Below are 52615 nucleotides of genomic sequence, written 5' to 3' on the forward strand. Positions count from 1 at the left end.
TTATCCTTCACCCCCAAAGTGGGAGACCCCATATTCCCACCATCCCCCACCCCATTCTCACCGTGACCCGGATGCACATAGAGCGAGTGGGCCTCCCGCAGGACCCGCTCTGTCACGGACTCCGCCCCACCCGCTACAGCTGGGTTCGCGGCCACGCGGGGCTTCCCAGCCCTGCCCCCGGGCATGGCTGCCGGCGAGAGACCAGGCGACGGAAACGGCGAAGAAGCCCGGTTAGAGGAGCAGAAGGGAAGGGACTACAACTCCCAGGAAGCATTTCGCGGCTTCCCCATAAAGCAACGCGGCCACCGGGCAGTCAGCGGCAAAGATTTTTCCTTTGCCTCTCTATTGGGTAGTCCAGCGTAGACCATCGTACTACAACTCCCATGGGGCAAAGTGGTCGCAGGCGCAGAGCCTCCTAGATACAGACCGATGAAGATAACGCGCGTGATGGTTCTCTGGGGAAACGTCTGGTTTCCGATTGCGGGTGGAAGGAGCCTCCATGGGAGGCGCCGGAGCGGTGGGAATAGAGAGGCAGAAATGGGCAAACTCGGACGAAGCGGGCAAGGCCAGAAGTTCCCCTTCGTTGCAGTGCTTTTAGGGCGCAAGCCTGTGCAAGTTTAGACAGAGGAAAAGGCCTACAACTCCCAGCATTCCCCAGCCAGCCTTGCTGGCTGGGGAATGCTGGGAGTTGTAGGCCTTTTCCTCTGTCTAAACTTGCACAGGCTTGCGCCCTTAAAGTCATGCCGCCTACGAGCTGCCCGGATTTGGAAAATATTTGGGGATGTCGAGGCTGCTGTACCTTTTAAAGGCTGTGTGGTAAGGCAAGAAATTCATCAGGTGCAGCTCTCCCCATCATAGGAGTACAACTGTGGGAAGTACCGCACCCGTTGAATTTGTGTCTCTTACCATGGACTTTTATTTTACTTCGAAATAAAGTTGACAAAATAAACAACACGGAGAAGAACGCACATAATAATAAATCAAGATCACTAAAGAAACAAAGGAAGTAACTAATGATAATTCTTTATTCTATAACTGATATGCTTACGGAACATCAGCAGTAAAACGACCTAAGGAGGGGCTCGCCTTTCACAGCCTGATCCGGGTGCCGGAGGCGGGGTGGGGGGCACCTGATGGCCAAGAACCTAACTCTGCGTAGGATCAGGTAGTTAATGGCCCATGAAATCCAACAAGGTATCCTTCATGTTGATGGAATCTGCTTGTGATCCAGGGTGCTTCCATTCCAGGTGAAGTTTTTATCCTGCAGATGCCATACATAAGAAGATAAGAAGAGTCATGCTGGATCAGACCAAGGGCCTATCTAGTCCAGTATTCTATTCACACAGTGGCCAACCCGCTGTCGACAGGAAACCCACACGCAGGACATGAGTGCAACAGTACCCTTCTGCCAATGTTCACTAACAACTAGTGTACAGAGGCTTACTGCCTCTGATACTGGAGGTAGCGTAGAGCCATCAGGACTAGTAGCATAGCCATTGATAGCTTTCTCCTCCAGGAATTTGTTTAACCCCCTTTTAAAGCCATCCAAATTAGTGGCCATCACTACATCTTATGGTAGCAAGTTCCAGAGCTTGCCTATGTTCTGTTTGAAGAAGTACTTCCTTTTATCTGTCCTAAATCTCCCACCAATCAGCTTCATGGGATGACCCCAGATTTTAGTATAATTAAAGAGGGAGAAAAATGTCTCCCTATCCTCATTCTTCACACTGTGCATAATTTTGTACACCTTTATCATGTCTCCCCTTACCCTCCTTTTTTCCAAGCTAAACAATCCCAGCTATTGTAACCTTCCCTCATTGCCCTTTTCTACACTTTTTCCAGCTCTATAATATAGAATCATAGATCATAGAATTATAGAATAGTAGGGTTGGAAGGGGCCTACAAGACCATCGAGTCCAACCCCCTGCTTAATACAGGAATTCAAGTCAGAATCCAAGTATCATTTTTAAGTGTGATGGGGCAAGAATCCCTTAGAAGAAATGGAGTAGCATTCATAGTCAATAAAAGGGTGGGAAAAGCAGTACTGGGGTACAATCTCAAAAACGATAGAATGATCTCAGTACGAATCCAAGGCAAACCATTCAACATCACAGTAATTCAAGTCCATGCCCCAACCACTGAGGCTGAAGAAGCTGAGGTTGATCGGTTCTATGAAGACCTACAACACCTTGTAGAACTAACACCAAAAAAAGATGTCCTTTTCATCATAGGGGATTGGAATGCTAAAGTAGGAAGTCAAGAAATAACCGGGATAACAGGCAAGCGTGGCCTTGGTGTATAAAATGAAGCAGGACAAAGGCTAATAGAGTTTTGCCAAGAGAACACGCTGATCATAGCAAACACTCTTTTCCAACAGCACAAGAGGTGACTCTACACATGGACATCACCAGATGGTCAATATCAAAATCAGATTGATTATGTCCTTTGCAGCCAAAGATGGAGAAACTCTATACAGTCAGAAAAAACAAGACCTGGAGCTGACTGTGGCTCAGATCATGAGCTTCATGTTGCAAAATTTCGGCTTAAATTGAAGAACATAGGGAAAACCACTAAACCATTCAGGTATGACCTAAATCATATCCCTTATGAATATACAGTAGAGGTGAGGAATAGATTTAAGGGATTAGACCTGATAGACAGAGTGCCTGAGGAACTATGGACGGAGGTCCGTTACATTGTTCAGGAGGCTGCAACGAAATCCATCCCAAAGAAAAAGAAATGCAAGAAAGCCAAGTGGCTGTCTGATGAGGCTTTACAAGTATCTGAGGAAAAAAGGGAAGCAAAAAGCAAGGGAGAAAAGGGAAGATACATATATCCAACTGAATGCAGAGTTCCAGAGAATAGCAAGGAGAGACAAGAAGGCCTTCTTAAATGAACAATGCAAAGAAATGGAGGAAAACAACAGAATGGGAAAGACTAGAGATCTTTTCAAGAAAATCGGAGATCTCAAGGGAACGTTTTGTGCAAAGACGGGCATGATAAAGGACAAAGAAGGCAGGGACCTAACAGAAGCAGATGAGATTAAGAAGAGGTGGAAAGAATACACAGAAGAACTATACAGGAAAGATCTGAATGTCCCTGATAGCCATGATAGTGTGGTCACTGAACTTGAGCCGGACATCCTCGAGAGTGAAGTCAAGTGGGCCTTAGGAAGCATTACTAACCACAAAGCTAGCGGAGATGACAGTATTCCAGCTGAGCTATTTAAAATCCTAGAAGATGATGCTGTTAAAAGTGCTGCACTCAATATGCCAACAAATTTGGAACACTCAACAGTGACTGGAAAAGGTCAGTTTACATTCCAATTCCAAATAATTTGGCAATGCCAAAGAGTGTTCAAACTACCGTGCAATTGCGCTCATTTCACATGCCAGCAAGGTGATGCTCAAAATCCTACAAGCTAGGCTTCAGTAGTATGTGAACCGAGAACTACCGGAAGTACAAGCTGCATTTCGAAGAGGCAGAGGAACTAGAGATCAAATCACCAACATTCGCTGGATCATGGAGAAAGCAAGAGAATTCCAGAAAAACATCAATTTCTGCTTCACTGACTATGCTAAAGCCTTTGACTGTGTGGATCACAACAAACTGTGGCAAATTCTTAAAGAGATGGGAGAACCGACCAACTTACCTGTCTCCTGAGAAACCTGTACGAGGGTCAAGAAGCAACATGGCTGCATATTGTCGCCCTGCTTATTTAACTTACATGCAGAGTACATCATGAGAAATGCTGGGTTGGATGAATCACAGGTCGGAATTAAGATTGCCGGGAGAATTATCAACAACTTCAGATATGCAGACGATACCACCCTAATGGCAGAAAGCAAAGAGGATCTAAAGAGCCTCTTGTTGAGGGTGAAAGTGGAGAGTGCAAAAGCTGGTTTGAAACTCAACATTAAAAAAACGAAGATCATGGCATCTGGCCCCATCACTTCCTGGCATATAGAAGGGGAAGAAATGGAAGCAGTGACAGATTTTATTTTCTTGGGCTCCAAGATCACCGCAGATGGTGACTGTAGCCATGAAATTAAAAGACGCTTGCTCCTTGGGAGGAAAGCTATGGCAAACCTTGACAGCATAGTAAGAAGCAGAGACATCACCTTGCCAACAAAGGTCCGTCTAATCAAAGCTATGGTTTTCCCAGTAGTAATGTATGGCTGTGAGAGCTGGACTATAAGGAAGGCTGAGTGCCGAAGAATTGATGCTTTCGAACTGTGGTGCTGGAGAAGACTCTTACGAGTGCCCTGGACTGCAAGGAGGTCAAATCAGTCCATCCTAAAGGAAATCAACCCTGACTGCTCATTGGAAGGACAGATACTGAAGCTGAAGCTGAAATATTTTGGCCACCTAATGCGAAGAGAAAACTCTCTGGAAAAGACCCTGATGCTGGGAAAGACTGAAGGCAAAAGGAGAAGGGGACAGCAGAGGATGAGATGGCTAGATAGCATCACCGATGCAATGAATATGAACTTGAGCACACTCCGGGAGAGAGTGGAGGACAGGAAGGCCTGATGTGCTATGGTCCATGGGGTCACAGAGAGTCGGACACGACTTAACGACTGAACAACAATCCACAGTATTCTAAGTATTTTCCCACTGAGGCTTCCATCTTTTTTTCTTACCAGAAAAAAAAATCCCATAAGGAGGAAAACACAGACTTAGTGCTGATTTGTAGTGCTAGGACCCCCTCCAACCGGAAGCACCCCAAGACACTATTGACCCCAATGTCAGGAAAAGAGGTAGGTGGTTCCCTCACCTCAACAGTCTTCCAAATTGGCAACCCCTCAAAACACAAAACTATTATATTGTGCCTTCATTATTTGATTCTATTGCTTTGGAACTATTTATTTATATTATTAATTACATTTATATCCCGCCTTTTTTCCTCCTAGTGGATGCTTTGCTATATTTTGAAATCTGGCCCTGGTAAAACACAGTTCTTGTTTTTGTCATTTGGAGAGATCCGAGGGATACTTTAAAATGTTTTAGGGCTTTTCTACATGAGGCATTTATTGTGTGCTTGTCAACTCACAGTTGTTTACAGGTTCTTTAGACGATGTCATGACCCTTCAGTTTCACCTCTGTGCCTAAAGAGCACTTTCCATGAGTTTTTTTAGAGCAAGGAAAGTGCAGTATTTAATTGTAAAAGCAAAAGAAAAATTCTTCTTTTTTTTTTTTTACTTATTTGCTGTATTCTGCTAAATCACAGTGCTACCTAGAGGTCATGTAGTGGAAAAACAGGAAAGGAAATGCTCTTCATGTAGCACATTCTCTAGGTCTCCTCCTTGCTGGATTGTGTCACAGTTACCTGGGTCCAGGTGGTTCCTGCAAGAGGAGAGAAGGAAGAGCTGTGGAGCATGCAGCCAGAAGCTCTCAATCTCCCAAGCTCCATAGCCTCCCATCCCTGTCTCCCCAAGCAATGCCACCCCACCCCCCCATTACTCTTCTATCCCCATTTACCTGCTGTGTGGTCAGTGCAGCTGAGAATGTCATCAGGGTGGGCTTTCAAGCCCCATAGATGATCCCATTTTTCTGCAGTGCTACTCAACCTCCACCAGCACTGGGCGCATGAAGCCCTCAAAATCCAAACCATCCAGCCCATATTTGAGATAGGCTATCTGGACAGGAGAATGAAAGGGATAACATGAGTTCATTGTGCCCCTTTCTCATGAGTAGCCATGTTGTGCCCTGCTGGCCCTGGAAGAAAAAGGCATGGCCGCCTGCCAGCTTCACTCTCCTTTAGGACTGTCAGAAGTCTGTCGTGTCTCCCTCTTGCTTCCTGCGATGTGTGCTTGACTCAAATGGATAAAGGCTGTCTGTTCCTGAGACAAAAGAGGCCCAAACAGTCCTGCTTGAGGTTTGTCACATTCTGTCTGCATTCTCATAGGGTGGCCTACTTCGCAGAGGACAGTCCTCTATTTGAAGAGGTGTCCAGTCCCAGTCTGGTTTAAAATTGAAGAACCTACAAGGAGGGAGAGCAGCAGGGGCCTTGAAGTTGCCCATCAACACTTGGACAGCAGACTGAGCAGGCACACAGGTCATCTAATCAGTCTTCTCCACTATGGTGGGATGTATTGTATTTCTATTTAAATTATAGTTGTTTCTAAATTTGCACACATGCAAATATTATGCAAATTGGTGCCCTTTTTTGCCCTCCCCTTTTGATGATGCATTTCCTTTTTGGGGAGGGGGAGATGCCACCTTTACTCTCAGGTCGCTGGATAGATCTTCTAGGCAGGTGTGGGCAAGCATCAGTGTTATGGGATCAACTTTGTTTCTTTCATAGAACCCCAAGATCCACCAATTGGAGCTAGATGCAAAAATAGAATTTAAAAAACTCTGGGCCCAGGAATTTGTTCTGAGTACCAGAAGTGAATGGAGCTCATACAGTCCTTCCACACAAAAATCCTCACCTGGGTACCCCAAGCTTTTCCCATGTTAGCAGTATAACTCGGGGGGGCGGGTAAGTCACGTTCTTGCTACTGTTAAATAATCCTTACAAATGTATCACAAATCACTCGGAGATCTACCAATACATCCAGTGGAGGCTGGTGGCTCCAATGTCATTGGGGCGGTGAATCTGCTCTGGGTTTCAGTCAGAACTCTAAAGGAGCTATCCAAGGTTTGGAAGCAGAAACACCTTGGGTAGCTCCTTTAGAGTTCTGACTGGTTCTGACTGAAACCTGGAGCGGATGCACTGCCCCACTGACTTTGGACCCACCAGCCTCCACTGAATGCATCCAGATCTACCTTCTGACCATCCCTGGTTTAAAGCACCAAAGGATCATGTGGATAGACACCGCGTAACCCCCATGTCTAACTGCCACCTTTCCCACTGCAGCCCCTCTCCCCCTAAGTGCTCTTCCCCCTGTTGGGTTATTTTCTGGTGTCCCAGCCCCACTGTGTGCGGAGAAAGGACTTGTTGGGATGGGGTGCTAGGGTGAATTTGTGTACAGGGATCATTTTTTTAAAAGTACTCACTTCTGACTGCAAGCCAGTGGACATACTGTTTTTATTGCTGGAAAGGAAGAACAAGTCGAGAACCAAGTAGGCAAAAGCAAAGTCCATGGGGCGGGAGGGCATCTGGCACCAACCCCCCAGAGGTGCTTCTAAACTGATGTAAGAGTCTGGCTGCACTTTACATTCACCCCCTCAGAAGAAGCCTCTGCTTGTTGGGAATTGTGAACCTTGCCCCTGAAGATGAGAACGCTGGAGGATAAAGTAGTAAAAAACTTGCACAATCTATGACAGGGAAGCAAGAATCCCTCACCCCTAATTCCATCATGAACTTTTTTTGTCCTTTATCACAGCAGTGGGGAACTTCAGGCATGGGGGCAAATCTGACCTTCCTGGCTTTTCCAGATGCCACGCCCCTTCCCCTGCCCCCCCTTCCCACCCCGCACAATCATTTAGTGGTTTCCTGACTTTTGTGCAGCTTTCCCCGGATTCTAAAAGGTTGAAGTGCCTCTCCTAAGGCTCAGTGACATGCAGGAAGAGCTTCAAGCTAAAACATGCTGGTATTTTTGGAATTTTGGCCATGCCCTTTTTGCCTTTGGCCCCGCCCATGACCGGAATGCAGCCCCCAAGGGCTTCTTCAAAATGGAATGCAGCCCTCAGGCTGAAAGAGGTCCCACACCATGGCTTTATCACCTAATTTTCCCTAGAGGTTGAAGTGAGGAAGAACTGCTAACTACTATAGGAAAGCTAGGATAAACAGCAATAAGCCACAGCCTGAAAAAGGTGGCCAGAGGCTCCTAGTTCCTTATGTGTTTGCCTAGGATCCCATCTAGCCATCTCCAAGGGAACCCTCAGGACTCAGTGTGGTGAATGTACGGCAGCTTTTGACAAGATAAAAATGTAACAGGTGGCAGGCAGTGCGAGGAGCAGCCTTCCCATTTGCACCTGGTGGCAACCTGCCCAGCAAACAATCACACCCAAGCAAGCCAGGGGAAGGAAATCGGGTGGCATTTTAAAAGCTTGAACCACCTAACTTGACCGACTCTGTATTCTCAAGGCCTGGAAAAAACAGTCTTTTTCTTACAGCTACCTGTTTGGGTAGGTGCCCGTGCTCATGTCACGCTCTAGTGGAGTTGGTCTGCATCCCAGAAGCCACGTCCCCCCTCCCCAATCCTCTCCTGTTGGATAGGTGATATTAATAAGTGTGAGTGACATAGGGATGGTTAACGAAACATCCATCATGTTGGCAGACTATGCTGTGGGGGTGCGGGAAGCAGTCCAAACTGACCAGCACTTGAACTGCTTAAGGTCGCAATCCTATGCGTGTTTAGACAGAAAGAAGTCCTACAACTCCATGGCTGGCTGGGGCATGCTGGGAGTTGTAGGACTTCTTTCTGCCTAAACATGCACAGGGTTGCGCCATCACTCATCTTCCATTGGAATTGTCTTTTTTCATTGGCTGCTGCAAGCCTGGTCCCCGCAATCCACATGTGCATTTGTCCCTCCTTCTCAATATCAGCGGGCCATATGCCCTGCTTAACGGAGGATGGTTCTCTATCTGAATGGCTGTCAAAGGACAGCCCTCTGTTTGAAGTCCAAGTCTGGGTTAAGGATAACCATCATAAGGGAGAGGCAGGGGTTTTGGGGTTGCCCTTCCAAAGTTAGCACCTGGCAGCAGAATGAGCAGATGCACAATGGTCCAGAGTACAGGGCAGCAACAGGGGCATGATGGAAGCATGAAAGGGGAGGAGTGGACTTATGCTAAATCCTGCACTCCCTCACACTCCTCTCCTGGAACCTATGCTGGCACAACTTGCTGGCTACAGAGGTGGTGTACATCCTTACAGAGGTGGTGTGCATCCAGGAGGTGTACAGTACACAGGTGGTGTACATCCAGGTGGTGCATGTCCAGACTTTACATCAAACTCAAGGAAGAGCAAAAACCAGTACCCCCTACATCCTCCCACTCTGCCATGATGCAGCATAGGATCCATACTGATTCTGCATCCAACGACAGCACACCAGCAGTCTATAAACTAGGGATGGAAGAACCAGGGATGCGCAAACTCACAGAGATTCTGTGAACTCCTCCTCAAAGTTCAGTTTGCCTTGCTCACATTTTCATTTGTGACCTTTTTTTGTTTTTGCTTGAATGGGGGAAAGTGTGCATTTTAAAGCATGTGTGTGTGTGTGTGTGTGTGTGTAATAATCATTTTTAAATGTGATCAAAAGCTTGGGAATGTGCAAGTTTTTTTCTGAAAAATGCGTTCCCTTTCGCCTTTGGCTTTGCAAACAGAGCATGTTCTGATGATTTGCGAACTGAAATGGAAGGGGGTGGGGCCATCTGGGGAACCCCAGGGGGCTGGATTGGGAACCCCAGAAGGATGGATTTGGCCCCCAGGCCTGATGTTCTGCATCCCTGCTCTGAGTATAATGGCTGAAAATGTCTCCACCCTTTCTTGCAATATATAAAAAAAGTGTCTGGGCTAAACTGTACTGGTGAAACCCTTCCACCCTTAACAGCTAGTAGCAGCATCTCCCACACAGGAGACCCAAGAGTAAGCATGCACCCTTACACGCAGGTAAGCTCTGCCAGGCACACCACTCCAACCATTGCTGCTACTACTGGCCCAACACTACTGACAACTTTTGCCTTGCAGGATCACAGCCTGGCCACATGGAGCAAAACAAACAGCCATTGCACACCTACCATCCTGCTGCTGTCTAGTTCTATGGCAGGTTCCATCATGCCTACGAGGTGACAGCTCAAGCGAGGGAACATGAGGTCGGGTGGCTGTTGAACTAGTTCAGGAGTAGAGCCGTTTCAGAAGCACAGACAGAGCTTTAGGTGCTGTCTCCGGCACTGTGAGCTGAATTCAGCACCATGGAGAGCATTCCTGCAGCTAGGCAAGACAAGTTGCCCCAGCTCTGGCTTACAGCAAGGATGCAGAACATCAAGCTCTTTGGCCCTGCCTGCCACCGGAATGCAGCCCCTGAGAGCTCCTTTGAAACTGAATTTGGCTCTCGGGCTGAAAGGGGTTCTGCACCCTTGACTTAGAGGAACCAACAGAGTTTTGTATCCAGACCATGAGAGTCCTTCTGGGAGCTCCTCCTCCTGAGTGCTGCATTTAGTTTTCTAAAGGGCCAGTGCCCCATCCCGTAGTCCCTGTCTTCATTGGGGTGGTGAGGGTCTGGGGAGTGAGGAGCTGGTTGTGGAATGCTTCTCCCTGCTCATTGGAGGAGTCCAACACCCACTCCTCAGTCAAGAGGGCTGCAGTGCCTCCTGGGGGTCATGTGGGCGTGGTTCTGGATCCAAGGTGGAGAGCACCTGTTGTGAAGGTGCAGGGAGTAGTTCCAATTCCTCCACAGAGTCACTGCCCCTGGAAACCTCAGTCTCAGAGGGCTCTCAGTCCTCGGCCATGACAACTGCAACTCCCTGCAGGGGAAAGGCTATGTATGGTCTCAGAGTGCCAGAGTTTCTCCCCTGACAGGGGGAGGGTGGTTGAGGCAAGGACACTGGAGGAGCACACAGATGAGGCATCACACACTCTCTCTCCCAAACCACTTCCTCACAAATACCTAGGGTGCCTCCAGGTTTACAGGCCACATGTTCTGGTGCTAACCATTGGTCATTACTCTTTGCGTGTCTCCCTTTGCTTTCCACAGGCAGCTCTGCAACACATACAGAGGATGGGACTCTTCTGTGCAGAGCACCCAGGAGGTCTATGGCATGAACACCAGCAGGGACAAAAGCACTTCCAACTGTTCCTGTGTGTAGTGGCCAACCAATTGTCTCATAAAACCTCCTGCACCAATTGTCTCATAAAACCTCCTGCACCTTTACAAGCACCATGACCAGCCGCAGACATTCCAGCAGGCTGAGCTGAGAGAGATGAGATGGACAGCAGGGCCATTCCACCAGCCTGGCTGAAAGAATTTATTATCTCCCTCTTCGCCCCCCCCCATTCCTTTTTCCTTGCGTGTCGTGTTGTTTTAGATCATAAGCCTGCAGGCAGGAGCTGTGTTGTTTAATTGATTACATGTAAACTGCTCTGGGGCCCTTTTTGACTGAGCAGTGGCATAAGAATACTTCAAATATATACTACATAAAGAATTTATTATCTCCCTCTTCCCTCCCCATTCCTTTTTCCTTGCATGTCGGGTCCTTTTAGATCATAAGCCTGTGGGCAGGGACTGTCTTGTTTAATTGATTACATGTAAACTGCTCTGGGAGCCCTTTTGATTGAGCAGCAGCATAAAAATACTTCAAATACATAAATCAATATAGATGCAGCCCTGGAGAGGGAACATAGAGGCTCTTCAGGCTCCCAATGAAACAGAGACAGAACAACACATGCTAATTGAAGGATTTGCAAATGCATTTGATTTACTCAAGCACATAGCATGAAACATTTAGTACAGAAAAATAAGCTCAGGTTCCCAGCCATTAGACCGTAACATGTGTCTGGGGGTGCTTCCAGATGAGGATTTTAATGTTCAATCCTTCTGCCTCATTCAAGAAATGTTATGCGGGGGTGGGGGGATGACCAGAAATCATTACCATCTTCAACTTGCAACCCTCCCCTGCTTTCCTACTGCTTCTTCCATCTTTTTCTCTTTTAACAGAAAATCTGTAAAGGCGGGAAAGATGGAATAGCTGAACCATGTCTTTTAACTAGTAGCATTAGGAGTTGTCTACCTGAAGACATGTTGGGTTTACAGGAATGGTGTTTTTTGTTCTACTCAGTGATGCAGAGAGCAAAGCAAGGAAGTGCGTGCGTGCGTGCGAGTGTGTGAAAACCGCTGTAGTGGGACTGTAGCACTAAGGCAATCTTCTCCAATCTGGTGCCCTCCAAATGTGTTGGGGTACAACTCCCATAATCCCCCAGCCAGCTATGGGAGTTGTAGTCTGCAGGGCATCAGGTTGGAGAAGGCTGTGCTAAGCTGATCTACAATTGCCCAGGTTGGGCTGCTCTTTCAATTTTTTAAAAGAATTGATGAGCTCGTAAAAGACACAGAAAAAGAATGGGAGGCAGGAGAGCAACAGTGCAATGATGATGAAGATAATGGGCATTTCCAGACAAGATTTTTTTTAATGGTGCAATCACCCTGCCTCATTCACAGAATTTTACAGGAGGTCCCAAGTATGATGTCTTCGGCTTGTAACCCTCCTATGTTTTCCCTCCATTTCTTCCATCTTTTGTCACGGTATCTTTTGATTCTCAGCGCTAGGAGTTGTCCACCTGAAAGCACCCAACATCTATCTTATTTTCTTTACTGCAGGTGAAATCAACAATGTCAGATGTGTATTTAGAAGATCTGAGGGATACAGAAGTGTGCTTACAGCTGTGTGCGGAAAGTCAGGGCATTGCCTCCCAGTTCCTGGGCACAGATGTCATCTAGCCGTTCACTTTGTGCCACCGTGAAGTGCTTCTTCCAGTCTCCCACAGTGCCTGCAGGTGGGGAAAACAATCCAGAAAAGAACCTGAATAATCCTGTGGCCTATACGCTTTTCTCGCTGCTGATAATCTAACCCAGCATGATCTCAAATGTTCTGTCCTTAGAGAAGAGCTTCCCACATCACTGTATCTCTTCTGCAGCCTTCCCCAACATTGTGCGCTCCAGATGTTTTGGACTACTATATCCATCAGCCCCAGCCAGAATAGGTAATGGTCAGGGATTATGGGAGTTGGAGTCCAAAACATCTGAGGTGTATGAGGTCGGGAAAGGAGGCTCTTGAGGAATTCTAGCGCATTTGCCACAGAATCCCAGATGCTTTGCAGGAGATCCTGGGAGGTGTTCTAGAGCAAGGATGTACCTTACATGACCCCCTTGCCCCCTGGGACAGCCCCTGCCATGCTGCTGAATTTGGCAGTGGCCAAAAAAAGTTTGTTTTTTTTTAAGAAAAAGGCAGCTGTAGCACTACAAAGCTCAAATTTAGCTAATTTGCAAGCAAGCTAAATTTAATCCTTGTAGCGCTATGGAGCATTTTGCCGCTAAATTTTGGCAGCATACTGGTTTGTTTGTTTTTTGAATTGGGGGCACCCTGTGGACTATAAGGTGCCCTGCAGAGTGTGGCTCATGGGGGAAGGGTCCAGGGAGCAAAACAGGCTCCCAGACCTCCCACACTTGCCCACTCTTGTTCTAGAGCAAGTACTCAATGCATGTGAGGCCCTGGTCTTATTACTGCCTAAATGGAACTGAGAATGTGATTTAGAACCCACGCTCAGTGCTCCTGCAACTGCAGACTTGGGAGTTATGGAAAACTGTCTTCTGAAAGCCTTGGTAAGCCTACAAGCAACCCCAAGTTTCCCTGGAATTCACTCTGAGACCCACTGCTCTAACCCAACATGGAGCCCATTCAACCCAGAGTCCAAATCCCGCCTCTGCTAAGGATTCATTGCCTGAAAGTTCTTTTTCCTGTCATGGCCATAACAATAAATGATGGCATATTGTTATGAGTATGACCTTGGGTTTATGCACTCCTCCACCCCTCCAACATGGCTGTAGAGATTGGAAGCAATCACTTCTGGTTTCAATTAACCACAGTTTAACGTTATGTCCATTCCTTAAACACTGGTTAATCTTAACTATGGTTAAGCCATGGTTTGGCGTTAGATTGTTCCAACTAACCATGGTTATCAGACTAACCATAGTTTGTCCATATTCAGACAATGCAACAAGCTGTGGATAGTCTAGAACAGAAACCAAGGCTTCCAATCTCCACTCTTGGCCATGGAGGAGGAGGAGAAGGGAGTGTGCGAACCTGGAGAGGAGGCTAGGTTCATTCCCGTAATGACAACTATGGTTTATCATTATGTCTGAACGAGGCCACTATTTCTCTTATTTTTCTTAAATGCACAATGGGATCACTAGTGCTCTGCCTCATAGGATGGATGATGAACATTAATGGAAATGGGATGCAGACCACAGTTCTCAACAATTAATGGAGGTCAGGCTCTCTGACCTCTCTTTTTTAGCCCAATCTTGAGGCACTGTCCTCTTCCAAGCCTTTCTTCTGATTTCTCATCCAGGGGAAGACATTTTCCCCATATACTTGCTGCCTATGGTGACCCAGACTGTCCCACAAGGCCTGTCCCATCTCTAATTCGAGGCTAGAATCCGGCCTCTGATTCCCACCTTTTCTCAGGAAAGGGGACACAGCATGGTCCATAATGCTGGGAGACATGGTGGTGTAATTAGCCATTGGGTTTGCTTTCATGCTCTTGAAGCCCGTGTGCTGCGCAATCCGGTTTAAAACCAACTCCGGGAGCTCTACGCCCAGGAACTGGGCTATTTTCTGGATTTCCCGGGCAGGGTCCTAGGGAGAGAGACAAGACTGTTGCCCAGAATTGCGCTTGTTCATGCCTGAGAGATTGAATGACCGAGGAGGAGATCTTGGGGTTATGGCGGACAGCTCAATGAATATGTCAACCCACTGTGCAGCTGCCATGAAAAAGGCAAATTCCATAATAGGCATAACTAGGAAACTGCCAAGATCATATTCCCCTTATACAAATCTGTGGTGGGACCACACTTGGAATACTGTGGGCTTCTTCACATGGAGCTTTTATCCTGCTATTGAGCTTGGTTACTCATGGAAGTTTGCAGGTCCTTTAGATGATGTTGTCAACCTCCAAGGTGTTTCCTCCACCATATTACCTTTATTCCATTTTTTAAAAGATCAGAGATAATGAGCTATCAAATTACAGCACTTGAGTTCCACTTGAGTTCCCTTGAGAGGGAAACCCTCAATAGGAGGAGCTACACCATAGTGCCATCTAGCGGCTGTATAATGAAACAGACTCAGATAAGGGGGGAAAAGAGGGGGGAAGGAAGCGCATGTAAAGGGAGTTCTGTTGTGATCCTGCATTTAAAATGGAAGCAGAAAGCCCTGTTTTAAATGCGGGATTTTAGGCTGGTGTAGAGATGCTCTGTGTGCAGTTTTGGCCACTGCACCTAAAAAAGGATATTGTCCAGTTGGAAAAAGTGCAGAAAAAGGCAACTAAGGGCACAGTCCTATGCACGTTTAGACAGAGAAAAAGCCTACAACATAGGATTGTGCCCTAAAATGATGATGGGGCTGGAGCAACTCCCCTATGAGGAAAGGTTATGACATCTGGGACTGTTTAGTTTAGAAAAAAGGCGAGTAAGGGGAGGCATGATAGAGGTGTACAAAATTATGCATGGTGTGGAGAAAGTGGAGAGGGAAAATTTCAGGAGGACCTGAGAACATCCAATGAAGCTGAATGCTGGGAGATTCAGGACACACCAGAGGAAGGACTTCTTCACACAGCGCAGAGTTAAACTATGGAATTTGCTGCCACAAGATGTAGTGATGGCCACCAATTTGGATGGCTCTAAAAGGGGATTGGACAAATTCCTGGGGAAGAAGGCTATCCATGGCTACTAGTCCTGATGGCTATATGCTACCGCCAGTATCAGAGGTCGCATGCCTCTGTGTACCACTTGCTGCGGAACACAAGCAGGAGGGTGCTGTTGCGCTCATGTCCTACTAGTGGATTTCTCACAGGCAGCTGGTTGGCCACCGTGTGAACAGAACACTGGACTAGATGGACCTTGGCCTGAGCCAGCATGGCTCTGCTTAAATTCTTATGAGAGATTGCCCTAAGCAAGCTCACTGTTTTTTTCTTGCTTGAATGGAACACTGCTCTGAGAAGCTCACAGCTTGGCACAGCTATAGGAGGAGGGTGCGTGTGTGTGTGGGTGTGAGTGAGCTGCTCACCTCTTTCATTTCTTCATAAAAGAGGTACAGGATTGGCTGGCGATGCTTAGCCCCCCACCAACCACGAATGTGGTCGAACCAAGAGCCCCAAGCAACTGCAAAGAGACACAAGTGATAGCCTGTAACTTTTCAGGGTTGTAAGGTAAATAGCAAAAAGGGCTGCAGATTCATAGGATTTTGCTAGCCCCCGCCCCATGAGTAACCAGTAGGGTCCATTGCCTTCCCATATGTAGCGATTGAGCTCATGGATCCGGGCCCTCTATCCTGGCCTAAAATGGTGCCTTGAAGCCCTGTCTCTTTTCTTCTGTAGCTTCCACACACCCTTCCCAGCAATGAAATTCTCCAGAAACTGGTCCCAGTTTCCAGGTTCTGGAAGCCAACAGTCCATGCGATGGAAGTGGAAATAGGAGACCGCGGTGTCCTTGACGTTCCTGGCCACATAAATGATCTGGGGAAATAGAGCAAAAACAAGGGAGAACACAGGAATCCCAGTTCTAGCCTTTCATCTGGCAAGAGGCTCCCCTCCTCCCTTTTCTTAGCTGCCCTTAAGTCCTTTAAGAAAAATGATGCCAAAGCTCAGATAAAAATGGAATGGAATTCTGATCAGCTGAGCCCCACTTCTCTGATGAAGTGAGGGCCGAGAGTTTTGAACACATCCACTGCCTCATCTACAGCCTCATCTACAGCTTGGAGGTCTGCTTCTCACAGCAAATGGGAAGCCTACGTGAGGAAATACCCTGAGTAAGCCAGACTAGGGAGAAAAGGGCCTGATAAGACAGCGGCTGAGGACGGTAAGGCAGCTTTGCCCATGTGCAGAACTTCTTTCAGCCTGAAGGCTGAGCTCCATTCAGGGAACCTCCTCAGGGGCTGCATTTCAGTGGTAGGCAGAGCATAAGGGGTGGGGCCAAAAAACCAGCCTATTTTAGCTTAAAGCTCTTACTGGCCCCAGGAAGGGCATTTTAACCTTGTAGAATGTGGGGGAAACGGCACAAAAGCTGGGAAACCACAAAATAATGGAGTGGGTGGGGAAAGTGGGTGGGGACAGGGGAAAGTGGGTGGGGCCTTCTGTGGAAACTCAAAGCGCTGGAGTCACTCTGACTTCTACCTCTATTCTTCACATGCCTAGAGGAATTTAGTAATGCTTTAGCGTAGCTTTTATATATTCAAGGAAGGTGCAGGAAGAAGGTAACAGTTATGTTTTAGTTAAGTTTAGTTTCGTTTCGTTTTAGTTTAGCTTTAAACCACAAGTGGTAAACAGGAGAAAGTTGGAAGGAGGAGTCATAACAATGTTAGAAGCTCAAGCCTTTATCCTATTAGCCAAATTCATAATACCAGCTTTGGCAATTGAAGTTCTTTTAATTAACCTTCTATTTTTGTTGCATTCTCTTTCCCTGTCATTAAAGAGAAAGCTTCTAATGCTCATATAACCACCATGCCACTTTCTTTATATATTTTTTCTGAAATAAAGCCTTAAATAGATTTCAGTTTACAGTTTTGTCTGTAGTGATGTTTGTCTGTTGGGATCAGCTTGGTTACCCACCGGGGTGCTTTGGACCCATTTGGTGCAGGTTCTGAGGTTAAACAGGACCGAATTTAAATTCTGCACCCTTGTTTTAACCCTTTGTGTATAGGTCTGTTCCGTTCAAACATGGCTGCCCCATCACTTACAGTTTGGCCTTCAAATTAAGCCCCCATTTTCTCAGCAGCCTCTCCCCGCCTGTTCCCCTGTACTGACCTTGCACTTCTGTTCCCAGAAGGAAGGCGGCAGGAGCTGGACCGGGAGGTGAGTTTTGAGCGTGCGTGGAGAAGGCATCCCTTCCGCCATTTCAAAGCCTGAAACACCAGAGGGGGTGGGGACACTCAGCCCCCTACTGAGAAAGCCTTCATCTCACCCACCAGCTCACTTAGGGGTACCTCCTATTCACCTGAGGGGGTGGGTTTGGGACGGCAGTGCTCTAGGAAGGGAATCCGTTGGTAGATGGGGGCCCGAGCACATATCTGTGGGTCTCCTCCATGCTGGATCATGTCCACGATTTCTTGCATCCAGGTAGTCCCTGGTGGAAAGGATGGGGAGTGGAAAGAGACATAGTGATCCCATAATTCAGCTAGGGGCCCTCAGTCCCTCAATTTCCATAGCCACCCCTCCTCATGAGTATCTCCCCACAGCAATGCCAGTGCCCCTTATTTCTCCTCTACCCCCATTTACCTGCTTTGGGGTAAGTGCAAATGAGAAGGTCATCAGGCCGGGCTTGAAAGCCCCGCAGAGAATCCCAGTTCTCTGCATCTTTGCTGAGCAAAGGGATTCCCTCCACCTCCAACAGCTTCATGCGCTTGACATTTGGGGGGACGAAAACATCCACCCCAGATTGGAGACCCCTCACCTAGCAGGGCAGGAAAAAGGACGGTATTAGTGGATTGTGAGCCGTTCATCTCCTAAGCAACCATTTCCACTGACTACTCCCACTGGTGGCCCTACCTGTCAGTCAAGGACAAGGACAAGCCCACCTGCCAGATATACTCCCCTTTCAGACCGTCGGCGTTCTTTTGTCACGTCCCTGATTCTCATGTAATGACAGTACAGGGTGAATATGTGTTGAGTATGAACTGTTGTTGAGTTGTGGGTTGTGTTGAATTGTGGGTTGTCGTTATGTGTGAACCCTGCACTAGGGTTTAACTATGAGTTGTTAACCACAAACAAGCCGGATTCTACAACCCAACTACAAACCATGAGTTCTTTTCCTGGGTTGTTAGTGATCATGGTGAGCCAAGACTTCAACATGGATTTACCCCGGCCCAATCAGGGATAAAACTGTGTGTGTGTGTGTGTGTGTGTGTGTGTGTGTATAAAAGGGCTGAAACTGAAAGCGCCAAAGGGACACACAGATGGGGGCAATGAACATCCCACCCACCACCCTTCCCTTCACAGCCCCCGCTTGGTAGCTTTCTCCCTGCTGGGCTCCCTTCTAGTGCTGGAGCCTGGCTAAAGGGGGGAAGGGGGGGCTGGGGAAACTGGGTACATTTTGATTTTTTAAAAGAATTACTCACTTTTGATTGCAGACCTGCAGACATATTCCTTTATTCCTGAAGAGAAATAGCAAGTAGAAAACTGAAGGAGAGCAAAGTCTGTGGGCGGAAAATCTACCTCCAGCCTGTGATAGGTGCTTGTAAGAGCCTGGCTACACATTACAGTAATGGCTTTGAAAGGAGCCAAGTGGGCTTGGCCCGCCGAGATGTCTGAAGACGGGCAGGGAAACTGGCAGGAGGCCACTGGTGAAAGGGGCCAGCCTGCTTGGCCCAGAATAGAAACACGTCTGAGTAACAGCCAGATTCTATATTCCCGAAATGGGGGCTCCAACACGTTCCCCTGTCTGGTTCCGAGCAACCCTAGGAGCACCTGCAGGTCCAGCCATCACATGACCTGCAGAGCACTTCTCGGCCCCCTTCATCTTGGGACTCTGACCACTGGCCACCAAGTTAGATTCTCCTCCTCCCCTATCCCACCACCCCCAGCTCCGAAAAAGTGACCCTTGCTTTTTGGGGGCAACATTTTCTTATTTTTTCAGCTCTCTGCCTGATTAACATCTCACCTGATTAAGAAATCTGGAGATCTTGAAAGTTTTGACAATATTTGTGATCTTTTCGTTCACCTAAGACAGTTATTGCACACACACACACACACACACACACACACACGTTCTTTTAATCGGCATGGCTACCTTTGTTTTTATTTCTTGGTGACCTGGATGCAGTGGAGGCTGGTGGCTCCGATGTCAGTGAGGTGGTGAATCCACCCCAGGTTTCAGTCAGAACCAGTCAGAACTCTAAAGGAGCTATCCAAGGTGCTTCCACACCTGGGGTGGATTCGCCACCTTGCTGACATCGGAGCCACCGGCCTCCACTGCCCGGAGGGGACTTTAGGCAAACACAGGGAAGCAGGGATCCCTGCTGGCCTTTGTCTCCTGTGGGCTTACCTCTGCTTTCCTGATCTTATCTTGTACCAGCTCATGGTCTCCAGAGAAGGGGTGCAGAACCTGTTTCAACCAGAGGGCCAGATACCATTTTGGAGATGCTCTTGGGGGCCACATTTCAGTGGAGGGTGGGACCCAAGGCAAAAAAGATGGGGCCAAAAATAAAAAGTGCCGGCATATTTTAGCTGAAAGCTCTTCCTGCCAGGAACCAAGCCTTAGGAGAGGCATTTTGACCTCTTAGAATGGGGGGAAAGACTGCACAAAAGCCCGGAAAACCCAAACGAACGGTGGCCAAGAGAAAGGGCGTGAGGCCAGGGGAAGGGGATAGGGCCATTGGGGGACCCCAGGAGAGCTGGATTGGGACCCCAGGAAGTTCAGCACCCTGCCCTATGGGGTGTAGAGAGAAACAGGGCCATTAGCCACCGTAGAGAGATAAGGCAAGTGGAGATAAACAGCAGCAAGAGAACCTTGGCCTGTGATTCCTGCTTTGGCAGCAATGGGGGATTTTTTTATTTATATATTTATTTATCATATTTATATCCAGCTTTTCCTCCAAGGAGCTCATGGTGGTGTATATGGTTCTTCCTGCTCCCCCTGTTGTTTTCACAACACCCTGTGAGGTAGGCTAGGCTAAGAGAAGGTGCCTGTCCCAAGGACACCCAGTGAGTTTCATGGCTGAGTGGGGATTTGAACCCAGGTCCCCCAGGTTCCAGTCTGAAATTCTAACCACTACACCATGCTGCCTCTCCCATTGCAGACAGCATCTTCAGGGGAGGGATTTCTCTCGAGGAAAGAATTGCGCACCCCTCCATGCCTGCCATGACCCCGACAATTATCCGTCTTTCCAGCTGGCGTTATCCTGAACCTTAACCTGAACAGCCTTGGTGCACTCCTGTCTTTTGTGCAAAGCTCAAAATGACCACTCCTCACCCCTTGGAACGGATGGTGCGTCTCTTCCAGAGCTGCACCTTGCGAAAGAAGAACAGGAGGGTGGGCAAACACTGTCGGACAAAGATTGTCGTTACTGGCGGACGTCTCACTGAAGGACCACTGAAAGCCTTTACGGGAGCCATGGAGTTCCATGGAACACAGTTTGCGAGATCTACTCTAACCCAAATTGGGATTGGAGGAGGTGGGGGAGGCAGTTTCCTGGCACCGCTGAGTCTTACTACCTCTTAAAACACATTTTGACCCCTATCTTCACCACCCCCATCACAGACCCTGAGTGGGACAGCCCTCATTGCCCATACAGGCAGAGATGCGTCCACCCCAAGAAGAGGATCCCGTCCCCATCAACAGCCAGAATGTAGCTGATGTTGCTGGAAGGAAGTGAGCCGTGAACCTTTGAAGAAGTTTCCACCACCACCACCACCACCGTTGTGCAAGGGAAACCTCATCTGTGTATTATATAGCAAAGGTAGCCTTGACCAGCGCTAAAATGATCCAGTAGGGCACACAGAACAGCAGATCCATTTCAATCCCAGCAGCTATTGCAAATCAGCAATGAACTCCGAGAGCCTTTGAAATTTCTCATTTTATTAAACATGGGTGAGATTAACAATCCGGGCACGTTCTTGTGAAAGTGTCCATGGGGGGCACAGAGGGGCGCTTATAGCTGGGTGCGGAAGCTCAGGCCGCTGCCCTCCAACAACCAGGCACTGATGTCATCTAGCCTCTCACTTTGAGCCACTGTGAAGTGCTCTTTCCAGTCTCCGACAGTGCCTGCAGTGAGGGAAATGATCCAAACAAAAACTCAACAGTCCAGTTGGTTTGCCATACGTGCTTCTTTCCTGCTGTTTTCACTGAGTCCATTTCAGACTTTCTATCCTCAGCAGACCCTTTCCCACAACAACTGGTTTGTTTAAGTCCCCCGAACTTCTGGCACAGAATGCACTGCAGAGAATTCTATGAAACGTTCTGAGCCAAACAGTGAGCTTTTCTACACTAGGTATTTATCATGCACTCGTCATTCCCTATTCACGGTAGTTTACCAGTCCTTTAAGTAACATCACGACCCTCCAGTTTCACATCGGCACTTTTGACATTTTTTTTTAGAGTGGGGAAAATGCGGTATTTAATTGTGAAAGCGAAAGAAAGTGTGATTTCTCTTGGATATTTGCACTATTCCCTATACCACAGTGCCACCTGGAGGCTATGTAGTGGAAAAACAGGAATGGAAATGCTCTTTGTGTAGTGCTCAGATCTTAATTCTGCGATGAAACCAAAAGTAGATGCTGCAAATTCACTGCCGATTAGCAGCCTGGGGTAGAATAGCTCCAAGTCACTGTCACACCTCCTTAGTTCCCTAGCTGGAAAATGGGAGTGATAGTGACCCACCTTACAAGGTTAGTGTTGAGGGAAACAAAGTCAGCCTAACCCACCTCACAGGGTTGCTGTGAGGGTAAAATGGAGAGGAGGAAGACCATGTAAGCTGCCTTGGGTTCCTTGTAAGGGGTGGGGGGAAAGGTGGGATATAAATGTAATAATAAATCAATAAGCCCTTCCACTGATCTGTAATCCATTTCTTCTCTAAAAAATACAAAGTAATATATGAGGAAGAGAGGGACCTCTGAGCATGTACAGAGTGCCTCTCCCTTGAGAAGCTGCAGCCTGTCCACATACACTTAAGCTGTCTTGCAGGGGAGATGAAAGGGCAACTCTATGACGCTTCCACAGAGCTCATCTAAGAGCTATGCTGGCTGGGGAATGCTGGGAGTTGTAGGACTTTCTTCTGTCAAAACATGCATAAGATTGCGCCCTGAGGGCTGCTGCCCCACCCATGACCTCTTTTTCAGCCCAAATTTATTTTCTCAAATTCCTAAACCTCATAGCTTCCAACGGTCATTCCATGGTGCTATTGAGCTTTGAGCCAGTCCTCTGAAGGTGAATATACCTTGCTTGATTTCTGCACTGCTTGTATAAGCCTCACAAAGCCCTCTTGTATCAGAGATGGCTAGTAACCTCGCCTCTGATGCCCACCTTTTTCTTTCGCTAATTTTCCAAAGACAAAGAAAGAAACATTGAATTTAAATCTAATTATCGATGGAGGGTAGTAAATTTCCCCCCTTAGCTTTACAGACATAAATATAGGTTGTACTTATCGGCTGCTTGGAGGTTTTCTTTCTGGGTATTCAAATTATATTTAGGAAGAAATCCTATGGCCCCTAGACATCGTCTGGGAGGCCACAGGATATTTCGGATTCCTGGATCTGAGGTCGGAGACAGCACTCTGACCTCGGAGCCAGGATCCGTGCTCCCGCCCCCTCCCCCTCCCCCCCCCCACAGCCAGCATGGAGAGAACCGCACTGGCTCCCTCTTTGAGCTCAAAGAAGCGACCTGGGAGAGGAGGGAAAGGAGGGAGGGGACTGGACTGGCCAGCTTACAATGCATCCTTAAGCCTCCCCAACCTCCTTCTACCCTGCACCACAGACCCCCAGCTAGGCGGGCGAAAAAGCCCGTCTAGCCAAAATGCAGAGCCGGAGGAGCAGGAAGGCGAAGATCACCTCTGCCAACTCCTCCCACTCTGCATTGGATGGCCGTACGCCCCCGAATTCAGAGGCGTATGGCAATCTCAATTGGATTGGGCCCTTAGCCTCTTTTCCATAATCTGAGGAAAGGCTTTGACAAACATTTCTGCATATGTCCCTGGTTTGTATATAAAATGAAATCATGCAACATTTTATGGAAATCCAATATTTTGCCTTTGCCTTTAGCTAATTTCAATTGGTACATCAATTTTTCTGCCCTGGCTATTTACCACAGCTCCATGTACCGAGATTTCAGTGTCAGAAGTTCTGACAGTTTTCCAACCATTTAGCTATTACCCTGTGGGCTGCCCTCACCATGAACACAATGAATTCCTGAGATGTCACTTTTGCATTTTATCCCTCCCACACTGTTAATAGAGCCAATGCTGATTTAACATATATAGATCGGTGTGAGATTTTTGCCATTTCTGAGAATATCAGGTTCCCAAAACGTAACACAACAGGACATGACCCACCACATACACATACATAAACCTTGATGATTACAATTTCTCCGACGTTTTGCATTAGTCATGCCTACCTTTTCTCATGAAAGGTGACACGGCATGGTCGAAAAAGCACGACGGCCTGGTGGTGTAATTAGCCATTGGGTTTGCTTTCATGCTCTCAAACATTGTGTGCTGCACAATCTGGTGCAAAACTGTTTCTGGGAGCCCAACACCAAGGAACTGAGCTATCTTCTGGATTTCCCGGCCTGGGTCCTAGGGAGAGAACAGTGAGACAGTCAATGGAGGGAGAGGGGGAGAGAAAATTCTGGTTGTGACTGAGAGACTGCCATAAGGAAACGTGCTGTGTTTGTTTATTTCATGCTTGCTGTCAGAAGCTCATAAAACCAGAGTGGTTGCTTGGAAACCTTCCAGCAGCAAAGCTCTTTTGTACATTAAAGTACGGGTGTGTGTGTGTGTGTGTGTGTGTGTGAGAGAGAGAGAGAGAGAGAGAGAGAGGCTTTCTTCACACAGGGATTTTATCCTGTGATTGAGATTGCTCCTTCATGGAAGTTTGCGGGCTCTTTACATGATGCCATGATCATTCAAGGTGTCTCCTGCACTAAATGCCCTCTGTTCCATTTTTAAATAGATCGCAGATAATGAGCTATCAAATTACCCCGTTGTGTTCCTCTTCAGTTTCCTCCATGAAAAGAGTAAAAGCGGCAAGAAGAAGAGCGAGATCAATTAAAGATAATGGAAGACTCAAATACGGGGAGAAGGAGGGGGAAAGGGGAGGGGGGAAAGGAAGCAGGTGAAAGGGACTGTTGTTGTGACCCTGCCTTTAAAACAGAAGCAGAAAGCCCCATTTTAAATGCAGGATTTTAGGCTGGTATAGAGATGCCCAGAGGGAGGGACAGATGCTTACCGTTTTTAGATCTTCATAAAAGAGGTAGAGAATCGGGTGGCAGCTCTTGGCTTCCCACCATCCACGAACGTGATCAAACCAAGAGCCCCAGGCGACTGCAAAGAGCAGACGAATGAACCATGACATCCTGATCCACCTACCTTCTTCCTTCTCCACCTCCCGCTCCCAAATATAGCTTGGAACTTTTCAGGGTTGCCAGGAAAATAGTGAAGTGTTTTGGAGGATCACACAGTCGTCCCTCTCAAGATTCAGCTCTCCTCCACCTCTTGCTGGGCTAACCCAGAAGGCCCTATTTCTCTCCCATATCTAGAGACTGAGCTCGTGGGTCACGGTTGTCTCTCCTTGACTCTTTCCTCCTGTTTTCCTTTTCTCTCTCCAGCCTCCTCCACTTACTCTTCCCTGCAAGAAAATTCTCCAGAAACTGGTCCCAGCTTCCCGGCTCTGGCAACCCCTTGTTCATCTGGTGGAAGTAGAAGTAGGACACGGCAATGTCCTTGGCGTTCCTGGCAACATAAATGATCTGCAGGAATAGAGCAAAACCAAGGGAGACCCAGAGCCCTCGCTCCAAGCCCCGCAGCCTCCGAAATGCTTTTGTTCAAGATTCTTCTTTGTCCTCTTCTCAGCGGTGCCTAATTAAAGAGACAGCAGAAAATGCACCATCTCGGCCCAAATCTATCCCAAAGCCACCGATCTTGAGCAGACCAGCCCCCTTTTGAGGCAACTATCATGCTGAAGCTGCAATTAGTAGTGAAGGAAAGGCACTCTGCTAATGCTCAGAGGCACTCTCTCATTTGCTATTTCACATGTTCCAGAGCACATCCTTTAGCACTGCAGACAGGTTCCAAAGCCAAGCCAGGGTCAAACGAAATACCCAGTCCGCGCCAGTGGCGTAGTGAAGCCAGGGCTTGCAGGGACACAGCCCTGGCACATTTTTTATTAGCAGGAATTCCCCCCTCTGTCTTAAACCTAGGGCCTGACCCAGCCAGGATCCACACTAAACAGATTCGAAGGTACGTCAGGGGTGAACTCACACAGAGTCATATGCAGTGTCAAGTAGCATATGTATACTTATTTGGTAGAGCAGTTGGCAATTATTACGAAGTTAGAGTTAGTTTTATGGCTAAACAGTGAAGGTCAGTATTTTTTTCTACTAACCAAGTTAGATAATGCACAGTACCTGTCTTGTACGGTTTGTGCCTTCTTTCTGATAAGAATGCGCCTTTCTTTGCTGTGAGAAACTTTCTTTCCTGCCAAGGAAGAAAGGCTCCTCTCTCTCCTCCTTGGTGAAGGGAGGAAGGTGTGTGTGTGTGTGTCTTGTGACGGTCTTTAACTCAGCGAGACAAGCCCTATAAAATCCTGGGCAGATTGGATTGCTACCTGTTCTCACCTGCCAGGGCAAGGCCGCCACCTGCTCAGGAAAGCGGCCCCTGGGACGACGCCTGTTGCATCCAGGGAACCAATGCAACACCAGTTGTGGGGATTGCGATCTACCAACTGAGGGGCATGTGTAAGCTTTGCTTTCATTATCTGCATCCATTTTCTATCAATAAACTATATTATTCTTTGACACAAGTAGACTTGAATTGGTATCTTTGAATCTGTTTAGTGTGGGTCCTAGCTGAATCAGGCCCCAGGTTTAAGATGCCCTCAGAATTCCCTGTCCCCTCTGAACTTAGCACACTCCTCACAGTAGCTGGGCAGGGGCAGGGGGAACAAATTTTCCAAACAACAAAGTATTGCTCCCTGTTGTAATACAAAGTATTTGGGGGTGATTTGCTCTGGAATGGGCAGTTAAGACCTATGAGCTTTACAGAAGACCTGCTCCTGCTGGAGGTGAAAACCGCCAGAAGTGGTTTGTTGATATGGATCAACACAGCATCCTGTAGTTTTGGACTCTCCCAGGAGTCGTGGCTGTAGGGACTGTCGTGATGAGTGCCTGCACTTCAGAATTTGCCACTGCACTACTGGTTTGCACAGGCTCAGAAGCCCTCTTTCCATTAATTCTGTGTCTTCGCTGTGTCTCCTTTACTTCTGCGTCTTCAAATTCCGTGTCTAAATATGGGTCTGTACATTCATGGCTAAATCAAAGCACATGTGTGTGTTCAAGGAGAGAGATTTCAAGTGCTGAGGGAAGACAGAGCCAGGGGCACATGAGATGTCCCTGCACCAGCCCCCCTACCCTCTCCTCCACAACCCCCCTTCCCCGCCTGCTGCTTTCCTTGTTTTCTAGTGTCGGAGCCCAACTAAGAGAAAAAGGGCTCCGCTTAAGTCAGGAAACTGAAAGAGGCCCCAGGACTGCACCTTGGCTCTGAGGAAGCCCCATCCCCCCATCAACCTCACTCCCAGTTGCCCTCACCTTGCAGTTCTGTTCCCAGAAGGAAGGCGGCAGGAGCTGGACGGGGAGGTGAGATTTGAGCGTGCGTGGAGAGGGCATCGCCTCCGCCACTTCCACGCCTGAGACACCAGAGGGGGATGACATTCAGCATTATTACTACTACTACTATTATTATTATTATTATTATTATTAACGTTTCTATACCGCCCCATAGCCGAAGCTGTCTGGGTGGTTTACAAAAGCTAAAACATTAAAATACAATATACAAAGTTTAAAAGCCATTTACATAAAAGCATATGGACAATATATACAAACAACATATAACTAAAAACAACTTTGAACTAAAAACAATTTGACCAAAAGAATATATCCAACAATAAAACAACACAGCTTAAAACAACACAGCTTAAAAACAGTATGCAAGAGTCAGCAAAGGGAAGAAGAGTTCTCAAAAGGGAAGGCCTGCCAGAATAACAGAGTCTTTAATTCCTGCTTACAGGCCTTCAAAGAGGTCAGCAGGCGCCCGGCAGGTCATTCCACAACTGAGGGGCGGCAAAGAAAAAGGTCCTCTTGCGTGTGGCTGCCAAACTCTCATTAGACAGCCGCAGCAGAGAGCCCTCAGAGGCCCTTAGGTGACAGACGGGGACGTAGGGGAGAAGGTGCTCCTTGAGGTACCTTGGACCTAGACCATGTAAGGCTTTGAAGGTAAGAACCAGCACTTTATATTTTGCTCGGAAACAAACTGGTAGCTGTGTAAAGATTTTAAAACCGATGTAATAGGGTCTCCACAGGATGTGCTGAGAAACCCGTTCCCTCTCCCACCATCTCCCTGAAGCAGTACCCATCACTCACCCCCGGCCATGGGTTTCAAAGGAAACAGGTCTATGAAGGGAATCCGTTGGTAGATGGGGCCCCGAGCACATTTCTGTGTGTCTCCTCCGTGCTGGATCATGTCCACAATTTCCTGCATCCAAGTAGTCCCTGGTGGGGCAGAATTGGAGGAGAGATCTGGAGATCCTGTAATTCAGCCAGTGGCCTTCAGTCACCCAACATCCGTATCTCCTCCCCCATTGCTGTTTCCCCTCTGCAATGCCAGCCTCCCCTAATTTCTCCTCTTCATAGAATCATAGAATAGTAGGGTCGGAAGGGGCATATAAGACCATTGAGTCCAACCCCCTGCTCAAGGCAGGAATCTTCCTTCCCTGTTTACCTGCTTTGGGATAAGTGCAAATGAGGAGGTCATCAGGCCGGGCTTTAAAGCCCCACAGAGTATCCCAGCGCTCCACAGTACTGTTCAGGAACGGGATTCCTTCAACCTCCACCAGCTTCTCACGCTTGATGGCCTTGGGATCCAAACCTCCCAACTCAGATTCGAGACTCATCCCCTAGCAGGGCAGGAAAAATCTCATGTGAGTGTATTTGCCCTCCACCTCCAGGCAACCAACAACGCCAACCGTCCATGTCTTCTGGCACCTCCAGCCCTGTAATCAGCCTTCCTTGTTAGGTGGGGCAGCCACAGGGGAGGCTGGTGGCTGCAATGTCAGTGAGGCAGCAAATCCCTTCCGGGTTTCAGTCAGAACCATTCAAAATTCTAACTGCTTTGCACCTTGGATAGCTCCTTTAGGTTCTGACTGGTTCTGACTGAAACATGGGGTGGATTCAGCCACCAGCCTCCACTGGGCAGCCACATTTCTATGTGGGGCATGGGAGCAGGGAGACACATAGTGCCAGCAAATCTCCCCCCCACACACACACACACTGGTGGAGAGGGTGTGAGGCCAGACCAGGGGAAGAGAAAGGCAGTGATCTTTCCCCCCACTCCTCCTCCATGCAGAGGGCGTGTTAACTTACATAATGGGCTATGTAAAGGTCAAGTTAACAGAAAATGTAGTACAAACGCCAGGAATTGAATGACTGGCATTTTTTTTGTTTCATAAGAAAAAAGGATGTTAAGGATCCAGTGAACAGGGGGATACCAAAAGGTATAAAACAAACAAAATAGTTTATGCTATAACTAAGAAGTTAAAAACTAGTGTGGCGCTTTTTATCTCAAAAATTCGGTTTTAATCTTGTATCAGGACAACACCAATACAAAAAAAACCCATCCACCCAGCCCCCACCAGGTTTAGAAACAAAGTAAGGGCACATTACTTTGCAACCATTGTCAACATTTAGGGAGAGTGGTATTGAGAATAATATGCATAACTTTCTTGCTGAAGTCAAAGCGATTGAGTCCTTAACTTTATAAAATATTTGCTGCATAATAGACTTCCTTTCATAAATTTATTAAAATGCTTGATAAACATGTAAGAAAGCTTTCTGAATGGTAGGTTCACAATACACCTTTTCAGAGAGAAAAAGGTGCATAGCACCTAAAAATCATACTTTATAACAGTTGCAGCTTTTGGTTTTTCCTAGAATTAAAGTAATGTAAACATTTATCAAAATTAAGGTTAGTTGTCCTTCCTTTTTCAAATGCAAGAAAAACCAAATTTGCTAAATGTTTGTGTATCAATGAAAGTCTCTGTAGGTGATTGTTCCGAATTAGAACTGAAAATGTTGACTCACATTTGACTGTCCTGGAGGCAAAGGTCTTTGCAACAGCCAGAAGCTGATATGTATCTGCAAAGGCAACTCTGCTAAGGATGTTGGAGGAATCCAGCCGGGCGGTGAAGTTCACCGGGTTTTCAGCAGCTCAGCCCCCCAGACTCCAGCTTGTTTACCCGCAATCTGTATCAAGTCGGGCCAGGTCATGGATTTTCAGGTTTGTTTGTTTTTTCTTAAATTGCCATTTATGCTAATTTCAGCAGCAATGTGCATAATTTATGCAAATTGTGGCCTAATTTGCTTAATTTGTGCACATTATGGCCGCAATTTGCTTAATTTGTGCAAATTATGGCAGTAATATGCTTAATTTGTGCAAATTGTGCCTGCAATTTGCACAAAATTAAGCACATAACAGCTGCCATTTGTGCAGATTATGGATGAAATTTGCATAAATTTTGTAAATTGTGGCTGCAATTTGTGTAAATGGTGATTTATGGGGGGGGGGGAACAGTGAGGAAGTTCCCAGATTTTGGGGGAAAGCCTGCAACTTGGCTTGCAAAAGCAAACTGAGATAGGAGCTCTGAGGAAATCTGGCAAGCCCCAAAAGGGCTGGATTTCCACCCAATGGCGATCCCTACTCTTTCCCGGTAAACTTCTTGAAACACATCTTGATTGCTCTGTTTTTTTAAGAAATATTTGGCAGCAGAAAACTCTTCTTTTGTCAGGACTGTGATTCCTAGGTAGCTAAGTAGATTTACTTCCTCAAAATTTAAGTCATCAGCAGCTGCCACTGCAGAGATTATTTCATCATTTTCAGAAAATCTCCTGTTCATGCCAATAGGATTTTCCTTCCTGTTGGACAATATAGCGCAAACCTCTAAACTGGTTGCTATATAAAGGACTAAGTGGCTGGAAACTAATTGTAGAAAGCAATTGGATTTTTTTTTACTGGTTGCTCGGTTGATTTTTAATGCCCAGAAACCCTGAAAAGGCCTCATGCTGAGTGGCATTCATTGGGGAAATCCGAATTTAGGACTGAGTGACAGCCCAGTTGGCCAGCGAGGCAGCTAACTGTAGTGTGCACAACAGTGTTTCTACCCCTTTAGGGCTGTTTTCATCCTTTGCCATCAAGTGGTCAAGAAAAAGAAGAAGAAATGGTGAATGCTTTAAAAGAAAAAAGGGTAACAGGCTAGGTATTTTTTCATATCATTTAAAGTTATCTCTTTATTCCACCCTTTAGCTAGAAGCGCCCAATCCTCCTCTTGTCATCATAATAACTGCAAAATAGACTGGCACCTCTTACTGCAGGCAAACAAATATGCTACTTTATTGCTGCCTGGGTAGAGAAGTCAACTGAAACTGAAATTGAAACTGAAACTGAAAAGCAGAGCAAAGGGAAGTCCAATGGGTGGAGTCTAATTAGGGGGCGATGGCAGTCATGAAAAATCCACGCTCAGTCAGGGAAAGTCTTGCATGAGCATGCTTTGGGGGGGCTCTTCCAGACAAGGCTTCTGTGGTACACTCGCCCTGCCTTATTCCCTGAACTTTTCAGAGGCTCATATTCTTAAATTGCTCCTGTTCTTAAAGCAAGGTGTCATTCTTTAAATGGAGGCTACTGTTCTATGAGCCTATGATTCTATGGGGCTGTCATTGTCTGTCATGTCACAAATTAAAATATAATTGTCCAAAACAATCCGAGGGGGAGCGAAGCACAGCTCAGGGCGGGGGGGGGCAGTGCACCCATTTGGCCCACCCTGGCTACAGAGGTGGGCGGCTCCTGCTGGCGGTCAAGGACAAGGACAGATCCGCCTGCCAGCCTCACTTCCTTTTTGGAGTGTCACAATCCCTTCTGTCTCTCTTTTGCTTCCTGAAATTTGTGCTCAACTCCCAAAATGGATAAGGCCTAGATATGGTTGGGCCTTAAGCTAATGATGATGCTGAATTTCATAATAAGCTGGATGTCTGGTCGCAGGGCTGGCCCGTTCATAATGGAAAGTGAGGCTTCCGCCTCAGGCGGCGGGCCCTGCAAGGAGCGGCGGATTGGGACCTCCGCCAGCCTTCTGTCTTTCAGAAGACATTCTGCGAATGCTGCCTTTCGCTGGGTAACAGCACTTGGGGCTGTGGCGCTGCTAACTGCTCCTCCTCACTCCACCCGCTGCTGCTCGTGGCCAGGCCTCCCCCCCTCCACTTGCCCGCCCTCCTGCTCACATGCCCACTTGGCATCTGCCTGCTGCAGTGTGCCTCCACCACCACACCACCCACACACTGTTATATGGCTCGCCCGCCCACCCGCCTCCCTCGCCCAAGAAGCCGCTGCATGGCTCCCCCTCGCTAGATTGCCTGCCAGTTCCCGTTCAGGCTCCAGCATGTTGCTGCAGAGCAAGGCCGAGCCTGGAGCAAACTTCAGTCTCTTCTCTTTCGCAGCTCACCACCTGAGCTTGGATGGGGCTCCTGGCTGGAGAATGAGGGCAGCAGCTCCCTGGTGAGTGGGCAGGAGCCTGCCCTGTGCCTCCCACTCCCTCCCTCCTTCCGAACTCAAATTAATGCCACGGCACCTTTTCTGAGAAGTTGCTTGCCTGGCCAATTCATGTGGCGATAGCTGTGCTTGCACCCCGGAGAGATTCGGTAGCGAGGAACTTGGGAAGGCAGGCACAGTACACGTGCGTGGATGGGGCTGTCGAGCTATCACCAGGACAGCAAGCATGCAGGTGCGCAGAGCATAAGAAAAAAAACATAGAAAATGAATACCTGGCTACTTCAACCAGTCTCTATCCTTCACAAAGCAAATAGCTAAAATAATCACTGTTTGAAATTTAATCTGTGATGAATACATGTCTGCTACAACTCTCTCTGTCCTTTCTGCCTTTTTGTCCTTCTAATTCTCTGTAAATTTAGTCTGGATAATTTAATTAAATACTTAATTACTTAGGTTTACATACCGCCCTCCCCTTCATGGATCACTGCCTTGTTGTGGCGAAGGGGCTTGCGTAACTCAGTGAAGCCATAAGCTATGCCGTGCAGGGCCACCCAAGACGGACAGGTCATGGCAGAGAGTTCTGACAAAATGTGGTCCACTGGAGAAGGAAATGGCAACCCACTCCAGTATTCTTGCCAAGAAAACCCCATGGAACGTATCACAAGGCTAAAAGAGATGACGCCGGAAGATGAGCCCCTCAGGTCGGAAGGTGTCCAATATGCTACTGGGGAAGAGCAGAGGGTATTTCCAAGTAGCGCCAGAAAGAGTGAAGCGGCTGGGCCAAAGCCGAAAGGACACTCAGCTGTGGATGTGTCTGGTGGTGAAAAGAAAATCCGATGCTGTAAAGAACAATATTGTTTAGGAACCTGGAATGTCAGATCAATGAATCAAGGTAAGCTGGAGGTGGTCAAACAGGAGATGGCAAGATTGAACATCGACATCTTGGGAATCAGCGAACTAAAATGGACAGGCATGGGCGAATTTAATTCAGGTGACCATCGTATCTACTATTGTGGGCAAGAATCCCTTAGAAGAAATGGAGTAGCGCTCATAGTCAACAAAAGGGTGGGAAAAGCAGTACTGGGGTACAATCTTAAAAATGATAGAATGATCTCAGTACGAATCCAAGGCAAACCATTCAACATCACAGTAATTCAAGTCTATGCCCCAACCACTGAGGCCGAAGAAGCTGAGGTTGATCGGTTCTATGAAGACCTACAACACCTTCTAGAACTAACACCAAAAAAAGATGTCCTCTTCATCATAGGGGATTGGAATGCTAAAGTAGGAAGTCAAGAAATCACCGGGATAACAGGCAGGCATGGCCTTGGTGTACAAAATGAAGCAGGACAAAAGCTAATAGAGTTTTGCCAAGAGAACATGCTGATCATAGCAAACACTCTTTTCCAACAGCACAAGAGGCGACTCTACACATGGACGTCACCAGATGGTCAATATCGAAATCAGATTGATTATGTCCTTTGCAGCCAAAGATGGAGAAGCTCCATACAGTCAGTCAAAACAAGACCTGGAGCTGACTGTGGCTCAGATCATGAGCTGCTTCTTGCAAAATTTCGGCTTAAATTGAAGAACGTGGGGAAAACCACTAAACCATTCAGGTATGACCTAAATCATATCCCTGATGAATATACAGTGGAGGTGAGGAATAGATTTCAGGGATTAGACCTGATAGACAGAGTGCCTGAGGAACTATGGACGGAGGTCCGTAACATTGTTCAGGAGGCAGCAACGAAATCCGTCCCAAAGAAAAAGAAATGCAAGAAAGCCAAGTGGCTGTCTGATGAGGCTTTACAAGTAGCTGAGGAAAGAAGGGAAGCGAAAAGCAAGGGAGAAAGGGGAAGATATACCCAACTGAATGCAGAGTTCCAGAGAATAGCAAGGAGAGACAAGAAGGCCTTCTTAAATGAACAATGCAAAGAAATCGAGGAAAACAACAGAATGGGAAAGACTAGAGATCTCTTCAAGAAAATTGGAGATCTCAAGGGAACGTTTTGTGCAAAGACGGGCATGATAAAGGACAAAGAAGGCAGGGACCTAACAGAAGCAGATGAGATTAAGAAGAGGTGGCAAGAATACACAGAAGAACTATACAGGAAAGATCTGAATGTCCCTGATAGCCATGATAGTGCGGTCACTGAACTTGAGCCGGACATCCTCGAGAGTGAAGTCAAGTGGGCCTTAGGAAGCATTAGTAACAACAAAGCTAGCGGAGATGACAGTATTCCAGCTGAGCTATTTAAAATCCTAAAAGATGATGCTGTTAAAGTGCTGCATTCAATATGCCAACAAATCTGGAACACTCAACAGTGGCCAGAAGACTGGAAAAGGTCAGTTTACATTCCAATTCCAAAGAAGGGCAACGCCAAAGAGTGTTCAAACTACCGCACAATTGCGCTCATTTCACATGCCAGCAAGGTGATGCTCAAAATCCTACAAGCTAGGCTTCAGCAGTATGCGAACCGAGAACTACCGGAAGTACAAGCTGGGTTTCGAAGAGGCAGAGGAACTAGAGATCAAATCGCCAACATTCGCTGCATCATGGAGAAAGCAAGAGAATTCCAGAAAAATGTCTATTTCTGCTTCATTGACTACGCTAAAGCCTTTGATTGTGTGGATCACAACAAACTGTGGCAAATTCTGAAAGTGATGGGAGTACCAGACCACCTTACCTGTCTCCTGAGAAACCTGTACGAGGGTCAAGAAGCAACAGTAAGAACCAGACATGGAACAACCGATTGGTTCAAAATTGGGAAAGGAGTACGACAAGGCTGCATATTGTCACCCTGCTTATTTAACTTATATGCAGAGTACATCATGAGAAATGCCGGGTTGGATGAATCAGAGGTCGGAATTAAGATTGCTGGGAGAATTATCAACAACCTCCGATATGCAGACGATACCACCCTAATGGCAGAAAGCGAAGAGGATCTCAAGAGCCTCTTGTTGAGGGTGAAAGAGGAGAGTGCAAAAGCTGGTTTGAAACTCAACATTAAAAAAACGAAGATCATGGCATCTGGCCCTATCACTTCCTGGCATATAGAAGGGGAAGAAATGGAAGCAGTGACAGATTTTACTTTCTTGGGCTCCAAGATCACCGCAGACGGTGACTGTAGCCATGAAATTAAAAGACGCTTGCTCCTTGGGAGGAAAGCTATGGCAAACCTAGACAGCATAGTAAGAAGCAGAGACATCACCTTGCCAACAAAGGTCCGTCTAATCAAAGCTATGGTTTTCCCAGTAGTAATGTATGGCTGTGAGAGCTGGACTATAAGGAAGGCTGAGCGCCGAAGAATTGATGCTTTCGAACTGTGGTGCTGGAGAAGACTCTTACGAGTCCCCTGGACTGCAAGGAGGTCAAATCAGTCCATCCTAAAGGAAATCAACCCTGAGTGCTCATTGGAAGGACAGATAATGAAGCTGAAGCTCCAATATTTTGGCCACCTAATGCGAAGAGAAAACTCCCTGGAAAAGACCCTGATGCTGGGAAAGACTGAAGGCAAAAGGAGAAGGGGACGGCAGAGGATGAGATGGCTAGATAGCATCACGGATGCAATGAATATGAACTTGAGCACGCTCCGGGAGAGAGCGCAGGACAGGAAGGCCTGGCGTGCTATGGTCCATGGGGTCACGAGGAGTCGGACACGACTGAACGACTGAACAACAACAACATACCGCCCATCTGACAAATGCCATGTGGGCTGTTAACATTCGTCTGATGCATCTGATCTTTGTTCATGTATGTCCATGTGTGCACATTATAAGAAACCAAGCAATGCACAGATGGCCATTTTGAATGCTAGGGTGGCTTGTTTTGAACTTTTTATAGCATATTGTAAGAATCGTGGTTTTTTAACTATATCTACCCTTAATTTTATTTGATGACATTTATATTCCATCTTTTCTCCAGAAGCTAAAGGTGGTGTACAAGATCCTCACAAGAATCTTGTGAGGTATGTTAGGCTGAGAGGCTGTGACTGAGCCAAAGCGATCCCATGCGCTTCATGGGGGATCTGGAACCTGGACCTGAGATCTGAGGAGCGTATGATGGGGTGTGCATGGGGAGGCGGGGGCGCACAGAGCACAAGCGGCGGGGACAGTTTCACTTCAGGCAGCAAAAGGTCTTGGGGCCGGTCCTGATCGGTCGAAACTTGTGCGTTTGTAATGATCACCTTTGCAACGAACTTGGATTGCTGTCTTAAGAATTTGCTATTAACTCATTATTAATTTTGGAATACACTGCGAGCTTTGGAGCATGCACAGTCTGCATCTAAATCCTGCATCTAAATCCTGAGCATGCACTGAGTTTGTTGGATGAACACCCTTAAGGGGGTAACACCCTTGACACCAGCCTGGGCCCTCCAGCGAAGCATCCACCTCGAATCTTCTGACTTCACCACTGTAGTTCTGGTTCCACTGGGAGGACTTGGTGGTGCCATTCATCTCTCTTCCATACTGAACTGATTGGCAACGGCAAGTAAATGTTATGTAGGAAGGTCACGTGAAAACAAGGGATCAGGAAGGGGTACATAGCGTGGTGATGCATGATGTCATGATGCATTACAGGATTCCAAACTACAGCACGCAAGATGCAGTTGAATATTGTGCATGCGCAAAAACTCGTATACACAGAATGAAATCTTGAATTAAAGGAGAACTCTCGTCTGAGATTACACGAATGAATTTGTTATTTTCTGAGGAAATAATGAACTCATTGGGGGTAAGTTCACCCATCACTACCTTATACCCCTTTTGAAAAACTGTTGAGTCTGAACACACAGAATGGATATAAAACATTAATGGATACACATGGTAATGGAACTGAGGCAGTTAAACAAAGGTGGGAGAGAGAATTTGACATAGCGGAGGAGCAGTGGAATCATGCGTGTTCACAAATTTGGAGGAATAGATAGATATAGATATAGGTATATATGGTATTTCACACTGGTCAGTCAGGATGTCTAGGATGTTTCCAGCAGTAATAGAGCTCTGATGGAGATTAAATGGCAGGGGAACATTTGTCCATATATATGGTGGCACTGTAGTTTAGTGAAGGAATATTGTAGGAATATAATCAATGGTATTAGAGAAATCACAAGCGGTAAGTTACAATTAACCTTAACTTTTGGGTGATATTAAAAATCAGATCCCTAGAGACCTAGTGGTGATTGTGAGCTATATAATAATAGCTGCAAGGATTCTCCCAGCAAAAGCCTGATGAACATCACATTTACCATCCCTTGTACAATGGAAGAAGATCTGGACTATGATGATGGTGAAAACAACAACACGTTTTAAGTTGTTATGGGAGGGAAGGATGAACTCCACTCAGACTTTTCAAAGGAGGGAAGGAAGGATGGGAAGGGAAGGATGGGAAGGAAGGATGAACTCCACTCAGTTATGGGAGGGAGGGATGAATTCCTTATGGGAGGGAAGGATGAACTCAAGACTTTTCAAAGGAGCTGGAAGGCATTTATTAATTACTGAAACGGGCACAGGCCAGGAGATCTAGCAGTCTTCTACAGATGTGTTAAGCTGAAGCACTGTAATTGGTTTGAAGGGATGTAAAAATGAAAAAAAGAAAGGCTGGTGTGTGTGTGTGTGTGTGTGTGTGTGTGCGCGCACGCGCGCACTCGTATTTCTGATACAATAGAACACCAAGCACTCCTTGTTGAGGTTTGCCACATCTTGCTGCGCCCTTCAAAGGTTACTGTGTGGATCTCCTAAGGCAAAGGTTCAGAACCTCTTTCACTCCGAAGGCCAAATTCCATTTTAGAGAAGTTCTCAGGGATCACATTGCAGGGGAGGCAAAATTTGCTTGAAGGCAAAAAGGGAGGGGCCCACATCCCACCAAATCCCAGCCTATTTTAGCTTGAAGCTCTTCTTGCCAGTAAATAAGCCTTAGGAGAAGCATTTCAACCTTTTAGAATGGGGAAAAACTGCACAAAAGTTGGGAAGCCGCCCAACAATCAGGGGCTAGGGGGAAAGAGGGTGGAGTCAGAGGAAAGGGTGTGGCCTCTGGGGAACCCAGTGGGCTGGATTGGGACCCCTGGAAGGCTGGATCTGGCCCCTGCACCTGAGGCTCTCCACCCTTGTCCTAATGGGTTAGATCTGTGTGGGATGTATGTGTGTGTAAGGAGATCGTATGACAACCATTGCCAGAACCCCCCAGTTTCTGCCCCACTTTCTGAAACGCATATCCCTGATGAGAATCCAGCTGTCCTGGATGATATAGTCTGATCTTGGCCCTCTGCTTACATCAGGGGTAGGCACAATGCACACAGCCCTTTTCTTAAAAACCAGCGGGTTAGACCACTGGCAAGAACAATTTGTTCCTCCCCTGGTAGCTTGGTGGGTGGAGAAGAGGAAGAGAGTAAAACAGAAAGTGAGGGGGGGACGGATGTAAGAAAGAGAGAAAAAGAGAGAAGGGGGTATCAGAGAGAGAGAGAGAAGGGGTGTCATAGAATCATAGAATAGTAGTAGTAGGGTTGGAAGGGGCCTACAAGGCCATCGAGTCCAACCCCCTGCTCAATGCAGGAATCCAAGCCAGAGCATCCCTGACTTGAATGCCTCCAGTGTGGGAGAGCCCACCATCTCCCTAGGGAATTGGTTCCATTGTTGTATTTCTCCAACAGTCAAGAAGTTTTTCCTAATGTTCAGAAGGAATCTGGTTTCCTATAACTTGTCAGAGAGAGAGAGAAAGAGAGAGTGGGTGTCAGAAAGAGAGAGAGAGAGAGGAAGGGTGGCCACATGCATTGCTAAAAAATGCACCTACCACCTCCCTGCAGTCCCCAACAAACTACCCCCTGAGAGAATGCAACCCTTAATAGAAAAAAATGTCCCACATAGATGTTTATCATGGCTAGTGAAGCTTCTCTCAGGCCCCAGCTACATGCAATGTTGGCAAAGCTGTGACTTAAAAAACGGGTTTGCCCATTCACCGCTAAATCAGTGTGTGTGTTTGTGTAAAAGGAGTGAGACTTTTAAGTTTCAAAGGAAGACAGAGCCGAAGAGAGGTAACAAACTTCCTCCCACCAGCGACCCTCCCCTCCACAACCCCTGCCCCTGCCTGGTGCGTTTTGAGAGGTCTTGGGCTCCATTCGTGTTGAAGCCCAGCTGAGAGGGAAAAATACATCGGCATATGGAGGAGTCACATCTAATACCTTCCTCCAATTTTTTTTTAGGTACCCCCTGTCTTATATATATAGAACCCTTACTCACTTTTGATGGCGGATCAGTGGACATATGGCTTTTATTCCTGGAATGAAATAACAAGTACAAAATGAAGCTAGGAAAGCAAAGTCCACAGGTGGAGAGTCTGGTTCCAGCCCCTTGGAGCTGCTTCTTAATTTATGTACACATTACTCATTACATGCATCGCTTTGAAAGGAGCCAAGTGGGCTCTGCCTGCTGAGTCTCCTGAAGTCTCCCGCAGAGAAACTGGTGGGGGACTACTGGTGAAAGGGGCGAGTCTGCTTGGCCCAGAACGGAAACATGTTTGAGAAACAGCTGGATTTTATTTTTTCAAAAGGAGGACCCAGTGTTTCCCTTTCTGGTTCATAGCAACCCTAGAAGCAGCTGCAGGTGCAGCCATCACATAACCTGAAAAGCCTGTCTCGCTCCACTTCACCTTTGGACTCCAAACATGCTAGAAAAGTTGGAGGAATCCATCTGAGGGGTGTAGCTCGCTGAGGTTTCATCAGCTCAGCCCCCTGGATTCTGGCTCACTTTCTCATGAGCTGGCTCAACTCAATCTGCATTGAGTCAGGCAGCTCATGGATTTTGAGGCTTTTAAAAATTTGCATTAAAAGCAATTTGTGCAATTTGTGGCCATTATTTGCAAAATTTGTGCAAATTGTGGCTGAAATTTGTGCAAATTGCTTTTTAAGTGAATAAAACAAACCCTTGGAAAAGTTCCTGGATTTTGGGAAGAAACCCACAACTCGGTTCACAAATGCAAGCCAAGTCAGGGGCACCGGGGAAATTTGGTGAGCCCAAAAGGGACTGGATCTCCCGGCGATAGACATCTTTAAATGCCGGAGCAATCTGGGGAGTTTGGCACATATTTGTTGGCTCAGATCCTTGGACTTTGATTCATTTTCCATGGACTGGCCCAACTTGGTCTGCAGTGAATCAGGCCAGTTAGTGGATTTTCCATGTTTTTTTATTTGCAGAAATTACAGTTGCAATATGTGCAAATTTATATAGTTTGTGCAAATTGTGCAAAGACCAGCCACAATTTGTGCAAATTACACAAATGTCAGCCACAATTTACACACAACTCTATTTGCACAAATTGCAGCTGACAAAAAAAAAAGACCAACACAAAAATTCCTCAGAATTTGGGAAAAACCCGCAGCTTGGCTCACGAAGGCAATCCAAGTCGGGCAGGCAGCAGAAGTCTGTCAAGCCACCAAAGGGCTGGATTTCCAAGCAATGGCCATCCCTACCTAAATTATGCAGAGACTCTGACTGCCCCACAAGTTAGATTTCCACCCTCCCCTATCCTGCCCCCCTACCTGCTTTTTGTAACAGCTCTGTGTGTACAGGTGTATGCTTTCCACTCGATGCACTATCAGGTCCAATTCATCCTCACTGCTGGCTTGATTTGTTTGGTTCTTTTTCTTATCATCAAAGTGGGAATGATGGAGAGTAAACAAGAAGGGGCAAATCCATTTGTTTTGTCGAAACACATTTGCAAGTGCAAAGACCTGTAATAATAATTTAAAAAGCCCACACATACAGTTTGGTTTGGCTGGCCCTTGCTTGTGGGGGCCGGCCTCATTTTATTACATGCAGTTAAAACCAACACTCCACAAGTACATTCTCCGGAAGATGAGAGGCCTAGAGGGGCGCTTAGAGCTGTGTGCGGAAGGTCAGGCCACTGCCTGCCAATGACCGGGCACAGACGTCATCGAGCCGTTTCCTTTGAGCCTCCGTGAAGTGCTCCTTCCAGTCCCCGACAGTGCCTGTAGGCAGGGAAACCAATCCAGGGGAAAAACCTTCAACAATCTAAGGCTGCGATATTTAGGCAATTCATCAGTTAGATTCATTGAATTAAAAAACCTTTTTAAGCAACAAAAAAGTGTGTGTGTGTGTGTGTGTGTGTGTGACCCAAATTGAAGTTGTAAATCATGGGTGTTGAACCTCTTTCACTCCAAGGGCTGAATCCCATTTCAGAGAAGCTCTCAGGGGCTGCATTCCATTGGTGGGCAGGGGCAAAGGCAAAAGGGTGGGGCCAAAATTCCAAACATGCCAGCATATTGTAGTTTAAAGCTCTTACTGCCAGAAACGAAGCCTTAGGAGAGGCATTTCAACCTTTTTGAATGGGGGAAAAATAGCACAAAAGCCCTGAAACCACCAAACAACCATGGCTGGGGGGAAAGAGGGTGGTGCCAGGGGAAGGGGGTGTGGCCCTCTGGGGAACTCTGGAGTTCTGGATTGGGACCCAAGGCAGGCTGGATTTGGCCCTTGGGCCTCACATTCTGCACCCTTGTTTTAAAAACTGCTGTAGGCAAGCACCACCTTGAAAGAGAGATTCCCCATTTCCTTTCGGATCAGAAAGGATGCATCTCCTAACGATGCCCAGGAGCTTCTCTGGCAGCATGTGAGGAAAGTTTAACATCTTTTCTTCCTGCATGCTGCAGTGCCAGTCCTGATCAGGTCTCCAGCAGTTACCACAGAGACAGACCATGTCCCAAGGGGCTGGTAGTTATATATTTGGGCCCTCAATAAATAAATAACGACCTGCCTCTTGGCATGTGGTCTGTCCCTTCGGTGATTGTCTTGGTGGATGCTTTCCAGTGTCTTGTGTTTGCTGTTTATTTTTTAAAAGAGACATGCGCTGCCAAGCCACATGCTTAATGTCATGTGTAGTCTGGCTCTCAGCGTATGGCTCTCTTCCCCGTAATGTACAGCTGTAGGAATGTTCCCTATGGACAAGCAGGGTTCAGTAAGGCACCGTATTGATTTTCAGAGGGGACCCCCTCAACACAGCTTGAAAACCAATAGGCTGTCTTATCTGGGGACGGGGCGGTTTTAATCTTCCTCTGCCACGGAGTGACAGCTTGCAGCGCCGGTGCAAGCCATCCTGCCAGGTGAGGCAGGAGAGCACACATGCACCAGGGCCCCCCAATTGCCGCCACCCCATCATCGCCATGCCACCCCCTGATCTCCGTTCCCATCCTCAGCCCTCACTGTTGCCACTTTTGCTCTCTGCCCTCTGCCTTGCTCTGAGGATCTTCTCAGAGAGAGCCAGAGGGAGGGCTCTCTAAAGAGCCAAATCGGTCACTGTGGCCGGCACAGCTGTTCGGAGATCCAGCCACGGCCAGGCCCAAATGCCTGGCTCTGAGCCAGGCATTGTGGGAAGGGTTTCCCAGGAGATCGCCTGTACCACAGGCGTTCTCCTGGGACACCCCTCCCACAATGCCTGGCTCTGAGGAAGGACCCCCTCAGAGCCAGGCATTTAGGCCTGGCTGGCTCTCTGAAAGCTGTTCAAACTTCACAAAAGTCCTCTTTGGAATCCTCCACTCAACTCATTTGTGAATCCTCCACCCACCTCACTTGTTGGGCAGCCCAGCCCACCCTCTGAGTTGCCATCCAGAGTGTCATCAGTAATCCCATATACTTGTTGCTTGGGGTGGTTCCTGGAGCATCAGGGAAGTGCAGTATCTGGGATAGTGGCAGAGACCACATCATACAAGAGGGAATTATATGGGAGCCATTACATGGGTGGGGGAAGCAGATGGGTCAGGGATATAGAGAGGGCTGGCTGGACATTTGGCAGATCAGATGTTGCTACACTTGTGTTGCCAAATGACGGGAACAAAAACAGAATGGTCTGCCCCTGTGCATTTAACAGCAGCTCAAATTTTATTTACTTTTATTTATTATTACATTTATTTCCTGCCTTTTGTCCCTCTTGCAAGGAACCCAAGGCAGCTTACATGGTCCCCCTCCTCTCCATTTTATCCTCACAACAACCCTGCAAGGTAGGTTAGGCTGTGTGTCAGTGACTGACCCAAAGTCACCCAGTGAGCTTCATGGTCACATGGAGACTAGAACCTGGATCTCCCAAGTCCCAGTCCAGCACTCTAACCACTACACCAGGCAACACCACACTGGCTCTCAGAAATAAGCAGGTTATGTTTTTCACGGGATGGCGATGAACCTTATCAGCTGCTAATATCTACAGATCAAGCTTCTGTTAAAGGCACCAGAGTGGCAACCAATATGAAGCTGGCAATCTTAGACATCAACCAGCTACTGATACCCAGGTACGAGGTCCTAGAGGCCCTCTCAAAGCTGGAAGCAACTGTCCTGACTTTCTGCTCCCTCTTAGCCCTACCTTTTCTCATGAAAGGAGAAAAGTCTTGGTCTATGAAGCAAGGAGGCACGGTGGTGTAATTAACCATTGGGTTTGCTTTCATGCTCTCAAACTGCGTGTGCTGCACAATCCGGTTCAGAACTGGTTCTGGGAGCTCTATGCCCAAGAATTGGGCCACCTTCCGGATTTCCCGGGCTGGGTCCTAGGGAGTGGGGGGGGGAGTGAGAGAAAGCGAGAGAGCTTTTCAACACAAGGCTTTTATTGTGCGCCCATCATTCCCTGCTCACTGTTGTTTATAGTTTTTGTAGACAACAATGTGACCCTCCAGTTTTGCATCTGTTTGTAAACAGCACTGTCACCAAGTTTTTTTTAGAGCAGGGGCAATGGGGTTGTGAAGGTTTGAAGCCTACAGAGGCAAGGAAAAGGAAAAGATCAGGCCTAGAGACCTGGGTTTTTGCTGGGAGGGGGTATCCCTGAAAGGAGTATTTTTATTTTCCCAGTTAAGTTTCACTTTCATTTCCCCAGTTAAGTTTCATTTCTTCAGGTTTGAAGCAGTACTTTAGATTTTGCAGGAGGAGGGTATAAAAACAGAGTCAGAAAGACAAGAGCAGTAAGAGCAGAGTTGGGGAGACCAGATCCTGAAGAGGGAGCAGGAAGAAGCAGCCTGGAGAAATCTAAGTACATCTAGAGTAAAGGAACTTGTGTTTAACAACTTTTATTTTCTCTTAATGCTTTTTGTATCACTCAGCTCTATTGTGTAAATACCTTTGGTTGTGATTTGCTCACTTTAATTTACCAGTAAACTGTTGTGGTTAAACCCTGTGTCTAGAGTGTCCATCACCCCCTGCCTACAGCCTGAACCCCACTTTATTGGAAAGGGGAAGGTAAAAGAAGGTAGGTGGGACTCTTAAGGAGGCAAGAGATCCTTAAGGAGTTGCTCAGGGGGTTCAGGCGGGAAGGGGAACCCTGATGGTGAAAGAAAACACTGTTTCCACTTGTGTATTTGTGCTATTCTGCTATACCACAGTGCCACCTAGAGGTTAGGTAGCAGAAAAGCAGGAAAGAAAACACTGTTGTAGTGCTGGAAGCTCAGTTCTACAATAAAACCAGACGTAGATGCAGTGGATTAACAGCCTCGTGTAGAAAAGCCCAGAGAGATAAGGCTGTAGATCAGGAGGATTCTGGTCATTTGTGACTTGGAGACCACCCTAAAGAAGTTCACTGCATTTGTTTCTTGCCCTTTTAGGTCACTGCAGTCAGAAGCTCCCAGCACTGAAGCCATTACTTGGCGCAGTTCTAGCAGAAGTGTTCCTTCATAGGGTGCTTCTAGACAGTGGAGCAGCTAGGGCCAAAGTCCAAAGGGTCCCCAAGTGACCTCCTAGAGAGTGGCAGGTGATGGAGGCAGGGGTAAATGGATCCAGCTTCAGCCCCTGGGCTGTCATGGCCATGGAAGCCCACTAGGGCTGATGCTGGCCACCCCAGCACCCTTTAAATTTTGCGCAATATTTTATCGTCAGGGGGCAGCCGCCTCAGCACGGTTACAAATGCTCGTTTTTAAACGTTATCCTTCTCCATGACAAAATGGCACTTGTTCCCAAATAAATGTGTTTCGCATCAGGGCAGCAGAAACACACTCCAATTTCTTTCTGTAGTCATGGTGATGATAAGATGTAAGTGCGTTTAAAAAGCAGAACTCCACATGCTCAGAGGATGTCATTTGAGAGACAGAGAAAAAAAAGGGATTGATTTGTAGGGTGGCCTCTTAAGCTTTGCCAATAAAGAGGAAATGGAGCACTCAAAAAGAGGGCAGAAGGGGATGCAGATCAACACAAGATTTGCATATGCTAATGTCTATGTGTACATGCAAATTTAGAGATAATTACTAGAATTCAAATAGAAATAGAATACATCTCATCCTAGTGGGGAAGACTGTGACCAGGGCTGGTGTCAAGGGTAGGCATGGTTGGGCACCTGCCAAGGGCCCACACCCCAGCAGGGGCCCACTTCTGAGAGCTCTCTGGACTCGCTCCTCCTCTTCACCATTGCAACCTGCATGCTCACCTGCCTCTCACTTTCCCCCAGACAGTGGTGGTGGTGAGAAGGAGGAGCAGCAGATGCCACGGCCTACTTGCTCAGTGGCTTTATGCCTGTCAAGCAAGCAAGTGGTAGCAGTGATGAGAAAGAGGAGGAGCAGCGGGTAACAACAGCAGTGAAAAGGTAGACTCACTGAGGGAGGGGGCCCATTGAGGGTGTCTTGTCCAAGGGCCGTCAAAAACGTGGAGCTGGCACTGACTGTGTCCAAGTGTTCAGTCTACAGCCCAAATGCTAGCTGTTCAAGTCCCCTTCTCCCCCTTCTTATGGTTCTTTATCTTTAAACAGGACTTGGACTGGACCACCCTTCAAATAGAGGGCACCATGAAAGAAAGGGATGTCAGAAGACAGCACTTCAAATAGATGACTGTGCTATGTAAAGTAGGACACAGGGTCACCCTCTCAGATTTGTGCTTCTGTATGCAACAAGATTTCTCAAGAGCTACAAGCCCCAGAGTTCCTTGTGTATAGGACGGTGGGAGGGACAACTGGTACGAAGGAAGAAGCACCATAATAATTAGGAACACTGATCCCAGGGACAATGGAAGCCAGTGCCTCTGGTAGCATTCACAGACCCAAAATATACGTGAGTAAATGTCTAGCACAGACACAAACACCAACACATTACTGTGATGTCAGGGCTATAAAGACAAATCATGAGACTGCATGTATGAGATAGGGTTGTGGTATGTGTGTGGGAGGAGGCCCATGCTGCAAGTTTGCACTGCCCCCCCAGCGGAGGCTGTTGGCTCCAATGTCAGTGGGGCTGTGAATCCACTCTGGGTTTCGGTCAGAACCAGTCAGAACTCTAAAGGAGCTCTCCAAGGCATGGAACCTATTTTGGGCATTCGGTTCAGCATCTTGGATAGCTCCTTTAGAGTTCTGAGTGGTTCCAACTGAAACCCAGAGTGGATTCACAACCCCACTAACATTGGAACCACCTGTCTCCGCTGCTCCCCCCCCCCCACATGATGCTTGAGCCCTGTGTGTGTGAGAGCAAGAGCTACTTGCCTCTTTCATGTCTTCATAAAAGAGGTACAGAATCGGGTGGCGGTCCTTGGCCTCCCACCAATACTGAACATGGTCAAACCAGGAGCCCCAGGCAACTGCAAAGAGAGACACAAGAAGTGGAAAGTGAAGTGGATTCCTGATTCCTCACACCTCCCTCCCTCCCTCTCTTAATACAACCTTCCCCAACCAGGTACACTCCAGATGCTTTGGACTTCAGTGCCCATCAGCCCCAGCCAGCATGGCCAATGGTCACAAATGCTGGGACTTGTAGTCCAAAACATCGGGGCAGGGGCACCAGGCTAGGGAAGGCTGCCTTAATATATAACAGAAACAAAGGTTTAATGTTTAGTTGTTCATGTGGATTTGGATAGTGCAGGCTGCTCCTGAAGGAGGAAGTTTTCTCCAAAACATTGGGCAGGCAAAACACACAATAATCAGGCACTGTTGTGACTTTGTCCCTTGTTTTTCTTTTCATGCCTTAATACGCACACACCTGTAACTTTTCAGGGTTGGAAGGCAAACGGTGTAGGATTTGCAGGCTCGCATAGCTGTTCCTTTCCTCACAGGGTCCCGCTAACTCCCTCCCTGTTGGTATTGCAGTTAGGGATGTTCGAACAAGGGATGTTCGAGTTCACTGCCATTCTCTGAAGTGCACTTCAAAGCCCAGTTTGGCTTACTCCTGTTTTCATTTGCCGCCTGTTTTTCAGTTCATTCAAACAGGAAAAGTGCAGATATCGAACAGGAAAAGTGTTCCAAACGCGCATTTTTCAAACGAAGTTGAAAGTTTGGGAATGTACGAACATTTTTTGAAAAAATGCGCTCCTGTTCATGTTCCGGGTTACGAATGGGGCAAGTCTGGATGATCTGAGGACTGATATGACATTTTCATACACCTCTAATTGCAGAAGGCCCCATTCCCCCTCAAATACATGAAGACTAAGCTCGGGGATCCTGGCCCAGTCTCCCGGACTGAGAACGTGCCTTAATGTGGTATCTCTTTTCTCCTGCTTTTCATTTCTAGCTTCCACTCACCCTTCCCCGCAATGAAATTCTCCAGAAATTCATCCCAGTTTCCAGGCTCTGGCATCATCTTGCTCATGTGGTGGAAGTAGAAGTAAGAGACCATGTTGTCCTTGGCATTCCTGGCCATGTAAATGATCTGTGGAAATACAGCATCAAGAAAAGAGAACCCAGGAGCCCTAGCTCCAAGATTTCACTCTCCACACCCCTACCATTTCTCCTCCTCTCCCATTTTCTTTCCAGTCCTTAATTTTTCCACAGTAGGGTGGGCAAATTTGGGAGGTCTGAGGGCTATTTTTGCCCACCGGATGACTCCCGCGGGCAACACCTCCCCCATGTGGCACTGAAAAACAAGGCGTGTGGAGCAGCTATGGAGTGCCACAAATGTGTTTGAAAATCTTGTTTTCAAGCTAATTTTGACCCCTTGGGTGCTCCGTAGTAGCTACAAAGTACTAAGAAGGTGGAAAATATTTGGAAATTGCCAGATGTGCTCACATTCAATTTGCACAACTTTCCCAGTTCAATTCTGCTCAAATTTCCTAATTTGCACAAAATTTCCCTGCAAACCGAAAGCCCCGCTTTAGTCTATGGAGGACAGTTGTGCAAATTAGGAAAGTTCTGCAAATTTGGGGAAATTTGTGTAAATTTCCATTCAATTGCTGCTCAATTTGCACAGTTTTCCCATTTGCACAGAGCAAGCAATGACAGCAAATGCGAACAGGAATTGGGCATGAGTGGTGAGACGATAGTCGGAGAAGCCTCGCGATCTCCAGCGTTGCTCATTTCCCCCTCCCAGCAGTTATCAAGCTGCTTAAAAATTGCCTGTTTTATCATCCGTTCAAATGATTTCATACATTCCGAAGCAGAACCGAGACACTGCAAGACTGACCTTTGGATTAAATTAAGCTCACGGTTGGCACATGTTCAGGGGATGCTTCCCTTCTGTAATATTTTCACATGTTCCAGACTTCAGCCAGGAAATGGAAAGAGCTCCCAGATCAGAACCTTGACTTGGATTAACCCCTGTCCTCCCATCAACCACACTCGTTGTCCTCACCTTGCAGTTCTGTTCCCAGAAGGAAGGGGGCACAAGATGGACCGGGAGGTGAGATTTAAGTGTGCGTGGAGAAGGCATTGCCTCCGCCTCTTCGAAACCTGAAAGGCCAGAGGGGAAACAATCAGGCTCACATCGAGTAAAAGCCTCCCTTTGCCCCTGCCCATGATCTCCTTGAAGGAGTGCTTCCTCCTCACCTGTGGGGATGGGTTTTGGAAGGCACATCTCTATGAAGGGCATCCGTTGGTAGATGGGGGCCCGAGCACATTTCTGTAGGTCTCCTCCCTGCTGGATCATGTCCACAGTTTCCTGTATCCAGGTGGTCCCTGGTGAGGAGGGGAGTTGGTAGAAGAGGCATGGAGAGCGTACAATTCAGCCAGTGGCCTGCAGCCCCCCTTCCCCCTGCTCCATAACTCCTCCTCCATGGTTCTCTTAGCTATGCCCCCCATTTCTCCTCTAACCCCATTTACCTGCTTTGGGGTAAGTGCAAATAAGAAGGTCATCAGGCCGGGCTTTAAAATCCCATATAGCGTCCCATTGCTCCACCGTGTCCTTGATCAAAGGGACGCCCTCAACCTCTACCAGCTTTGACCGCTTGACAGATTTGGGGTCCAAACCTTCCAGTGCGGACTGAAAATCCATAATCTGGAGCGGGAGAAGCAGGGAAAGTATTAATGGGACAGTATATTTGCTCAGCCTCGCGTCCCTAAGCTGCTACTAGTGCTCCTGCCCTATTCCCTCTGGTGCCACTTGCTGGCAGTAGAATAAAAGAACACGCCCACTTACCAGGTCTTCACTCCCCTCTCAAACTGATGTCTGTTCTTTCCTCTGCCTGTCTGTCTGCCTGTCTGTCTGTCTGTCTGTCTGTCTCTTGCTTCCTGAAGTTAGTTCATGACTCATGGGTGTGTTTGTGAAAGAGGCAGAGGTGTGTTTCTCTCTTGGCTAGCATTTTCTCACATGCTACAGCTGGGCATTTAGCCAGGGCTCTCCCCTGCGTTTGCTGTATATGGTTCCTAATGGGTTGATTCTGTGACAAGATGTGTGTAGTGTGTGTAGTGACACACACACTCATTCTATGCATGAGTGTGTGTAGTGACAGCGCATGAAAACCACTGGGAGACCCGCCTCCACTTCTGTTAACCTGTTAAAGCAGACATCTTTGCAGAGAACCCTGGTGTCCCGCCTGATAGAGTTTGCCCTTTGCCCAACCATAGATGAAGACAGCAAGGGCAGGGCCTCTGTCCAACGACCTTTGGTTGTTTAGAGCAAGGAACCCTGCCAGCCTGTTTACTGCTGGGACACAGATGTTCATGAACCAGTACTGCCCCAAATTAAAAACAACACCCAACTGGGATCAAATCCCACCTCTACTTCAGGCTTACAGCACAATCCTAAGAACATATGAAGAGCCATCCTGGATCAGACCAAGGGTCCATTGAGTCCAGCATTCTGGTCACACCAACCAGCAACCCATGGGAAACCCACAAGCAGGACATTTTTAGGACATTCAGAAATATGTCCCACAATATCCACCAGGGCTTACACCCTCCCTGGTAAGCGTGTTTAGGACTGCAACCTTAATATACAGCCTTGGTTACTTCTGGACAGAGGGCTCCTAACACTACTAATCAAAAGATGTTGGACAGTTATTCTTTTCTTCCTTTGCTGGTTTTTTTTTTCTGGTAAGGAAACAAGGTGGAAGGAGCAGTGGGAAAACACAGAAGGGTCACAAATTGAATACCGTAAAATTCCGTGAATGAGGCTGAGGGGTTCTTTTTTCTTACCGTGGAAAATCCACTACGAAAGAATAGCTGCACGATGTCTTCTGATTGCTAGCCCAGGTTGCTAGCCCTTCCATCTGGAAGTACCCTAGAAGCCAGGCCTGGCTCTCGGATAAATAGTGTGCTGGGCTTTTGCAATGTTCTGTAATGTTGCCAAGTAGGGGGGACTGTGTGGAATTGCAAAACTTAGTGAAGTAAAGCTCTATTCCATCGATTTTTATTTAGGACAAATGACATCAAACTGGCAATTGAAAAAACAAACATACTTTAATGGAGAGGAGTTCATTTTTGCAGGCAGTCCCTGTAGAATAACCTGTAGAACTTTAGAGAGAAAAAATTAAAGGTGCAGCTTTTTTTCATCCTACCTCACTGCAGGCAGTACATTCAAACCACTTAGGATGCAGTCCTATGGACTACGCCCTCGCTGCTCAGAAGTCCCTGAACTCAGGGGCCTCCAGCCTGGCTGGTCAAAGCCGGCTGGGCAAGAGGAGCAGCAGAAGCGATCTTTGCCTCCCCGTCCTCCAATCTCCTTTATTTTTGCTAGACGGGCTTTTCAGCCGATCTAGCAACGGTGCTTTGGAGGGGGAGGGAAGGAGGCTGGAGGAGGCTCAAGATAAATCGTATCCTGGCCTCTCCATTCTCCTCCCCTCCCCACCTACCAGAGCACCCTCTTTTGGTCCTCTCTGAGGTCAGTTTTCTGACCCCAGACAGGCAGCTGGCATTGTTCTTTCCGTGCCAGCAATGAGGGGTCGGATCTCCAACTCCCCCTTCCGAGGTTGGAGTGTTGCCTCCAACCTCAGAAGGGGTTTTCTGAGCCATCCTGTGGTCCCTGGAATGCTCACCCAGCGACCATAGGATTGGTCTCTTAGAGATATTTTTAAAAATATAAGTGGTATATAAATTTATTAAATAATAAAAATTCAACAGACATTGAGCCAGAGAGCTTACCTCGGCTCCCAAAATAACTGCCCAGCTCACCCACTTTTAAGGACAGCCCTGTTGGGAATGCTGGGAGTTGTCTCTGTCGGGAAGCACAATGGAAAAGAGAGAACAAGTCTCAGGATGTAAGAAATTAAAGCGTTATTCTTCAAAGTAGCCCAGTGCGTTTCAGCCTTCTGACATATATTTCTGGGCCTTCTTCAGGGGCTGTAAAAATATATGGACAATTCAACACATTAACTTTTATATACATAAACATTTAAAAATATTGTATCAGGCTACATAAACATGCCAATACTATGTCTATATGTACTTACTTAGAATTTGCAAATAATGTGGTGTATTGTCCATATATTTTAATAGCCCAGAAGAAGGCCCAGAAATGTATGTGACAGGGCCAAAATGCATTAGGCTACTTTGAAGACTAAGTCTTTATTTTCATACATCCTGAGACTTGTTCTCTTTTTTCCATTGGGTTTAGTTTGGATGTTCTCTGTTTTTGTCTGACCCTGTCTAGAAGCACCGAGTGAAAGCTTTGGGGAAATAACAGGCATGGGTCAGGGGGTGAAACGACTGCAAGTTCAGTTTTGGTACTAAAAACAAATCCTTGAATGAGCATTGGCTCAGTGGCACCCTCGTTGCAAGGCTGCAATCTGAAACTTGCTTACTGGAGACTTGCTTCCAAATCAATGCTCCTGGGGTCATGCTACAAGGATGTGTATGGCTTACTCGTCCCAGACACTATTTTGGTAGTGGACCTTGGGGTTCTAGTGAATAGCAAAGCAGATCTCACAAGTCTGATGTCTGCCTACCCCTGATCTTGGATACCTGCATGCAGATGGATCACCTTAGAAGAATGGCAGTGATAGTCTGTGTCTGGCTTTCCTTTTAAGGGTGCAACTCTGTTGGGATGCCCATCAGCCTCCAGACTTGGAGGCTGATGGGCATCCAATGCAGAGCAGAAGGAACGCAGAGGCAATGTTCACCTCGGCACTCCTCTTGCTCGGCATTTTTGCTAAATGGGCATTTTCACCTGTCTAGCCAGGGCTCTGCGGAGAGGGAGGGAAGGAGGTTGGGGAGGCCAGAGAAGTCTTCTTAAACTGGCCTCCCAGTCCCCTCCCCTCCCCTCCCCAGCCACAGAACCAACCCCTTTCCCTCCTCTCCGAGGTCACTTTTGAGCCAACATGGTTCTCCATGGTTCTCTCCAAACCAGCTATGAGGGGGAGAAGAAAAGGGCAGGGAGCTCGGACTCCTGGGTCTGAGGCCAGAGCACTGTCTCTGACCTCGGATCCAGGACTCCACACTATCCTATGACGCTGTATAGGGGCTGTAGGATTGCTTTCCCCAGCATTCTTTTAATCTGGCTGTGTTACTGTTCTTCTGCTGTTCCTTTTGAAAAATGTATTTTTAAAAAGAAGCTTTTT

At 47.3% G+C, this 52615-nt stretch overlaps 4 protein-coding genes across 7 annotated transcripts in view; all 4 read right to left on the minus strand.

Annotated features, from left to right (window-relative positions):
* LOC146341946 (uncharacterized) overlaps window positions 1–362 on the minus strand; it is a 10019-nt gene extending 9657 nt beyond the window's left edge. Inside the window, exon 1 of the mRNA XM_084805296.1 lies at window positions 62–362. Within this exon, the coding sequence (XP_084661422.1) occupies window positions 62–185 (124 nt within the window). The 5' untranslated portion in view covers window positions 186–362. The remainder of the gene's footprint in view (window positions 1–61) is intronic.
* An 11692-nt stretch (window positions 363–12054) lies between these two features.
* Window positions 12055–18099, minus strand: LOC146341947 (sulfotransferase 1C2-like). The gene is made up of 7 exons (XM_084805298.1): window positions 17931–18099; window positions 17650–17778; window positions 17460–17557; window positions 16046–16172; window positions 15725–15819; window positions 14119–14299; window positions 12055–12431 (listed from the first exon to the last, which is right to left on the minus strand). Exons 1-7 carry the CDS (start codon window positions 18049–18051, stop codon window positions 12319–12321), a joined length of 864 nt encoding a protein of 287 aa, XP_084661424.1. The 5' UTR covers window positions 18052–18099; the 3' UTR covers window positions 12055–12318.
* A 3108-nt stretch (window positions 18100–21207) lies between these two features.
* LOC146341948 (sulfotransferase 1C2-like) lies at window positions 21208–39454 on the minus strand. Of its 3 annotated transcripts, none has more exons than XM_084805300.1 (9): window positions 39342–39454; window positions 39191–39227; window positions 28139–28313; window positions 27781–27909; window positions 26950–27047; window positions 24987–25113; window positions 24594–24688; window positions 23761–23941; window positions 21208–21414 (listed from the first exon to the last, which is right to left on the minus strand). In XM_084805300.1, coding segments are annotated over exons 1-9 (957 nt in total). In that variant the 5' UTR covers window positions 39344–39454; the 3' UTR covers window positions 21208–21301. The 3 variants fall into 3 exon arrangements, with proteins under 3 accessions (XP_084661426.1, XP_084661427.1, XP_084661428.1); XM_084805301.1 differs by lacking the exon at window positions 39342–39454 and adding an exon at window positions 32031–32157 and having other exon boundaries at window positions 39191–39288; XM_084805302.1 differs by lacking the exons at window positions 39191–39227; window positions 39342–39454 and adding an exon at window positions 29497–29665.
* A 1034-nt stretch (window positions 39455–40488) lies between these two features.
* Window positions 40489–50342, minus strand: LOC146341949 (sulfotransferase 1C2-like). Of its 2 annotated transcripts, none has more exons than XM_084805303.1 (8): window positions 50256–50342; window positions 48942–49116; window positions 48669–48797; window positions 48475–48572; window positions 47430–47556; window positions 46398–46492; window positions 43317–43497; window positions 40489–40938 (listed from the first exon to the last, which is right to left on the minus strand). In XM_084805303.1, exons 2-8 carry the CDS (start codon window positions 49111–49113, stop codon window positions 40826–40828), a joined length of 915 nt encoding a protein of 304 aa, XP_084661429.1. In that variant the 5' UTR covers window positions 49114–49116; window positions 50256–50342; the 3' UTR covers window positions 40489–40825. The 2 variants fall into 2 exon arrangements, with proteins under 2 accessions (XP_084661429.1, XP_084661430.1); XM_084805304.1 differs by lacking the exon at window positions 50256–50342 and adding an exon at window positions 49258–49337 and having other exon boundaries at window positions 40653–40938.
* Between the last annotated feature and the right edge of the window lie 2273 nt (window positions 50343–52615).

The sequence above is a fragment of the Heloderma suspectum genome, chromosome 6 (assembly GCF_057233095.1).
Source record: "Heloderma suspectum isolate Gila_16-S chromosome 6, 16-S_ref, whole genome shotgun sequence".
Classification (NCBI taxonomy): Eukaryota; Metazoa; Chordata; class Lepidosauria; order Squamata; family Helodermatidae; genus Heloderma; species Heloderma suspectum.

What these genes read in the sequence shown, in the direction of transcription:
- LOC146341949 (XM_084805303.1), bottom strand. Translation starts at nt 49,113, where the DNA reads ATGGATTTTCAGTCCGCACTGGAAGGTTTGGACCCCAAATCTGTCAAG. An exon ending in TTGCACTTACCCCAAAGCAG is followed by an intron (nt 48,798 to 48,941) that starts GTAAATGGGGTT and finishes CCTCCTCACCAG; the next exon opens with GGACCACCTGGATACAGGAA. An exon ending in TCCAAAACCCATCCCCACAG is followed by an intron (nt 48,573 to 48,668) that starts GTGAGGAGGAAG and finishes CTGGCCTTTCAG; the next exon opens with GTTTCGAAGAGGCGGAGGCA.
- LOC146341948 (XM_084805300.1), bottom strand. An exon ending in GAATTTTCTTGCAGGGAAGA is followed by an intron (nt 24,689 to 24,986) that starts GTAAGTGGAGGA and finishes TGCTCTTTGCAG; the next exon opens with TCGCCTGGGGCTCTTGGTTT. An exon ending in GTCACCTTTCATGAGAAAAG is followed by an intron (nt 21,415 to 23,760) that starts GTAGGCATGACT and finishes CCCTCACTGCAG; the next exon opens with GCACTGTCGGAGACTGGAAA.
- LOC146341947 (XM_084805298.1), bottom strand. Translation starts at nt 18,051, where the DNA reads ATGAAGCTGTTGGAGGTGGAGGGAATCCCTTTGCTCAGCAAAGATGCA. An exon ending in TTTATGAAGAAATGAAAGAG is followed by an intron (nt 14,300 to 15,724) that starts GTGAGCAGCTCA and finishes CTCTCTCCCTAG; the next exon opens with GACCCTGCCCGGGAAATCCA. An exon ending in GTCCCCTTTCCTGAGAAAAG is followed by an intron (nt 12,432 to 14,118) that starts GTGGGAATCAGA and finishes CCCCACCTGCAG; the next exon opens with GCACTGTGGGAGACTGGAAG.